The 72089-nt window shown below is 34.8% G+C and overlaps 4 protein-coding genes across 5 annotated transcripts; all 4 read left to right on the forward strand.

Moving 5' to 3' along the window:
- Positions 1-12551: 12551 nt before the first annotated feature.
- LOC145115230 (uncharacterized) lies at positions 12552-13614 on the forward strand. The gene is made up of 2 exons (XM_079051480.1): positions 12552-12751; positions 13044-13614. The coding sequence occupies exons 1-2, from the start codon at positions 12552-12554 to the stop codon at positions 13612-13614; spliced, it is 771 nt and encodes a 256-aa protein (XP_078907606.1).
- Positions 13615-15069: 1455 nt separating this feature from the next.
- On the forward strand, positions 15070-36101 carry LOC145147162 (calcium-dependent lipid-binding family protein). 2 transcript variants are annotated; one of them, XM_079075057.1, is made up of 64 exons: positions 15070-15376; positions 16356-16437; positions 16550-16653; positions 16739-16834; positions 16931-16978; positions 17109-17159; positions 17299-17402; positions 17494-17611; positions 17814-17915; positions 18016-18213; positions 18313-18470; positions 18612-18770; positions 18884-18976; positions 19103-19439; positions 19531-19644; positions 19841-19936; positions 20016-20083; positions 20176-20296; positions 20373-20582; positions 20669-20893; positions 20973-21082; positions 21192-21288; positions 21415-21513; positions 21599-21760; positions 21889-21954; positions 22029-22394; positions 22496-22843; positions 22921-23052; positions 23147-23260; positions 23373-23557; positions 23658-23763; positions 23882-24025; positions 24119-24394; positions 24468-25109; positions 25195-25410; positions 25562-25665; positions 25766-26061; positions 26190-26274; positions 26354-27046; positions 27142-27460; positions 27543-27701; positions 27773-27936; positions 28016-28184; positions 28274-28543; positions 28611-28811; positions 28888-28942; positions 29036-29166; positions 29252-29755; positions 29838-30680; positions 30794-30870; positions 31424-31877; positions 31971-32057; positions 32151-32306; positions 32398-32582; positions 32681-33220; positions 33322-33499; positions 33579-33724; positions 33807-33933; positions 34020-34241; positions 34312-34668; positions 34771-34929; positions 35065-35349; positions 35468-35684; positions 35756-36101. In XM_079075057.1, the coding sequence occupies exons 1-63, from the start codon at positions 15362-15364 to the stop codon at positions 35633-35635; spliced, it is 12696 nt and encodes a 4231-aa protein (XP_078931183.1). In that variant the 5' UTR covers positions 15070-15361; the 3' UTR covers positions 35636-35684; positions 35756-36101. The 2 variants fall into 2 exon arrangements, with proteins under 2 accessions (XP_078931183.1, XP_078931182.1); XM_079075056.1 differs by having other exon boundaries at positions 35468-35678.
- Positions 36102-54331: 18230 nt separating this feature from the next.
- Positions 54332-56031, forward strand: LOC145147188 (putative protein phosphatase 2C 47). Its single transcript, XM_079075058.1, has 2 exons — positions 54332-54513; positions 54924-56031. Exons 1-2 carry the CDS (start codon positions 54448-54450, stop codon positions 55869-55871), a joined length of 1014 nt encoding a protein of 337 aa, XP_078931184.1. The 5' UTR covers positions 54332-54447; the 3' UTR covers positions 55872-56031.
- An 860-nt stretch (positions 56032-56891) lies between these two features.
- Positions 56892-59558, forward strand: LOC145147204 (dihydrolipoyl dehydrogenase, mitochondrial-like). Its single transcript, XM_079075060.1, has 2 exons — positions 56892-57271; positions 58125-59558. The coding sequence occupies exons 1-2, from the start codon at positions 56996-56998 to the stop codon at positions 59373-59375; spliced, it is 1527 nt and encodes a 508-aa protein (XP_078931186.1). The 5' UTR covers positions 56892-56995; the 3' UTR covers positions 59376-59558.
- The last annotated feature ends 12531 nt before the right edge of the window (positions 59559-72089 follow it).

Genomic DNA, 72089 nt, shown 5'->3' on the forward strand with positions numbered 1-72089 from the left:
ATGGATCCTTGTCAATATTTAATGATCTAACAACCATTGGAGTGCTTAAAGGATTTGCATTTTCCATATTGAAACGTTTCAAGACTCTTTCTGTGTAATTTGATTGATGCACAAGTATTCCGTTAGGCATATGCTCAATCTGTAAACCAAGACAATATTTGTTTTTTTCAAGATCTTTCATTTCAAATTCTTTCTTTAAAAGTTCAATCACTTCAAGGATTTCTTTATTCGTTCCAATGATGTTTAGATCATCAACATCGACTTCTATGATCACATATCCAGATGTTGTTTTCTTAATAAATACACATGGACAAATAGTGTTATTTTTATAACCTTTACTTGTCAAATAATCGCTTAAACGATTGTACCAGATGCGCCCAGATTGCTTTAACCCATACAAAGATCTTTGTAATTTTATAGAATACATTTCTTTGGGTTTTGCACTTAACGCTTCAGGCATTTTAAATCCTTCAGGGATTTTCATATAGATATCACTATCAAGTGATCCATATAAGTAAGCTGTAACAACATCCATAAGACGCATCTCTAAATTTTTAGATACTGCTAAGATGATTAAATATCTGAAAGTGGTTGCATCCATTACCGGTGAATAAGTTTCTTCATAATCAATTCCAGGTCTTTGAGAGAAACCTTGAGCAACAAGCCTGGCCTTGTATCTTACAATTTCATCTTTCTCATTTCTTTTTCGTACGAAGATCCATCTATATCCTAATGGTTTCACAACTTCAGGTGTGAGGATAATGTTCCCAAAAACCTTTCTCTTGTTAAGAGAATTTAATTCAACTTGCATAGCTTCCTTCCATTTAGCCCAATCATTTCTTCTTTGACATTCAATGACAGATTGTGGTTCGGGATCATCATTCATAATATCACATGCAACTGAATAAGAAAATATTGCACCTATATTGTCAGTTTCATTTTGGTCACATATTCTATTTGTCTGACCATAATTTAATGCATCATCCTCTTTTCCTGGGGGAATTTGAATAATTCGTGTTTCTCCAGGAACACTTTCATCGTGATCTAGTGCATTTTCTGCTCCTCTTCTTTTTCGTGGGTTCTTATCCTTAGAACCAAATGGCCTTCCATGCTTCAGGCGTGTTTTAGACTCTTGAGTGACTTTATCATCAGATTGTCCATGTGGAATGTCAATTCGAGCTGGAACATTGACAGCTGGTATATATGATTTAGTCACCCTTTTTGTGTCAGTAAATGCATCAGGTAATTGATTTGTCATTTCTTGGAAATGCATTATCTTTTGAACTTCCATGTCACATTGCTTTGTGCGAGGGTCAAGATATGATAAAGTAGGCTCATGCCATGACACATCCTTTTCCAGAATCTTCTTTTCTCCACCTAATGATGGGAAATTTGCCTCATCAAATTGACAATCTGCTAGGCGTGCTGTGAAAACATCACCTGTTAATGGTTCAAGATATCTTATAATAGAGACTGACTCATAACCAACATATATTCCCAACCTTCTTTGAGGACCCATTTTTGTCCGTTGAGGTGGTGCAATAAGGACATATACTGCACACCCAAAAATTCTCAAATGGGATATATTTGGCTCTTGACCGAAAGCAAGTTGTAGTGGAGAATATACATGATATGAACTTGGTTTCATGCGTATCAATGATCCAGCATGTAAGATTGCATGGCCCCAAACAGAAACAGGAAGTTTGGTCCTCATTATCAATGGTCTAGCTATTAGCTGGAGACGTTTAATCAGTGATTCAGCTAAACCATTTTGTGTGTGTACATGAGCAACTGGATGCTCAACAACAATTCCTACAGACATACAGTAGTCATTAAATGCTTGTGAAGTAAATTCACCAGCATTATCAAGTCTCACTCTTTTGATAGTATAATCAGGGAAATGTGCCCTTAATTTAATAATTTGGGCAATAAACTTTGCAAATGCCATATTACGAGTTGATAATAGGCAAACATGAGACCATTTGCTGGATGCATCTATTAAGACCATAAAGTATCTAAATGGTCCAGATGGTGGGTGAATCGGTCCACATATATCACCTTGAATTCTTTCTAGAAATCTAGGTGACTCCCTTTCAACTTTCATTGGAGAATGTTTTATAATTAACTTTCCAAGGGAACAAGATGCACATGGTTTTATGCTATTGGATTGAAGAAACTTTTGGTCCTTCAATGGATGCCCGTGTGTATTCTCAATTATCCTTCGCATCATTGTTAATCCTGGGTGGCCCAACCTATCATGCCATAAACTGAATGTCCCAGGATCACAATGTTTTCCTTTTACTACCATATTTGATTCAATCATATGTATATATGTATAATGCAGACCAGAATCAAGTGTTGGTAGTTTTTCAAGCACATGGTTTTTGTCTATAATATACATATATTTCTTATTTTCAATGGTCACAGTTTTTGTGTCATAACCTTTGAAATATATGTCATTGAAACTTAATAAGTTTCTATTAGACTTTGGAGAAAATAAGGCATTTTCTATACAAAAGCTTGTACCATTTGGTAATATAAAATGGACTTTCCCGGTTCCCTCTATCAAGTCTGCAGGACCTGATATTGTATGTATGACTGTTTTTGTTGGTACTAATTCTGAAAAACATTTCTTTGATTTCAGAATAGTATGTGTACTACCACTATCTGCTATACAAAGATCTCCAATCTTTTCTTGGTGTTGTGCTCCAGTTCGACTCATATTAAACTTCACATATAAAAGGAATAATAAGTGAATAAACATAATCATAATTATTATTAAAAAGAAAGCTCATTTATTGTAGGAAAGACATTACATGAAAAACAAACGAAGGAAAAACAGTTTTACTAGAACAATAATAGATTTTTTTAGTTTATGTCTTCCATGTCATTACAGAAATCAGCAACATTTAGCGGAGTGAATTCAACATTATCAATGAGGTTTGCTTCTTTTCCTTTTCCTTTAGTGGACTCTTGATAAAGTTGACAAAGATGTGCAGGTGTGTGACAGGTCCTTGACCAATGGCCTGTGCTACCACATCTATAACATGAATCATCAGATTTTTGTGATGTCCCAGTGTCATGCTTTGCCACTTTGGCCTTATCTTGTGTGTGGACATTGTTTCTTTGTGAATATTGGTAATTATTTCTTTTCTGGCCACGACCACGATTATTACCTTGTCCACGACCAGAATTATGGTTCTGATTATGGCTTTGGTTTCGATTAAAATAGCCACGGCCTCGCCCTCGACCACGACCTCGCCCTCGTCCACGTGTATTGTTTCGATGACCACCAATATTTGTAGCATTTGCTTCAGGAAGTGCTACTGATCCCGTTGGACGAGATTCATGGTTTTTCATCAAGAGTTCATTGTTTTGCTCTGCAACGAGCAGACATGCATTCAGTTCAGAATATCTTGTGAACTTTTGCATCCGATATTGTTGCATCAAGGTAATGTTTGTTGCATGAAATGTTGAGTAAGTTTTCTCCAACATATCTTCATCAGTAACCTCTTGTCCACAATGCTTGAGTTGTGAACATATTCTGAACAAAGCTGAGTTGTATTCATTTACTTTCTTGAAGTCTTGAAACCTTAGTGTTCTCCATTCATCTCTAGCATTTGGAAGTATAACTTCCTTTTGATGATCAAATCTTTCTTTCAAAAGATTCCAGAGAATACTTGGATCAGTAACATCAAGATATTCAAATCTCAACATTTCATCAATATGCTTACGAAGGAAAACTTGTGCTTTTGCTTTGTCTTGTGCCAAACAGTTATTAAATTCATATATAGTATTTGAGATTCCCATGGATTCAAGATGCATTTTTACATCTATCATCCATGGCACATAGTTTTTCCCACTAACTTCAAGTGCTACAAACTCGAGCTTTGCAATGTTGGACATAATGTAACTATAAATTTTAAACAAAATAAAAATAAAAATTAAAATCCACTTATTTCAATAAATATTACACAAAAAAAAACGGTAAAGCTAACATTGCATACAAGCCTAAAAGTAGATGAAATTTCATATTATCTTCGATGTTAAGGATTGGGATGAAAAGTAACATGACTATTATAGTCATGATTATCACAAAAGGATGAATCATCTTGAAGATTGATTTATTGAAATTGATTTATTTGATAGAATAGAGAAATATTTGTTGTGGGTAAAATAAGCAGGGTAAAGATGTTTATTTATGGTAAAAAAATATAACCGTTGTTTTTGCTGTTTATAACCGTTGCATATATATTCCCGTTGTGTATATATGCATATGTATTTTATAAATCATATAATAAGACTTATAACTAATACATAACTTTACTAATTAGAAACATAAATAAATATTAGTAAATGTTTAAATAAAATTATGAAGAGTATCTAAAATATAAATAAACATTGACATGTATAAATAAATATAATTTAAATGTTAGTATGCACAAATAAAAGTTAGTAGCATAATATAAATGTTAGTATGCATAAATAAAAGTTAGTTGCATAATGTAAATGTTCGTTTGCATAAATAAAAATTAGTTGCATAATGTAAATGTTAGTATAAAAATTAGAATACATAAATAAATGTTAGTATAAGAAATAAAAATTGTTAGTAGTCCATAATGTCCATAATGTATAAGTTTCATTAATTCATTAGTATTATTATTTTAATATGATTGAGGTTTTTATAATTAATAGTGTTTTTACTAAGTAATACATACATTGATTAAGATAGATGTGATTTTCCACTTCTTTAATAACCTTGATTAGAGCTTTCGTGCTGATAACGTGTTATGAATTAAGCGTAATTAATGTAACTATAAATCAAACCAAACTAGTAAACTTTGATAAGAACTTTAATTGGGAATAAAGAATATTTAGAGAGAATATGAAAGTTATATCTTTTATAACTTTTGGTGTGTTTCATTATTTACAATGGAGGGGTATTTATCATTAAATATATAAATATCATATCATTAAATATATATATATATATATATATATATATATATATATATATATATATATATATATATATATATATATATATATATAAGAAATGGGTAAAAGTCATATCTTGTTAAATATATAAGTATCATATTATTAAACATTAGCAAACGCATGTCCTTTAAATATTCTACAAAAGTTTTTTTATTAGTTTTATCATTAAAAAAAAGTGATTTTCATTTTGTAGTAAAACAATATCACATGATCTAGGTACCATTCACATAGTTTTCTCATGATTTAATCAAAATCATGATTGCTTTATTGACGTAGGCGAATGAGCGATATTGACGTAGACAAGTATGACTCTAAAAGGTGCCACCGGGTTAGACATAAAAATGTTGATTTAATGTCAATGATTACAATATTGGCGTAGGCAATTTGAAAGGTTATCACTAGCTTTGGGACCGATCATACCAACTAAGTCTTGCATAATACAAATTAATAGAATGGATCTAGTAAATCTACACTTATTGGTAGATAACTTATAAACATATGATTAAATATATTAGGAATTTACATTTTAGAATCCGGTAAATAACTGATAATATTCATTCCACTCCATTTGAATCAAGCATAATCATTAGGGGATTCAATATATATATATATATATATATATATATATATATATATATTATTAAAGTTAGAAGTTTATTTATTATTGTTGTTATTTGATTTGCTTTACTTATTAGTTTAATAATCAAATTATCTCTTTTGTTACTTTATTAAACTGAATTGTTTGCTAATGGTAAATCCCTATTCCCTTTGAGTTCGACACTCGGTCTTACTACTTTTATACTATTCATTGATCAGGTACACTGCCTGATGGTAAATAGTATAAGTCTTGATAATTCACAAAATATAAATAAAATACCGGTGTTTAAAATAAATCAAAATTTTTAACTAGTTTACTCAACATTAAGTTTTTTGGCTCTGTCAACAAGAATCAATTTTCAATTAATAGCTAAATTTCAATTATTAAGTTTAGTGGACATTCTCCACAAGGGATAGTTTAAATTAGTATTGAAGTTTTAGTTACTGATTTAGTGGCCATTCCCCACGAAAAGATATAAATTTTTTATTTTGACCAAATTCGAACCGTGAAGAAATTATAACTTCCAAATTTTCAAACCAAAATAATATTTTTAAAAGAATAATCAAAACAACCATTTTTACATAAAGATTGAGTACCAATTCGTTTCATCCACAAAATACCATAACATGTGAAAACAAAGTATCAAAACATCAAAAGCAGTAGAAGTCTAAATGGAAAATTACACTACAACACAATTAAGTTTTGGCTTTGTCCCGGATTGATCACTAAAGTTTTTTTTTTTTTTTTTTTTTTGCGATAGATCCTTAAAGTACTATTTTACGTGTCAATTACACCAGTTTAAAAAATATGATGTGGTTATCCTGTGTTAACACAGATGACATGACATACTACATGACATATTGGTCAACAAAATATACTCAGGTGGTGCTAGTATGGCATCCACGTGGCGTTTAGTTTAACCCACCTTTCCAGTTTCTTTCACCCCACCCCCACCATCGTCCACTCGAACCTCACCATCACAACCACCCATCACCATCATTTATCTTTGTCCAATCCACCTTAAACACATCAATTTCATTTTTCTAACATAAACAAAATACTCATATATCATAAAACTAGGTTCAAAACACTTAGTTTAAACAAAGACCAAAAGAAATTTTGAACACATAAGACACACTCATGTCTTATTCCCAGCCGGTTGCAGTTGTAACTTTAGTTTGAGATACATGAGCAGCGATAACTTCCCATCAATCACCACAACTTACCGGAACCTCGACCCTCGTCTACCCACGAACACCTGCCACCATAGGGGCACCAGAAATCGGTGTTGGTGAAATATCACTAGCCTAACTGAAAAAATATTAAAAAAATCCCCAAAAATTTCTTCCTGTAGAAATTGAAATCAATATAATCGAACCCTAGAACTCGAAACACAAAAAATTGAAGATCAAGAAACTTGAAGAAGTAAAAGTATCAAGATTTAGGCTTGAAGGGAATCAATTCCTGATGCCATAAACTCGATTTTAGACGCCATGAACCCTTAAAGACGGTGACGCGATGGTTGGTGAAAGAAATGTCGGAGATTATTGCCAAGAAATACACTAGAAACTCCACTAATTTCACTACCGCTGACACCTCCACAAATGGCTAGGGTTAGTGCTGAGACCGGTGAAGAAGATGCGTCCATCTGTAGACCCTGTTTTGATCTCGTGTGATAAGATGAAAAGGGACCATAGTGTTCCGAGATCATCTTCACATAACTCATCAGAGAACCTGAAACCAACACTGGAGTTGGCATAGCCATGAACCCTCCATCGTTTTGTTGCATATGATGTCGTTGTTGTATATTCATCTCCGAAAATTGATCTTAGATGAAAACCCCAACCCCACTTCCATGATGAGAGATGCAAAGAAGATGAGTACGACAATAGTGATGTTAAGAAGATGAGTACGTCAACAACGATTATGAACATCGGTGAAGAAAAGTAAGATGAAAAAGAAAAACCACATAGACTTACCCTTGATTTTAAAAGGAAAATGAAAAATAAAAAATAAAAAAAGCCGCCTAGGATAAGTAGGATAAGTGTAACTAGTGAAATCGGAATTGAATTGCATACTTCCCTTATTTAATAGGTAAAATGATACTTTAATGGCCTATTGCGCAAAAAAAAACATTAAGGACTAATCCGGGACAAAGCCAAAACTTAATTGTGTTATAGTGTCATTTTCTCAAGTCTAAAATCATAAATATAGGAGATACGCGCACGTAACAGCCAAGTTGGAGCCTTCCCACAACCAGAAGCACAACCTGTAAAACATTTAATCCACATATGTAAGCACAAAGCTTAATGAGTTTTCCAAAATACCATATATCAACATTACACATACAATTCATACAAAAGGCTTGTAGAATACACCTTAGAGAGCCTACAAACATAAAGCCATCATCCCAAAGACTTGTAGAACCTCCAGCCAGATGAAATTCATAGGCAACACCTCTGTGGGCCTATAGTCACATAACCATCATCTCAAAGACTTGTTGAACTTCTAACTTCCATTCCAGTGGGCCTGTAGGCACGTAACCATCATCCCTTATAATCAACACATACCAAACATATAGATCAACTAGCCCAACACATATCATTACTCTAACAACACCCATACAACCTATCATACTAGCTATGCATGTCACATACAATTTTGTGAGAAAACTCACATTAATCAAATGTTGAACCGATAAACACTTGTAACTCGAAATAATTAGTAACATAAACCACCTATAAACTAAATGGAGGTTCATACTCAACATATAACTCAAAACCAACAAGTTTGGCCAAAAGTCAAACTTGGTCAAAAAATCAACATGATGGGTTAATTGAACCTTAACCCATCTAAAAGACAAAATAATCGATTTTTAGAGGTTCCCCATGTCCCATGCCAAAACAACTTAACAAATGACTTAATCCATTATGTCATAAATCCCAAATCTCATATATGAATCTTCTTAGTGTCTTAATGGATAAAGTTTCCAACTTTATCAATTTGGATGGTCCAAACAAACAATATCTAAAACCACAAGTCCCAAAAGTACCCAAAATGCACTTATATTCATGCATGGAGCAAAGAGAGCTCTTGCATACACTCTTTACTCTAGCAAATGATCAGATCTTGACCCAAACATCATTCATGAGCTATAGAGTTCTTCAAACTGCATGAAGAAAACCTCAAAGGGACCAAAACATACTTAAATGGATTAGAACCCCAACAAACTCCTAGATTTATATGTAAAATAAGATAAAGCTTGAATATTTTGAACTTACAAAGGTCCAAAAAGAATAGAGAACGCTGATTACTTTAAGTGTTATGCTCCAATGACCAACCTTTCTTGTTTCCTCCACTCAAGTACACAAAAACAACACAAAAATGGATTATATGAGAGAGGATGAGCTCAAAACTCTTCAATGATGGCTAGGGTTTCACAAGGAGCGTTTTGAGGGTGATGGAAGCTTAAAATGACGAAAACCTAGGGTTTGTGCCCTTTAAATAAACCCAAAACCCTAGAAATGACATCAACCCAAAAGATTGGGCATGCCACATCTAAAAAGGACGCCCCGTGCCTCCAACGATTTAAAAAAAACATAAATTAAAGATTTAAATAAGAAGAATTCATACCGGAAACGCGGGTGTTACAGAGAATTTTTTCATCTCACTTATCAACATGTTTTGATAATCACGCTGGATTTTTTTTATCATGGTTGCTATTTTTGTGAATATTATTCTAAGCTAGATGCCTAAATTGATTTTTTAAGTATAAGGCTATGAGTTCAACATCCAACTTAATACCACCAGTTGACGAAACGAAACATCTACTAAGGTCATCGCGAACGTAAAATAAAGAAGTTGAAAAAGCATACGAATCATTCTCACACCTTTTTGATTCATCATATGAAGAAAAGAAACACTATACATTTAGAGCAATACATGACTTAAGAAACGCTATGATTCATCGTGAACGTAATAAGGAAAGTAAAGAATTTGGGGCACGAAGACCAAACCTACAAAACCTCAATTTTAATCTAAAAGGACAATGTCTACACCCACTCAAAGAAACTCTTTTTCAAATTTTATTCAAAAACAATAAATGTAGTTCATTGATTAATGCGCTTCAATATTTTGAAAATAACAAACCATTTGGTAATTTTGGAACAAATTCAACGGATGCAAAAATAATAAAAGGGCATAAAACAATAAAAGACCTTTGCAAGTTCACGTAAGATGGTTTGACTATGAGTTAGAGAGATGATTTGACTATGGATTAGAGAAACAAACCATAACTTTCATGTAACGAGGTGTAATGTTTCTCTAAGGGTGTTTTTGAAACCCGTCTGACTGGGTCGAGTCAGCGAATTGGGCTGACTCGGTCAGACAATGGTTGTTTGATTTGTGCTTTCTTGGTAAGATAAGTTGGCCCAAATTTCTTACCCAGTCAGATTGATACCATTACTGACTGGAAATAAGACACTTCTACCCCTCCTCTTTATTCTTCTTCCCTCGTTAGTTCTCTTCCATCGTGACCTAAAAACATAGAGCCGTATACCCAAAAAAACACAGCCGGATATTGCCTCATCGGCAGCTCCACATCGACAGTCGGATATTGCCTCATCGCCGGTCGCCGCCATCTCTCGCCGGATATTGCCTCATCGTCGGTCGCTACCATCTAGCCACCATCTCGCCCCATCTCGCTAGTCGGACAAAAAATCATCAAACAGGTAAAGTTATTCTTCTATTGTTCTGTTAATGATTTTTTAAATCATAAAATATGTATGTATAACCTATAAAATCAGTATCCATTTATGCTTTGGTGTTATGAAGGAATGAGATTCTATTGTTCTGTTAATGGGATTCTATTGTTCTCGTCATCATCATATTTTATGCTTTGGTGTTATGAAATTTGAAGTTCTTTGTGTATAGGGTTTTTTGTTCTAATATTGTGAATTTTGAAATTGTATGTGAATTAGAAGTTCTTTTTTGCTCTTTTTTGTCGTTCTTTGTGTATAAAATCTGAAATTTGAAGTTCTTTGTGTATAAGATATGAAATTTGAAGTTTTTTTTTGTTTATAAGCTATAAAATCAGAAATTATGTTTGTTTTATTATGAAATCAAAATCCAAATGTTATGAAATTGTTTAGGTATATGTTGATACAATTGACCTTAATTGTTAGCTTGTTATTTTTTGTGAATTGGAAGCAATTTCGGTGTTTATCTTCATCTTGATAAAAGTTATGATAAACTAGTTTAAGTATTTATGTTTTAGGATGTTGGTTTATACCTTTGTCATGATTTGAATTACTTGAATATTGGTAGAAAATTGATTTATGTTTAAAATTGTTCTTGATCTTGATAAAAGTCATGTTAATGTTTTAGGATGTTGGTTTGGAATGAGAGTGAGGACAAAACGTTTCTTGATGCATGTATACATGAACTAACCACTAATGGTCGTGAGGGTTCTGGGCTTAAGGCAAGTTCATGGAAGACAATACGCGAAAAATTGATAAACGAACACGGTAAATAGGTTGATCAGAAGCAAATGAGAAACCACTTTGACTACTAGAAATCAAAATATGTTGTTTGGGTGAAACTGAAAAACAAAACCGACAATATATATGATCCTATAAAAAATAAATTTAATCTGACCGATAAACAATGGAAGGAAGAGGGAAGGTAATACTTTTTACAACAAATACTAGTATGATTATTTTTATAACAAATACTAATATTTATAAAATTTGTAAACAGTTGAACAAGTTCGTGTTGTCATTGAAAACTAAACCCCTGCTGTTCCCTGATCTTTGCACCCAACTATTTGAAGGCTCGACCTCAACCGACTTTCAAAGTTGGGGGCCATCTTCTACACTCCCTTGTCCTGTAGAATAGTTTAGTGCCCATGATTTTGATGATGATGTTCCAATGGAAACCTCTGATGGGTTTTAGGTGAAACAAATAAACTAGAAAACAATTCCTAAGTTCACATGCAACCTACTTTGGATCTATGTTTTAACTATTGAACATATAACTTTGAATTGCAAAATAAGAACCCTAGAAGAGAGAGGCTAATTTCGAAATTAAAAAACTAGAGTTTAAGAGTTACATACCTTTCAATTGTTATAGCAAACAGTTGACAATCCTCTTGATCTTGATCTTGATCTTCTTGGAAGCTTAGCACCACAAATGTAATGCCTCTAATGAAATCACGCCCAAGAGCTAGCAAGAAGGAAATTAGAAGGAGAGAGAGAGGGAGTATGCAATTTTCGGCCCTAGGGTTTCACCAATGAAGGAGTGGGCGAATTCAGGAGCTGGGAGGCTCCTTATATAGCTGAGGGATCTAGGGTTTAGGGAAAACCCTAATACTCCTTTGCTTGGGGCCTAAGCTAATCCAAAGGCCTTATCCAAAGCCCCTTGGACGAAATCCTTAGGGTTTCCCCTATAGATTTCGTCCACCTCCTTCCAAGGAGGTTCTGGAGCCTTCCACTCAACTATCTGATAATTGCAAACTAGTCCCTGCACTTTATAATTAATACTTTTAACCCCAAAATTAATTCTGATTAATTTCTGGCTAACTATTAATTAAACATAATGATTTCTAATTAATATATTAATATTTTAACATATTAATAAATCATTTATGTTAATTTATTAATCTTATAAATTAATATCTCTCCTTTCATAATTTCCTTGTCCAGTTGCTAGGTTTGAGGGCAACCCAAAATGACTGTGCTGCTATCAATTCAAGTACATACCAATTATAGTTATGGGCTTAGACACCTAATCCAACAACCTCATCATAACATGTAGGTGCAAGTGAAGAATCTTCGGGGCGTTCAAAAAATAAGGAAGTTGGTGGAAACAAAAGAGTTGGTGGAAAAAAAAGAGATGCAAGGGCATTAGAAGTTGAGGAGGAGATTGACAAGCTTGCAAGGTCGTTAGTGGGAAAAAAATGAAAGAATTGAAAAAAAGTGAAATGGATAAGGATGTTGATGCATGTATGGAGAAATTGAACAAAATGGAATGGGGAGAAGAAGATGAGAGACACAAGGCCGCTCTTTTGCTATTTGGTGAAAGTGTCGATGTTAGGAAAGTTTGGTTACGACTTTCGCATACTAGTTGTGAGTCGTGGGTGATGGATGCGGGTAGGAAGTATGGTTACCTTTGATGATGTTTACTAGTTTTTTGTTGCATGACTTTTTGTTATTTGCATGACGTTTGGATGCTATGTTTGGTGACTTTTTTGGATGTTACTTTAGATGATGTTTACTAGTTTTTTGTTATATGACTTTTGTTACTTTAGATGATATGTTATTGGATATTGAATATGACTTTTGTAAGTTACTAGTTTTTTGTTATATGACTTTTGTTACTTTGGATGATGTTTACTAGTTTTTTTGGTGCATGAATTTTTTTTGACACGTTACCTAATTGTTTGTAACAGGTCAAGTGTGGTTTCTGATGGTGAAGTTGTAGCTTTTCTTTTACTTGTGATTTATTGGTTGAGGTCAAACCGGCGCAAGCTAATCAGAATTCATAGAATTAAAGATAACAATTCAAGCGGGTATGCGTATACGCAAGATTTGATGTACGGAGACCCTACACAATGTTACGTTATGATGCGTCTTACACAAGAGGCATTTGCATTATTATGCAACCATTTTACCCAAAAAAATTGGTTGCAAGCTAGTAGGACAATAAGCATTGAAGAGAAGATGACTATGTTCTTACATGTTATAGGACATAATGAACGTTTTCGCGCGGTTAAGGGAAGATTTCATCACTCTACACAAACGATTCATCAATGTTTTCACGAGGTCCTAACTATAATGATGTGTTTTGCAAAAGAAATTATAGTACCAACAAATCCTAATCCAACAAGACATAACTCGGAACGACATAGACGGTTAAACGAGATTTTTTCCGGAGCAATAGGTGCATTAGATGGAACTCTTGTACATACGGTTGTACCCGTCGATCAACAAACTCGTTATAGGGGAAGAGGAAAAGGATAATATTTTCAAAATATAATAGGAATTTGTGATTTTGATATGATACTCACATTTGTTTGGGTTGGATGGGAGGGTATATCACATGATTCAAGAGATCTGAAAGAAGTTGCATTTAATTCGACTTCTGGATTTCCATTTCCTCCACCAGGTTTGTAATCATTATATAACTTTTATTATCTATCTTCTTTATATAATATGTGTTACACTCATTTGCAGATACATTTTACCTTTGTGATGTCGCATATATAAAAACACTCGTGGGTTTATGGCTCCATACCGCAATACTAGGTATTGGTTAGCCGATTTTCGAAGAGGCAGACCTTTAACTAGAGAAGAAAAGTTCAATTATGCTCATGCACAACTTAGAAATGTTATTGAGCGTGCTTATGGTGTATTGAAGACGAGATTCCCAATCTTAAAACAAATGACTCCTTATCATTTTACAGTGCAAAGAGACATAGTCATTGCTTGTGTCGCGGTCCATAATTTTATAAGAAAATACAATATAGAATATGACTTGTTTACAAATTTTGAGGAAAACATTATAGTTACTCCTAACGTCCAATGTGGGGGAATTGATAGAGAAAACATACAAGACATAGAATGGGGTCCAGAAGCCATTCAATATATGCGTGTTTTGCGTGATCAGATTGCAAATCAACTACCTTCACCTACTTTACATTAAATTATTATGTTATTTTAAATTTTATTATGTTTTTATTTGGATATTAAATGATTTATGTTTAATTTACATTTTGTATGACAATTTTTATTTGGATTTTTAAATGACTTGTGTGTAATTTACAATTTGTATGACAATAAGTATGTTTTTATAATTATTCAGTAACGTCATCTATCACTATATACAACAGCAGTGTAAAATGATCATTTTTCATCGGTCAACACATTCAGTCAGATGTACAATCAAACAACATGAAATCTTATTCAGGATTTCTTACACATCCAGTCAGCACTTTCTCAGTCAGCAACTATCAATCGGGGCCTAAATGTTCATGATTGAAGGGTCACAATAGTATATGACACGTAAGAAGACCTAATATTGACCTCTGTTTTTTGGACAATATTACATTTAAACCCTCTGTTACCGATTACAATGATGTTTTCGACACGTCTTGAAAACTTTAATGATATAATATGCAACCTATAAACATTAATAACATGTTTTGAATAAAACTGCAGCTTTGTTTAACGTGCAAGAAAAAACATTAATAATACCTTTTTTGAATAAAACTATATCTTTTTTGTGCTTCTTTAAGACATTTTCCTCCATAGATAATCAAAATATCTCAAGACTTTTATTGATATTTCGGTATTGCCCTACCAAAATGCCAATCCAGGGCCAAATTGTTTACAACAAGATCAGTCGACATCCCAGAAATTAACGCTGAAAGCTGAATGATTTCATTATTAAATACGAAAACAAAAATAGAAACACCACTTCACACACTTCATCGCACCGCCAAGGCCCCTTTGATTTTTCGTTCCCCCCACTCTCTCTCTCATACAACCGTCCGCAAACTCTGAAAAAATCACAAATTATTCCATCATTTTCTTTTTTGTTTTTATTTTTTATCAGAGGCCACATCGAGGTTCCTAATTAGAACTTTCCTTTATCAGCGATTACCTGAAATTTTGGATTCATTTCATCTATGATGCTTGTTCTTATTGATACGATCTCCATGGAGATGTGGTTCCCTATTGATTGAATCCGTGCCCTAAGTTATTCGCCATGTTCGAAGCGCACGTAAGAATTTATCTCTGTTTATTTCTTACATCCACAGTATTTATGAATTCGTTTATGTTAATTTACGTTTACTTTGTTTTTTTGATGCTAATTCGTACCTATCATATTTGCTCCTCTTCCTAAGGATGAGCTACGCTTTGACTTTGGATGCACAACAAGTTTCTTGCCAACTTGATTTTAAACTTTTATTGATATTCTGCTAATTGCATTTGAACCTTGATAAGAAGTAGAAACAGACAAATGCTTCTCTAATTTGTTAGAAAATACGTATCTCTTGATTATTAAATGTTGCAGGCTTCACATTGTAAATCCAAGTGCAGCTCTTTATTTGTGATGGAAGGAGGAACAGTTAATATGTTTGTTGTTGCATTTTTTCTTACTTTTGTTAGCTCTTTTTGAGTTCTACGTGAAATATTTGCATCACGATATATTCTTCCTCAGCTCCGTGATAAACATCTAACCTGAAAAATGATATGAAATCTTTAAGCAATTGCAACATCTTGATAGCTAAGTTTGAGCTTGTAGAAAGCATTAGGACTGAAAAGTCAGGCTAAGATCTGAAATAAATCCACATCAATTACCTTTAAAAGAATTAGGGTTGGTATTAAAAGTCACAGTGCATCTCTTTTATCTAATATTTTGTTTTGGAAGATAGGTAGTCTTAATTGATGCATCATATGGTCGAAGTGAACAGGTGTAGTTAAGAAGCTTGTTCCACATGCTTGATTGCTGTACAACAGCCACACTGTAACCATGAACTTACATTAGACCTTGCATTTAGTTTATGAGATGTCCTCAAATGATATCAACTATCTTGTAGATGAATCACATTGTGCTTCTAATGAAAGTGTTCTTATTGTGTTATCTGGATGAATGGATGTGTACACCTTAGAATGCCATGAAAGCAAGAAGTTGAAAGTTTGTTCAATAGCGAGTTATGGAAATTGATGGATTTCATTTAACATCTTTATGCTTTTAGGTATTGCATTTGCTTCGACGATATTTGGGCGAATATGTCCATGGACTTTCGTCAGAGGCCTTAAGAATCAGTGTCTGGAAAGGTTTGTTAATAAATTCTGCACATTTTCTTAATAATCTCTAAGGATGGAGGACGAGGTTGCTTAATATTTTCAATTGTTGGGTTGAAATTCTAATAGCCAGTTATGTCTTCAGGTGACGTGGTTCTAAAAGACTTGAAATTGAAGGCAGAGGCACTCAATTCATTAAAACTTCCTGTTACTGTAAAAGCTGGTTTTGTTGGTACCATAACATTAAAGGTACCTCTTTACACAATAAAACTTGTTTTTGGACCTCTTTATTAGATATGAACTTCTGATTCCTATTGCTTTAAATGAAATATAGGTTCCTTGGAAAGGTCTTGGAAAAGAGCCTGTGATAGTTCTTATAGATCGTGTGTTCATTCTTGCTCATCCAGCTTCTGATGGAAGGTCTCTTACGGTAAGAAGAAATGTGTTCTTAGTTCACATGGTTCACTTCTTTCAAAGTTGATGGGTTGATGTTGATTACATGATTATTTGTTTCTTAATTTTACAGCCTGAGGAGCGGGAAAAGATTTTTGAATCGAAGCTTCAACAGATTGAGGTAATATATTGCCTTTTCTCCCATAGTATCCTTAATATTTAAGCTGTCTCTAGTTACATTCTGTTTGATTTAACTGTTGGTTAACTTTATTAAGTCTGGGCTGCTTGCTGAATATTCAACTGTCTTGCAGGAAGCCGAGACAGCAACACTTGATGCAATATCAAAAGCAAAGCTTGGAAATGTATGTGCTTAAGTTTTATTTGTGTTTAAAGCATAAGTCTTTATGTTGCTCAACAGCTAGTCTCTTTACATTAGTTGTCTTCTGAATGCTTTGCTCTCTGGTATCATCTTCTGAGTGTGCCATCTTTTATTGTTTGTAGGCGCCTGCTGGAAATTCATGGTTGGGTTCTTTGATTGGTACAATTATAGGAAATCTTAAGATCTCAATCGGAAATGTCCATGTCAGATATGAGGATCCTATTAGGTTGGTGTCATTTTCCATCCCTAGTTTAATGAAAGCTTCTTAGTCCATATTTCTTCATCCGCTTGATTTGAACAATGTTTTTTTTGTTCAGCAATCCAGGACATCCTTTTGCTGTTGGTTTTACTCTGGCAAAGCTTGCTGCTTTTACAGTGGATGAAAAGGGGAATGAAACATTTGACACCAGTGGTGCACTAGATAAATTGCGAAAGGTCAGTCCCATTTGCCATCTTTTGTATCCTGCTTTTCCATTTAAATATTTAGTCACGCCTTTTTAGGTCTTAGGAACAGGAAAAGAACTCTTAACAAAGTTCAATTCTTTATGTTCTGGTCATGATAGATGGCTTCTGCTTTTTCATCACTTACCAAAAATGTCAAGTTTATGTCTTTCTGATATCTCACATGTTTTTTCAGTCATTGCAACTTGAAAGGCTTGCTATGTATCATGATTCCAACCGACCTCCTTGGAAGGTGGATAAGAAATGGGAAGATCTCAGTCCTAAGGATTGGGTTGATGTATGATTCTTGTTCCTTGCATATTTAAACGGTTGTAATGGAAGTAGCAAGTACCCATTGATGTGCAAGATTTGTAAGCTTAATTTTTCATGAATGTTAGATATTTGAAGATGGAATAAATGAACCTGCCAAGGGTCATGCAGTTTCTGTATGGGCTCGAGATCGCCACTACTTAGTTTCACCAATTAATGCTCTTCTCAAGTATCACCGCTTGGGGAATGATGAGAGAACTGATCCAGAAATGCCTTTTGAGGAGGCCCATCTTATTCTTGGTGATGTTTCTCTGACACTCACAGAGGTGACAAGAACCTTGACTTTTGATGGAATTGTTCATGCTCTTTTAGTTTCTTCTTTGAAGTCGTTTCTAATTGGATAAGTTTGATATATTGTTTTACAGGCACAATATCATGATTGGATTCGACTTCTTGAGGTCATATCAAAATATAAGTCATATGTTGAGGTGTCACATTTAAGGCCTGTGGTGTCAGTTAAAGAGGGTCCTAAACTGTGGTGGGATTATTTTGCTCAAGCTGCATTGCAGCAGAAGAAAATGAGGTATTCCATACATACATACATACATACATACATACATACATACATGCATACATATCTCTTAATACTACCAGTATCTACTTGTTATATGATTTGGTTTATTGCTGTCCATAGCTAATAATTTGTTAATGGTTGATGCTTCAGCTATAGGTTGTCTTGGAGCCAAATTCAGCACTTCTGTCGTCTTCGTAGGCGATATATTCAGCTGTATGCTGGTATACTCCAACAGTTGAAGGATTCTGATGACCCAGAAGCTAGAAGTATTGAGAGAGATCTTGATCCAAAAGTTATTCTTCTATGGAGGTTTGTGTTCTAGTTACACAAGCACATGCTACTGGTTTTTTGGTTTAATAATTAGTTGAATCTTTTGTAATCTCTGATTGTGAGCTTTTAGAGATTTTGTGTTCATCTTTCAGGTTCCTTGCACATGCAAAAGTTGAATCTGTGAAATCAAAGGAAGAAGCCGAGCAGAGGATGAAAAAAAAGGATAGCTGGTTTTCATTTGGATGGTCTGTTACTGATTTGTCTCCTTTTCTTCTGGTTTATGCAACTGTTTTTATATTTTGTTTTACATGATCATTTATTATTGTGCATTGTTGAACTATCCAATGACATCCTGTTTTCCTTTAATTCAGGAATGGGTCAGAGCAAGATGCTCTTGAGGGAGCTCAAAGTGCTGAGAACGGATTGAGCAAAGATGAATGGCAGACGATTAATAATTTTTTGAGTTTCCAACCAGATGAAGAGGCGGCAACACAGTCAGGAAAAGATATGCAAAATATGACACAGCGAATGATACTTGTGTCCGTTGGTCAGGCTGCTGCAAGGATTATTAATATAAATGAAACTGAAATTGTGTGTGGTAGATTTGAACAACTTCAAGTCTCTGCCAAGTTTAAACATAAAAGTATATATTGTAATCTCACTTTGAAGTACTATGGAGTTTCTTCCCCTGAAGGTTCACTTGCTCAGGTTTGTTAACGTTTCCTTTGGCTCCATTTACATTTTTATTTACATCTGAGTCACCGTTTGGATTCTGCTTTGAATGTTCTTCTATTTGCAGAGTGTCTGCAATAAGCAGAAGGCAAATGCATTGGGTGCTAGTTTTGTGTATTTACCTGCTGGAGAGAACCTAGAGTGGAGGGCTTCAGCAACAATATCTCCTTGCCATGTCACGGTATTTTATTGCAAATAACTATAATCCTTTTAATGTTACAATTTATTCGGTTTTCTTAGTATAATTATAATTTGGTGATGGCTTGTTATTGTCTTGAACATTATCTTTATATATACCCTGTGGTCTATCTTTCTCTTCTTTACTTCTTCCTCTTTCTTTTGTCTTTTATTCGACTCGTTTTATGTCTGATTTATAGGTCTTGATGGATAGCTGTAACCGCTTTCTGGAATTTATGAAGAGGAGCAGTTCTGTTAGCCCTACAGTTGCTTTTGAAACAGCAACTGCTTTGCAGGTACAGTTAGATGAGCTTTAATAATTTCAGCTATATCTTTGAGAAACCAATATCTCACTCTTTGATAAAACAATTACAGAATAAGATAGAAAAGGCGACTCGTCGAGCTCAAGAGCAATTTCAAACAGTTTTAGAGGAGCAAAGCAGGTTCACTTACAGAATAAGATAGAAATATTTTTGAACACATTTATTTTTCATTTGGATTTGCTAATTTCCTGTATTTCTTACTTGCATTGCAGATTTGCTCTTGATATTGACCTTGATGCTCCAAAAATCAGAGTTCCTATAAGATTAAGTTCCTCGTCAGAGTATAACAGTCATTTTCTTTTGGATTTTGGTCATTTTACATTGCGAACAGAGGTATGTTTTAATTACTCTTTGGGATATTTTCTGTTCCCTCAATGTGATTTGAAGCTAAACACACGTTTTGTTGCAGGAGGACCAGCCTGATGATAAAGGACAAGCCTTGTATACCCGTTTTAATATTTCTGGAAGGGATATAGCTGCCTTCTTTACCGATGGTAGCTCTGAGATTCTTGAATCTCTGAATAATAGTAGTCAGCTTTCTGCATATCCTGTTGTGGATGGTGCTTGTGTTTCATATTCTCTGGTTGATAGATGTGGGATTGTTGTTATCGTTGAGAAGGTATTCTTTTTTTTCTGATTTTTTTGGTGGAATTCACCTATTACACACCCTCTTCTAAAGCTTTCTTTTGCGCCTGTCAACTGAAGATTAAAGTACCTCATCCATGCCATCCATCAACTCGTGTTTCTGTCCGAGTTCCTACACTTGGTATTCGCCTTTCACCATCAAGAGTCAGCCGGATTATGGAACTCTTGAAGGTACTCTCTGGTACCATAGAAAGTGGGACAAAGCTTGTAGAAGAATATCAAGCTGAACATACCCCATGGAGTTCCTCTGATCTTGCAAATGATGTTCAAATACTTGTTTGGAGGGTACATGTTCTTTCACAAATTGATATATTTATCGAATTTCATCTCCTCCATTCTTTTATTAAAATTTTGTTTCGTTCAGGGGATTGGCTATTCAGTTGCTTCATGGCAGCCCTCACATCTTGCTTTGGCTGGATTGTATCTTTATCAGTTGGAGTCTCAGACATCTACCAACTATCAGCGGTGCACTAGGTGCACATAGTTCTCCCCCTTCATTGTTTTGAGTATTGTTGTTGCTCTTTTTTAGTTTTTTTAGTCAAATAAGGATGTAACTTATGTTTGTTTGGCTGAAATGATGCAGCATGGCTGGTAAGCAAGTCTATGAAGTACCTCCCGACAGTCTTGGCGGTTCTTCTTCTTGTATTGCTGTGTATAATAGAGGCATGGACATCCAGAAGGTAAATGATGTTTCTTTCTTGCTTACAGAGTACAGAGTTAAATAGCAACATCACCTTCTCAATTCCTTATGGCTAATTATGGTGCTAACTTATATCTTTTTGGTGATATTGTGACACTTTTTTAAGGCTTTAGAGTCTTCCAGTACGTTGGTTGTAAAGTTCCAGAACGAGAAGGAGAAAACAAGTTGGCTTAGAGGACTTGTACAAGCAACCTACCGAGCTTCTGTATGATGCTAACTTGTCATATTTAATCCATTTTAATATCATCTTGTTTAGCTACAAGGTATGATGTTTAATGTACATGGTGTAGGATACTCCATCAGTTGATATGCTTGCAAAACAAGGCGAAAGTGTTGGTGATATCGTTGCAGAGACTTCTGAACCTACTGAACCTGGTTCTACTGAAACGAATGCAGCTGATCTTGTTCTTCATGGAGCTTTGTTGGAAACAAAGATCACAATATATGGGAAGGTTAGCTGTAGTTATTATCTTAGTGTACATTTAGTACGATGTTTCTTTCCTTCCTATTTCCTAATTCCTATCCCATTCATATATTATTGTGTGTAACAAATATATGCAAACATTGTTCAACCTTGCAGATGGAGACTGAGGGGCATGAAGTTGTGGAGACTCCGTTTCTTGAGATTCTTGCCGCTGGAGGAAAGGTTTGTAAACTAAAAAGATGATCAGTTTTTCTGCATGTAGTTTGTGATTGTTGTACTTATAACTATACTTGCAGGTGTCTGTTGAATCTTGTGAAGGGGATCTAACAGTGAAGATGAATTTACACTTGTTGAAAGTCAAAGATGAACTTCAAGATTCTTCATCAGGTCCATATTATCTGGCTTTATCCGTTGTGGAGAGCTTCCGTCCCTGTCCTACAAACCCTCCTCAGGTGGAGGAGATATCGGCAGGCGTGGCCGATGATGACGATGATTTCGCAGATGCCGAAGATGATTTCCTTGAACCCGTGGTTCATGAGAAAGATCGTGGAGCTGGAGATGAATTTTTTGAAGCAGAAGGCATTGATGAAACTGATTTTGTGTCAGTTACCTTCTTGAAACGGACCCCACAATCCCCTGATTATAACGGTATAGATTCTCAGGTAAGTTGTTTAACACAGTTTTGATCTATGCAATGAATGTAATATAAGTCAAACATACTCGATGATTTTTTAATTTCTTTTGTTCTTTTATATAATTGTAGATGAGCATCAGCATGTCAAGATTTGAATTTTTCTGCCACCGCCCTACTATTGTTGCTTTAATTGATTTGGGCATTGATATGGGCACTGCAAGTAGTGGGACAAGTGGTCCTGCTCCATCAGAGGAAGAGGATGCAACTTCAGTGCAAAAAGACAAAGCTGAAGAAAATGAGCTAGCAAAAGCTGATGAAAATGAGCAAGCAAAAGTCAAGGGTTTATTGGGACATGGGAAATCCCGAACTGTATTTTCCATGGCAATGAATATCGACAGTGTCATTGTATATCTTAACAAGGAGGATGGATCTCAACTTGCAACGATTGTGCAAGAAAGCTTCATGTTGGGTCTTAAGGTCAGGAACTACCACCCCCTCTCTTTATTTTTTTTTTCTCACTATTTTGGTACATATCTAAACACTTTATTTTACAGGTTCACCCTGGTTCTATATCAGTTGAAGGTACATTAGGAAATTTCAGGCTGTGTGATTGTTCACTAGGTACGGATCATGTTTGGGGATGGATTTTTGATATACGGAATCAAGGAGCTGAATCTCTTATCCAGGTACATTTTTTATAGTTGATGTTATGTGTATAAAGGTTTACTGATCATTTACTTTACCCTAATTTCTCTTTCTTTATATGTGTGTATATATCAGTTCTCATTTGAGTCCTACAGTCCTGAAGATGATGACTATGAAGGATATAACTTTAGCTTGAATGGCAAACTTTCTTCCATTCGTATTGTTTTCCTCAACAGGTTCATTCAAGAGGTTACTTTTGACTTTCTTTCTCTTCATTTCAATTGAATGACTAAGTAAAATCACTGTACATTGTCTATGTGAACGTATTTTATTACTAAAATGAAGTTAATTCATGTTGCAGCTCGTTACATATCTTGTGGCACTGGCGCCTCCAGTTTCAGAAGAAGCGATCAAGTTTGTTGATAAAGTTGGAGGGTTTGAATGGTTGATTAAGAAGTATGAGATGGATGGAGCTGCTGCAATGAAGTTGGACCTCTCATTAGAGACTCCAATAATAGTGGTACCACGGGATTCCAATGGCACAGAGTTAGTAGTTCTTCCATTCCAACTGCAGTTTGTTCATAATCATATCATATGTGTTGTGACTTGTGAAAATGGTTTATCATTGTTTCTTTCATGGATGCAGTTTCTTGGAAATTGATCTAGGCCATTTGAAAGTGACCAATGAAGTTAGTTGGCATGGACCAGCGGAAGATCCAGCATCTGTTCATCGTGACATTATGCATGCACAGGTACTACTTTCTCAGATTTCCTTTTCTTCTTACTGGAATATAACATTAACATGAAGTAACGTGTTGCATATATATATATATATATATATATATATATATATATTATATACTGCTTCAGATCTTTGGACTCAATATGGCTGTTGGAGTAAATGGTGTTGTAGGGAAGCCAATGATACGTGAAGGCCGTGACTTTCATATCTTTATCAGGCGCAGTCTAAGAGACATTTTTCGCAAAGTTCCAAATTTTGCCTTGGAAGTGAAGGTTTGGGCTTCAAATTAAACCCACTGTCACAGTTTTCTGTTTTTATATCTTTTCAATATATGATCAAACTCATAAACCCACTATTGTAAACAGATAGGCTCATTGCATACCGTGGTGTCTGACAAAGAATATGGTATCATCACCAACTGTCTTGCCATGAATTTGGGTGAACAACCTAACCTCCCTCCTCCTTTCCGTGACATAAACTCTGACAACTCGGATACAATACGCCTCCTGGCTGATAAAGTCAACATGACCAGTCAAGTTTTCTTGTCACGTTCAGTCAACATAATGGCAGTTCAGATGGATCATGCACTGCTAGAGTTGTGCAATGGCATTCAAGAGGATACACCTTTAGCACATATCACTGTAAGTAAAGCAAAACATCAGACGTCATGTCCCTTTGTATATGTTTTCTGAAATCTTGGTTATTTTTTTTCAGCTGGAGGGCTTGTGGCTTTCGTACAGAATGACTTCTTTTTCAGAAATGGACTTATACATCACCCTTCCCCGGTTTTCGATTTTGGATGTTCGTCCAGACACCAGACCTGAAATGCGGTTGATGCTTGGGACAAGCACTGATGTTCTCAAACCAGCTTCTACTAAAGGTGGATTTGTAAGATGTGAAACTATGACCACCAACGTGGATGTACCACATTCAACCATGGTATTGATGGATCTCAGAATGAGGGCATCATCTCAACTGCTTGTGGTTCGGATTCAACTCCCTCGAGTTCTTGTTGTTCCTGATTTCCTTCTTGCAGTTGGTGAGTTTTTTGTCCCGGCTTTGGGAGCCATAACTGGAAAAGAGGAAGTCATGGATCCTAAAAATGACCCAATCAGTAAAAACAACCCGATAGTTCTATCTAGCACGATGTATAAACAGATTGAAGATGAGGTAACCCTCACACCAAATCGCCAGCTAGTAGTAGATGCTGCAGGAGTTGATGAATATACTTATGATGGATGTGGAAAAACTATAATTTTGAATGAGGATCTTGATCAGTCACAATCTTCAGAATTCCGACCCATTATTATTATTGGAAGGGGTAAAAAACTGCGGTTTGTAAATGTCAAGATTAAGGTAATGCGTAATATATTATATAGTTGATGCTTATGAGCCTATCTCCAGTATGTGATATCTTACATAACTTTTTTCTTGATGTCAGAATGCTATGCTCTTGACGGATTACACATACTTGAGTAATGATAGCAGTTTCTCGACCTCTGTTGATGATGGTGTAGAAGTTGTGGTTCAGGACATTGTTGCTTCAATCAATGAAAAAAAGAGTTCAGATAAAGCTGAAAAAATCTTAAACTCCTCAAGTACTTCTGAAACCACTCAAACCGAAACATCTAAACCAAGTATCAGTTTCGAGGCTCAGGTAGGTCAATATATAATGGCTCCACCCCCACATCACATGTGTTGTTTTGATATTGATTTATTCTGTGTATATTCTATTTATTCCAATACTTCCCTAATCTATGTTCCATTCGATGTATTAATATTGCATTATACTTTTGCTGATTTCCCAGGTGGTGTCTCCTGAATTCACTTTTTATGATAGCAGCAAACCATCCGTTGATGGTTCCTTTAGTGCTGAAAAACTACTTCGTGTAAGAATGGATTTGAGCTTCATGTAAGACTCTGCTTTTTGTTAAAACTGAAGTATATTTCTCCTTCTCCAAATGGAAGGGTAATTTACATCTATTGTTCTACACACTTGCTGTTTTCAACAGGTTTGCATCAAAAGAAAATGATACATGGGTTCGAGCTCTTCTCAAGGATTTAACTGTTGAGGCTGGTTCTGGTCTTAGAATTCTTGATCCAGTGGATATCTCTGCCGGATTTACTTCTGTAAAAGATAAAACAAATATATCATTGATTTCTACTGATATTTATGTCCATTTATCTCTAAGTGCCATCTCCCTGATTCTTAATCTACAAAATCAAGCGGTCAATGCCTTGCGTTTTCAAAAAGCTGATCCTTTGTCTCCTTGTACCAACTTCGATCGCGTTTGGGTGTCTCCAAAAGGTGTTCTCTTCCTTCCCCTTTACACTCACTATTCCATTTTTGCCCCTTTATTGTCATGCCATGCCATGCCACCTACTTGTTAGCTGTCTTAACTCTTAACAAGAACGGGAAATTACTTTCTTTTGCAGCGAAAGGGCATCATAATGCCATTACATTCTGGAGACCTCGAGCTCCCTCCAATTATGTCATTTTGGGAGATTGTGTGACTTCCAGGTAATAATTTTTTTGTATATAATATATATGTTTAAGCAGTTCTCTTTAGTTGTGTTATTAATAATCAAGTTGAATTTAGGCCTATTCCTCCTTCACAAGCTGTTATGGCTGTGAGTAATACATACGGGCGTGTAAGGAGGCCTCTGGGGTTCAAGCTTGTTGGGTTATTCTCTTGTATCCAAACACCTGAAAGACCAGAAGATTGTCCAGGTGTTGATTCCGACTGTTCTCTATGGGAACCAATTGCACCCCCAGGATACCTAGCTGTAGGATGTGTTGCACATATTGGAAACGAACCGCCACCTAATCACATCGTCTACTGTATCCGTGCTGACCTGGCAACATCCACAGCGTATTCAGCATGCATGTTCAACGCTCCCCCAAACAACACATATACATCAGGATTCAGCATATGGCGACTGGACAACTTTGTTGGATCATTCGATGCAAATCCTTCTATTAGCTGTCCCCCACTCGACAGATGCTATGATCTTAACCTTCTTCTTCTTTTGAACTCGAGCTGGCGTCGTCTCTCTGGAAGAGAACCCAGGTCTGATACAAATGTTGACCAGGAGACTACAAACCAACAAACCAATAACAACAAGGATACAACTTTATCTTCATCAAATACCAAAGCTAGTTGCTCCATGTCAACTCCAAATTTTGAAAGGATCTGGTGGGACAAGGGCTGTGATACCCGCAGACCAATGTCCGTGTGGCGACCTATTCCACGTCCCGGATTTAAGATTTTAGGTGACTGCATAACTGAAGGGTTAGTTAGACATCTTTCTTGTCTTATATACTTCATTTTCTCATTGTTTTCTGAAAATCTTTATTGGTTAAGCATTTTTTTTTTCGCCTTCTCAGTTTGGAGCCACCTGGGTTGGGGATAATTTTTAAGGCTGACAGTGGTGACCTCTGTGCAAACCCTGTTCAGTTCACTAAAGTTGCTCATATTATAATCAGAGGTGTGGACGAGGCCATTTTTTGGTACCCAATTGCACCTCCAGGTTATGCTTCTATGGGCTGTGTAGTTACTCGTGTAGATAAAATGCCAAAATTGAATATCCTTTGCTGTCCAAGGAACGATCTTGTTACCCAAGCTAATATTCATGAGAATCCAATATCCAAATATCAAAGTTCAAAAGTAAACCAAAGCTGGAGTATCTGGAAAGTTGATAATCAGGTCAGGATTTATAATTGTTAAAATTGGGCATTAGATTCCTTTTTAGTATTTATTAACCGTTTTTTTTTTTGGATAATTTTAGGCCAACACTTTCCTTGCACGGTCCGACATGAAGCAGCCTTCAAGCCGCCTGGCGTTTACTATTGGTGATTCTGTGAAACCAAAGACACGAGACAACATAATGGCAGAAATAAAATTGAAATGCTTCTCTCTAACCATTTTAGACAGTCTGTGTGGAATGGTATATTTTTCTTGTCTACTGTCAAAAAATTTATATGTTCTTATTCACTCATGTTGCATGCGTTTTTGCAGATAACACCTTTTTTTGATGTTACTGTCACCAACATTAAGCTTGCGACACATGGCGGAATGGACTCCATGAATGCTGTGCTGATTTCCTCGATTGCTGCATCAACTTTTAACGCACATTTAGACTCATGGGAACCCATTGTGGAGCCATTCGATGGAATATTCAAGTATTACCTTACCTATATTGTTTATTTCATTTTGGTCATAGTACACTGCCTTTCATTTACTCTTCATTTCCTTTTGAAGATTTGAGACATACGACACGAATGAGCACGCAGGAAAAAAAGCTCGGATTGCAGCTACAAGTGTCCTTAATGTAAACATTAGTGCTGCAAATATTGATACTTTTGCTGAAACCATCCTTGCTTGGAAAAGACTGAGAGAACTAGAACAAAAGGAAATCAAGTCAAATGAGGTATGTTATCAGTTATCTTCAACAATTTCTGGTATTTCAATTACATAAATTTGATGTTTAATGTTTCCCTTTTCTCTGTGAATAAACAGGAAACTAGCAGTCGTATCATTGATGAAGATGATTCACTTTTTTCTGCATTGGATGTGGACGAATTCCAGACAGTAACCATAGAGAACAGACTTGGATGTGACATTTACTTGAAGAAGTTTGATCAAAGTTCTAATGCAGTTAGCCTGCTGCACTATGATGATAGTGCTTCTGTGTGGATTCCACCTTCAAGATACTCGGATCGATTAAATGCGGTTGAGGATTCAAGGGAGGGACGATGTTATGTTGCAGTCCAGATAATCGAAGCCAAGGTTGTATTATCAACATTAGTGTCATGAAATATGTCTGAACATGATTGCTAATACTCAAAACTTTCAGGATCTACCAACTGTTGATGATGGAAATAATAATACCTTCTTCTGTGCACTTCGGCTTGTTGTTGATACTCAAGAGGGAAGTCAACAGAGGCTGTTCCCTCAGAGTGCAAGGACCAGATGCGTTCAGCCATTGATTTCCATAGCTAATGATCTTGGCAATGCCACATGGGATGAACTTTTTATCTTTGAAGTTCCTCGCAAGGTATGTTGAAATTTCACAACTTATAGTAATTATTTGTTTATAATCCTCGAAAAAATGTCATTTGGTATTGTTACAGGGGATGGCTAGGTTGGAGGTTGAAGTGACTAATCTTGGAGCCAAAGCAGGAAAAGGTAATTTAACTTTTAAAATTGAAATGTGATACATCTACATTGTGGTTTCTAGTATATCCACGAGCTGATATTATTTTATTTTTCTATAACCAGGTGAAGTTGTGGGTGCTTCAACAATCTCAGTTGGACATGGTGCAAATCCCTTGAGAAAGTTAGCCTCAACTAGAATGTTGCAACAGGCAACTGGGGGTCAGAAAGCCGCCACACACCTTCTAATGAGAAGGGTTAGTGATTTGTCATTTTCATGTTTTTATCTGTTCTGAACTTTTGATATCTAATAATCTGCAAGTCATGATGTTATTACATTAGGGTCAACAAAAGACCGATGATTTGCCTTTTCAAGGGTGTCTGGTAGCCTCTACGTCCTATTTTGAAATGAATACAGGTTCAACCCTGCAAAATGAAGAGGAGAAAGACGCAGACAACGATGTAGGATTCTGGGTGGGACTTGGTCCTGAAGGTGTTTGGGAGAGTTTTAGATCATTCCTTCCACTTTCAGTCATGACAAGAAAACTGGACAATGAGTACTTCGCCATGGACGTAGTCATGAAAGATGGAAAAAAGCGTGCAATTCTTAGAGGTCTTGCAACAGTCGCAAACGATTCAGACATTAAGTTGGATATAAACGTATGTTCAGTTTCCAAAAGTCATGATCCTGATCAGCCTTCTGAATTAGTTGAAGGCAATACTGCCATTGAAGAAATCTTTGAAAACCAAAGGCATAGCACAATTTTAGGTTGGGGTAACAAGCGGAGTTTCCGTGGGAATGAGCTAGGTCGTTGGAGCAACAGAAATCTTTCATATTCAACCAATGTAAGTTACAAGTCAATATTTCTTCTTTTTTTTTTTTTTTTCTTCAAATTTCAAAAACATAAGCTGATCTTTTCCACGTCAGACTTTCTATGAACCACCGCTTCCACCTGGATGGGCATGGGTGTCAGCGTGGACAATCGATAAATCCGATTCTGTTGATGTGGACGGATGGGCATACGGGAAAGACTACCAAACCCTAAAATGGCCTCCAACTCCTCAAAATGCTTTAAGAACAAATCAAGATAATGTACGCAGAAGACGTTGGATTCGTACAAGGCAAAAAGACGGTGAACAACAGACATCAAACACCGGTTCTGCTATCCGTGTCTTACAACCTAATTCTTCTTTAGTATTACCATGGAAATCCATGTCCAAGGATTCCGATAGTTGTTTACAAATTCGCCCTTCTGCTGACCATGTTCAAGGGCTGTACACATGGGGTTGTCCTGTTGGGTCAGCTTCTTCTGGTCCTAGTGGGTCGAAAGAGAAAGACAAAGACAAAGACAAAGACAAAGATCATTCTTCACACGACTCTAAAGAGAATTTATTGAAACCAGGGAAGAAGACGAAGAGTTCTTCAATGAAGTTGAATCAACTTGAGAAAAATGACACACTTTGGTGTTGCCCTACGAGTGAAGGCACACAGTTTTGGCTTAGTGTAGGTGCAGATGCGTTAGTTCTTCAGTCGGACCTAAATGCCCCTGTTTATGATTGGAAAATTACGGTCAGTGCCCCTTTGAAATTGGAAAACCGACTTCCTTGTCCAGCACAGTTCACTATATGGGAAAAGTTGGGAAATGGAAATACATCTGAGAGACAGCGTGGCCTTATACAATCACGTGCTGTAGTCCCCATATATCATGCTGATGTCCGAAATCCTCTATTTCTTACATTATCAGTTCAAGGTGGATGGACATTGGAAAAGGTATGTCATTATCTGTTTTCATCAGAAATTTGTATTTAATTTTAATCAAAGATAATTCAGAAACGTTTTCTTCTCTCTCTCCCTCTCTCACACACTCTCTTCTTTAAAACCAGGATCTTGTTCCTATATTGGATCTTTCGACTAATGCTCACGCTTCCTCATTTTGGATGGTCCATCAGAATAAAAAAAGGTTTGTATTTCCTGTATATTCTGATTATTTTCACTTGTTCAAAGTCTATGTATTTGTAAGAATACATATACATCTTTTCAATCTAAGTAGCAAAAAAATTGAATGAGATTGTTTCTAATAAGATATTCTATTTGTTCATCTCATAATTGGGTATGAGAAAAGGACAATTGCGAGAAAAAGAAACTTACTTTACTCTTGCTACTGATATGGGCGTCGTACTTTATTTTTTTAATCCACAATAGCAACGTACTTATATTTCTTTATATAGATAATAGCAATTTACTTCACTTTTTACCAATAATAGCAATGTACGTACATTTTGCTACGCACATATTGCTATTATTGGTAAATAAATGCAAGTATGTTGTTAGTGAGTAACAAATTGTGTGTATGTTGCTTTTATGGGTTACATATTGCTATTAACAGTAAAAAGTACATTGCTATTATGGGTAAACAGATGAAGTACATCGCCTATAGGGGTAAAAAGAGTAAAGTACATTGCTATTTCCTGTAGTTTTTCTTATAAAAATGCCAATTAATTTACATGATACAGGAGATTACGCGTGAGCATCGAACGTGACATGGGAGCAACTGCGGCTTCTCCAAATACCATAAGATTTTTTGTCCCGTATTGGATAAGTAATGACTGTTCTATCCCCCTTACATATCAAGTGGTAGAAATCGACCCTTCAGAGAGTGCAGATGCAGATCCCTTACCAGTTACAAAACCTGCCAGATCTGGAAAATTTAGCTTTAGGGGTACTTTTAGTCTCTCAGAGCCAAAATCAACTGGCTCAAGGAGGAACATCCAAGTTCTAGAAGCAATTGACGACACTAGCCCTACTCCCAGCATGTTTTCCCCACAGGACTATGTGGGACAGGGGGGCAATATGCTGTTTTCATCTCGAAATGATGCCTATCTTTCACCTCGTGTGGGTATAGCTGTTGCCACTCAGAATTCTGATGTTTTTAGTGCTGGACTATCACTTCTTGAGCTCGAAAAGAAGGTGAGTCTCATTTTCTATTCTTGAAATAATTTTATCACCTCACTCGAACATCTATTTAGCTAATGGTAATGTCTCACCTTTTTCCTCTCATAGCAAAGAGTGGATGTTAAAGCTTTTAATACAGATGGATCTTACTACAGCCTTTCGATTCTACTTCACATGACATCCGATAGGACAAAAGTAAATTTACACCTTTTATGGATTCTCATTTTAACTTTACAGTTTAGACTCGAGATCTATATTTAACTTTACGATTCAAATTACTTAATACAGGTTGTCCATTATCAGCCACACACCGTGTTTTATAACAGGGCTGGATTAAGCTTATGTCTGCAACAATCTGGTACTCAGGCACTTACTTGGCTTCATCCTATCGATACTCCAAATCTTTTTAAATGGCAGGCATCCGTCAAAGTTGAATTATTGAAGGTCTGGATAGTGAAATTATGAATATATTATATCTCTGCTTTGCTTGATTAATCGATCATGTGCTTACTTTTCTTTCATGGTCAAAATTTAGTTGAAAATCGATGGATACCAATGGAGTATGCCATTTAGTGTTGCAAATGAAGGCTCCATGCGCATTTCCTTGAAAAATGAAACTACTGGCAAATATTTATATCTGAAAGTTGAAGTAAGAAGTGGAACAACAAGCTCACGTTTTGATGTCATCTTTCGTCCCAATTCATTTTCCAGCCAGTACAGGTAATTTTGATTTTTTTTTTCTTGATATATGAAATAGAAATTGAATAAATCAAAATCTTGAGAAAAACTAAATAAAACTCGGTGGGTCTACATGGCAGGATTGAAAACCGTAGTATGTTTTTACCCTTCCATTTCCGGCAAACTGAAGGTGGTGATGATTCATGGTGTTGTCTTCCTCCTTGTACAACTGCTTCATATTCATGGGAAGATCTTGGTAGGCAAAAAATGTTGGAAATCCGTATGGATGATGACACGAAAGAGCCAACTAAATACAATATTGATGATATTCGTGATTATCCACCTGTTCAAGTGGATGAGGGACCCACTAAAGCAGTGCGTGTTACTATAATGAAAGAAGAAAAAATGAATGTGGTTATGATACGCGACTGGATACCAGACAACAACGAATCCAAAGAAGATACAAGCAAATCCATTGTTGCAGCATCTTCATCACAACAAACGAATAGTAAAGATCTCCAACCAGAAGTTGTCACATCAGATTCTGAAGTCCATCTTACTCTTGAACTCATAGAATTCGGATTATCAGTTATCGATCATACACCTGAAGAGATACTGTATTTATCGGTGCAGAACCTTCAATTGTCACATTCATCTGGTTTAGGCTCTGGAATCTCCAGGTAATTAATGTCTTAACATTATTAAATATTATCACTCCAATTTAGAATAAATATTGGCTGTATTCTATTGCTAATCCATGTTCTGATGTATTTATTTATAGGATGAAATTAAGAATGCGTGGGATCCAAGTTGACAATCAGTTGCCTTTGACACCAATGCCTGTTATCTTTAGGCCACAAAGACTTGGAGTAGAGGCAGACTATGTATTGAAATTTTCCATGACACAACAATCTGATGGATCAGTAGATTTTGCTGCTTACCCTTACATCGGTTTGCAAGTAAGTCCTTTTTTCTCTTGTAGCAAATACTTTAATAATAATCATACTTATTTAACACCCTCCAAACATTTTGTAACAGGGTCCTGAAAACTCTGCCTTTGTGATAAGTGTTCACGAACCAATTATCTGGCGACTTCATGGCATGGTCCAGCAGATTGACTTTAGTAGATTCGGTGATAATAGTGAAACAACTGCTGTCAAAGTGGACCCCATCATTGACATCGGGTATGCACTGTTCAACTTCAACCCCTTTCCCAATTCCCACCTCTCTTGAATTTTTCTGTATTAACATGTTTTTCAATTGCAGTGTTCTAAATATCTCAGAGTTTCGATTTAAATTCTCCATGGCCATGTCGCCAACTCAGCGCCCTGTGGGTGTACTCGGATTTTGGGCTTCCTTAATGACAGCTCTTGGGAACACCGAAAATATGCCAGTAAGTATTTGACTTTTTCCCAAATCTATCATATAATCATCCAATTAACAAGAATAATAATGTATGCATGCTGTGATTGTTCACAGATTCGTGTAAATCAAAGATTCCTGGAAAACTTATCTCTAAGACAAAGTGTTCTCATCACAAATGCCATCTCAAATATCACAAAAGATATCCTAAGCCAGCCTCTTCAGCTACTCTCTGGTGTAGACATATTAGGAAACGCCAGCAGTGCATTTGGACATATGTCTAAAGGTGTTGCTGCTCTATCAATGGACAAAAAATTCATTCAAAGTCGCCAGAGACAGGTTTGTTTTGTTATTTTCAGTTGTCATAAATGATTAAAGTAGTTATTTATTATTTAAATTAAACATGCAGGAAAACAAAGGGGTTGAAGATTTTGGTGATGTGATAAGAGAAGGTGGAGGGGCATTAGCAAAAGGTCTATTCCGTGGAGTTACTGGCATTCTAACAAAGCCTCTAGAAGGTGCAAAAGCATCTGGAGTTGAAGGTTTTGTTTCGGGGGTAGGTAAGGGTATAATAGGCGCTGCAGCACAACCTGTAAGTGGAGTCCTTGATTTATTATCAAAAACAACGGAAGGTGCAAACGCAATGAGAATGAAAATAGCAGCTGCCATTACTTCAGAAGACCTCCTTCTTCGCAGAAGACTCCCTCGTGTTATCAGTGGTGATAATTTACTTAAACCATATGATGAATACAGAGCACAGGGACAGGTATATATATATATATATGGAGTGGGACCCAAAACATAAAAAAATGTTGAATGACGGCATTGCCCCTTACACATCTTTTTTTTTTTTTTTACACAAATGCAGGTTATACTTCAGCTTGCGGAATCGGGTTCGTTCTTTTTGCAAGTGGATTTGTTCAAAGTGCGTGGAAAGTTTGCATTATCGGATGCTTATGAAGACCATTTCTCACTACGTAAAGATAAAATACTTCTTGTGACACATAGAAGAGTCATGCTCTTACAGGTATTATTTGTTATTAGTCTTCAAAAAAGAGTAAATTAAAACTTTGGTGATCCAGGGACCAAAGTTGTTATGAAACATAAAAATAAGGCAAACCGAACATTATAATTTGTTGTTAAATGAGTATTTTTGGGGCAGACATCCAACATTATAACACAGAAGAAATTCAATCCGGCTAGAGATCCGTGCTTGGTGTTGTGGGATGTTTTATGGGAAGACCTGGCAACCATGGAACTAACAACAGGGAAAAAAGATCACGCGAATGCACCTCCATCGAAGCTTATCCTGTACCTGAAATCCAAAACTTCAGATAACGATCAGAAACGCGCTGTAAAATGCTACCGTGATACCAAACAAGCAATGGAGGTTTATTCATCTATTGAACAAGCAATGCGTACGTATGCGCCAAAAGGATCGTTGAAGGTATGTATCACTTTAAAAATCTATTCCTTTAGTGTTTGTATCCTCCACATAAAAAACAAAAAGCGAATGAGTTTTTTTTTTTTTTTTTTTTTTTTTTTTTTTTTTTTAAATATTAAAGGAAGCACATAAAAGAAAAGTGAAAAGACCGTATGCTGCAACAACGGATGTATCGACTGCTGAAGCGGTTTTCCTAAAAGAAAGGCCGTGGACTTCAGCTCAAGTGCCTGCACCACTTCCTCCAAATTCAACTTTTGGCAGCAGCAGTGCCGGTGATGCTCATTCTTAGACATATGTCGGTTGACTTAATTATTAACTCATCTCTATAAAAGGTAAAGGTATGTTAATATTTGTTTTCTGACTACCTTATCAATATTATTTTGCTAATACATAAATATAAAATTTGTAGAGGATTTCCATCCTTGAAGGTGGAGAGAATTTGGAAAGAAAGGTGCCGATTTTGCTTGTACAAAACAGATGATCCATCTTTTTATTTGGAAAAGGGTAGGTATGATGGTGTTTGGCGTCACTTGTCAGTGGTACTTGTGGAGAGAGAGCATATATATACAGAGAGAATAGATGCAAATATATATATATATATATATATATATATATATATATATATATATATATATAGAGGTGATGGACATGGACATGTTTCCATCCATTGGTGTACTGTACTGATTGTAAGTTGATGTTGTATAGCTTTCTTTCTTTTCACATGCAAATGCAAAATCTCTGCTCTTTATCATCAACATTTTATTACATAAACAAAATGACCTTCATGATGTCATGTGAAACAACATTCTAAAACTAATAGTAGTAATACTTTACTACAAAGTAATAATAAACTTGTATCAAAATGTAACAAGAAAATATATATATATATATATATATATATATATATATATATATATATATATATATATATATATATATATATATATATATAAGGAGTGAGTGATTAAATATAAAATAACGACATTAAATAGGGATAAAGTTTTCCACTCAATGCTTTAAATTTTACTACGTGTTAATAGATATATAATAAGGATATGAATGATCATTTTTTCACAAAACGATCAATTTTTTAAAACTACTATGAATACTCATATTTCTTGTGCACTTATTATTATTATTATTATTATTATTTTTATCCTTCGTAAAGCTCTTTTTGCAAATGAAAGGCATTTTATATGTTGCAATAATGAATGATCATATTGTAATAACTGTAAAAAATATGATCATTTATGATTGTTTTTCTATTATGGTGAAACGTCATAAAAATTATATTTGTAGTTATTTAAATGGGATTTCTAGTTTTCATGAAAATGAATGCATCCCTAACCCTAAGTAAGTTTATGGTCATTATTGTTGCCTTGTGGCACGTACTCTTACCATTTCATATATCTATCAACCTCAACCACAAAACCAAAAGCATTTTGCTTTAACTGTTTTCCATGTTACACATCTAAACCATGTTTACGTTACTCTATTAATGCATTCTTATTTATTTTGCCAAACAAAACTCTTACACCGAACCTTTTACACACCGCTATTAACTATTTATATCGTACAACTAATGGTATACTTTAAATATTATTTTTGATATCACAAAAGAATCTATAAATGTGTGGTTAATGGCTTTTCTTTTTTTCATAGTTTGTCATTCTATTAAACTTAGTGTATGTGGAAGAGAAATCATATTTCATAGTTCATATCACCTTGGTCATAAATTTGATTAGTTTTCCTTTCAAATCCAATAAACATAAAAAAAAAAGGCCCTTGTTTTAAAAAAAATACTAATAGTTACACTAATACGTTCAGATTTTTGAACACACATACATCATAACACTTCTATGTTGGTCCCGGATATAGAAGAATTAAGTTCTAGAAAAAGGTTGAATCAAGAACATCAACATATTCTAGGATCTCATATGGTAAGGAAGAGCTAAATGTAGATGACCCAGCCTAAACCTAGGGTAAAACGATTGCTTTCACAGATGTGCTTCGACATAAAAAGTATATGCATAAAAATAAGTATATGCATATGCATAAGAATAAATATATACATAAGACAATTAAATACATATGATTATATTTATTATTATTTTTTTTAATTCAAATTTCAAATCCTTTTAAGGGGTAATATGGACATTTTGTGTATCATTATTTTAGGCAACATAATAATCAAATCCGAATTTTGAGGAATTGTTTTATTTTTTATGTGTGCAAAAAATACAAACATTCTAAGAAAACGTATTTGAAAAATTATACATTCTTGACTTATTACGTTTTCATTCTTGAAAAATATGAATTTTGTTAGAGCAAAACATTATTAAAAGAATATTAATTGAAAAACAAACAAACACATTCCTCAAAAGAAATATCAGAAACAAAAAAAAAATCCAAATAAATCTAGAATCATTCTTTAAAACTGATACATTCATGAAAGAATTACATAAAAAACAAACACACTCTTTTAACAGTGTGTTATTATTTTTGAAAGAACACAAAAGAATCTACGTATTCTATTGAAAATTTTACATCAAAACAAAAAAAATGTATAAAATTTTAACTAAAAGAATGAGTATTACTGAATGTAAAGCTTCCGTTAACTACTGTTAATTCTTGAAAGAATGCCTAGTTTCTCATCTTGAAATGAGTCACTAATGTCTGTCTCCTTCGTTTGTCTCTATTTCTTGTCTCCTTCGTTTCTGTCAAGTAGTGCAAGTGACGTTCGACTAAAAACAAAAAAAAATTACCTTTTTTTTTTTGTGTGTAGCTACGTCCAAAGAAAAAAAAGGCAAATTTTTTTTTTCTCTTTTATGTTCTTGCAAAACCAAAACATAAAAAACATTTTTTTTGTTACTGTCTTTGAATCAAAAAGAAAGCAAACCACATTAAAATATACCATAACATAAAAACATTTTTTTTGTTATTGTTGTCGGATCAAAAAGGCAACAAACTCCATCAATTTTTTTTTTTTTTGGTTGTTGTTGCCACTCTATTCTTGATCCACACATAAAAAAACTATTTTGTTTGTGTGTCCAGGGGTATAACCCTAAAGAAAAAGAAGCAACTATTTTTTCTTTGTAAACAAACTAATTTGAAAATCGATGACCCACGAACCTTAATTTACGTTCATCATTTATTAATCAACATAAAATTTTGAAAATTAGAAAAAAATTTATTGAGAATTAACAAAATAACTAAATTGACCATGAATAATTAATTAAAAAAATAGTTAATGATTAGTCAGGAGTTTGGTTATACATTGACACACTAATTGATCATTTAAGAATGAACCTAACTCACACATTATCACCAATATATATATATATATATATATATATATATATATATATATATATATATATATATATATATATATATATATATATATATACTTTCGTATTTACTGTTTTTTTTCACAAATTTAACTCATTTTTATTACAGTATATTTCTAGATTGTATAATAAAAATTATAAACAAAATAAATTATTTATAAGTAGTTAAACACGACTAATTAACATATTATTACATAAATATCTTATTTAACATTTTTTATAACAGACATAAGTCTATATATAATGCTTAGGTTTAAAATTTTGGTTATTTCCTTATATTTTACAAAATCACGTAGTTTTTTTTTTCTAAAAATTCCTGAATTTTTTCTTATAATACTATGCTAAAGAATCTACAAAATTTAGTTAATAATATTTTTATTATAACTGAAAATGGAAAATACTATTAGTTTTAAAATAAGTTACTAGATCTTGGTGTAAATAAATGGCTAATTGGGTATATAAGCAAAAAAGTTGGAATTTTATTTTATCAGGAATCAGAAATCTAAATGAATCCACCTAAAAACTTTGTGGGAATAATGGGCCTCATGTCATCATCCATGACCCAACTATAATTTTAAGATTATATAATTACCTTAAATTTCACTATCTACAATTTTTTTTAATTACTTTATAACTTCTTTAGGTTTAAATTTATTTTTTTTATTTTTAATATCATATTAGTGCTTAACCACTTTTTTCTTTAATACTTAACTTTCATCTTTTTAATACTTAACTTTCATCTTTCATATAGCAGATTATAATTATTAAACTTAAAACAATTATATATATATATATATATATATATATATATATATATATATATATATATATATATATGTGAGATGTGATCTGATATAAAAAAGAATTCTAAAAATAAAAAAATTATATGAGAAAAATATATTGATATAGATGTGGATTTATAGTATCATAAAAAATTAGAAATGTTGATATATTCGATTTTTGTTTTTTTTGAAAAAAAAGTATTCTACAATAGAAAGCCAATATTCGTTTTCACGCTCTCATTCAGGTCGCACACAAGATTTTAAATTAGGGGTGGTACGAAAAATCTAAGTAGTGGCACAATAATATAAAAAAATCAAAATTTTTTACATTTAGGCGTTATCGGTGACACAACGGCCACCACAATAAAACCTCCCCTGCTCTCACTTTTTATTTCTTTTGTGTTAGCGGAGGTGATGGCGAGTGGTGGTGGCGAAAGTAGTAGTGGTGGTAGAGGTGGAGGAAGTGGAAGTGGGGAGGTGGCGGATAAGAGTGGATATGGTTAATTCATATATGAATATACATAAATTTATATTCACATATGATTTTGCGGCAAGAATAAATGAATGACTGATATTGATTTCTTCTTTCTCAACCTTTTTTTTATTAATTGAAATTACCCGACACACACACACACTCTCTCTCTCTCTCTCTCTCTCTCTATATATATATATATATATATATATATATATATATATATATATATATATATATATTCTTGAAAGAAATATTCCCAAAACCTTATAAGAAAAAAAAAACCTTAAGCTATTAGTTAAAAAAAAACAATATTGTTACCCGAAACCTATTGTAGAATAAAATATTAACTATGATGGGAGCTTTAATGACCCAATCTGAAAAATTAGTCATAAAATTATAAATTTATAATGATATAATAATGTTTTTACCTAACATTATCTTTGCATGTCATGATGAAAACCAAATTTGTAAAGGCACTTCAAGCACAAAGCTAATGATATAATATTCATTCACTTTTACATTGTCCTAAACTAATTGATAGTATATATATATATATATATATATATATATATATATATATATATATATATATATATATATATATATATATATATATATATATATATATATATATATATATATATATATATAGGGTGATGACTCTTTTTAAAGTGAAGAGTCATGAGGACACCTAAAAAAATCTAAAAAAAGTACAAATTATAAAATCAAACGTAGTACTATATCGAAGAGAAAAAAAATGGAATTTTTTTTTTTGGATTATTAAAATTGAAGCATGGATCATTTTTATAATCCATGATTCAATTTTTATGATCCATGATTCAATTTTAATGATGCAAAATTTTTTTCCAATTTTTTTTTCCCGGATATAGTACTATGCTCGATTTTATGATTTGTATTTTTTTTAGATTTTTTTTCAATTTTTTAAGGTGTCCTCACGAGTCCTCATCGAAAAGAGAGTCCTCACGGGAATCGGACCATATATATATATATATATATATATATATATATATATATATATATATATATATATATATATATATATGGCTAGGTTCATGTGTTCCTAGCATCTATTGTGTGCTCGTAAGCACAAATCTGAACTAACGGATGAAATATAATCAATGATCATGATATGAAGGTCTATGATATTATAATGAGATAACATGTATCATATAATCACACAAATTTCAACATAATGATATTTTGGACAATTAACTATTTAAAAAAGGAAATTTTCGGATTTTTAGGGATATATAGTTCTCCTAATTTTAAAAATCTGAATTTTTTAAATTAATTCAATTTTAATTCTAACGTAATTTGTAAAAATAACCGATTTTATTCAGTCATAATGTTTTTTTGTTAGAATGATGTTCTTTCATAATTTTATTCTATTAGAATATTATTGAAAAATCACAGATTCTTGAATCTCCAGTTGGAGAATAACAACATTCAAATATATTCTGATACATCCGAACTTAAATACAAATACATACATATTCTTACAGACTAATAGTCTTATACATTTTATAACTGTACATATTCTAAAAGAATATCAATAAAAATGAATAAAATTGTTAAAAAATAACAACATTCTTAAACTGTAAGTGTGATCAATCTATTATGCATTCTTCAAGTTATTTCTATCAGGTCTTCAACACATTCTTCCAGCCATTCCTATCACAAATACAACAAAAACTAAGAACGGTTAAAAGCATGTTATCAATTTATATATTATGACAGAATACATAGAATATGACAGAATACATAGAATACATTCTAGCAGAATACATAGAATACATTTTAACATAATACATTTTTGCTAATTATAGCTTTAATTGCCACTATAAAGAATTAAAAACATGTTACTTGCAACTTGCAATCGTATTTCTAGATGATGAAACTTAACAAACCAACAATTTTCAATTTGTAACATCCCAAAATTTTCAACAAATTTAAATCTTTCAAAACAACCCATTTACTAATCAAAGTGTTTACAAAACCATTGTTTCCAAAACATTACTTAAAATCAGAGTCTCCCAAGATCAACAGCATAAAAATCAGGATGTGTACGGTCACGCCTTCGCCTAGCCACGGTCATCTGAAGTACCTGAAACCATAAACTAAAAACTGTAAGCACGAAGCTTAGTGACTCTGTTTTCGTCTGTCTTTTTACCGTTGAGTTCCTATTAATGAGATCTTCAATTCTCATTTAGGTCGCGTAGGCCAAAAACCGCTCGAACTAAAATTCGAGTTTCGGGCCGTGCACTGCTATGCCAACTTGGTTAAGATTATTTATTCTAAATAATCTTTTGTCAAAAAGTCGTTTTCGACCCCTATTATCTCTAAATTGACTAGCCCGGATCTACGGGCGTTACAATTATCTCCCCCTTAGGATGATTACGTCCCGGAATCATCAACGAAACAGGGCTCACATGATGACTCCATACGTTATCTCTTCATCCTAAGTAGTAACCGTAACTTTGATGTTTCTTCGAACGAGTATCTAACTCTAAGACTTCCTGACTGCAGGCGGTGCTCGATCTTGCACTTGCTCCCTATCTTACATTATACTCCAAATTATGACCTTCAAGTCACAATCTCGATCCTTACTGGAGACTGCTTCTTCTTCTTAACAAACTTAAGATAAGTTATTTTATTACTAAAATGGACCGATGTGTCATATTCTAATGAATTATCATCGTATGTTCCCACGCTTAGACTCAGGTCTCTTAGAGTCTTCCAGAACAGACTATACATTTCTTCATGTTCTAATCACATCTTAAAAGGTAGCATTTCTAGCTACAAGCAACTATCGCGATACCTCTATCGATCGCTTTGATTATCTTTTATTTCAATCTTCCGACTTAAGTCAGATGCTACATCAAACTTGGTTCTCTGAACCACGTAACATACTTATCGTAGTCAGACTCAATTCGATATGACCACTAGGGTCGGAATAACAATCATCCTCTTAGTCATTACCGAAACGATGGTAACAACATATTTGAATAAAACGGTATCAATTACTAGCTTCTTGGTAACCTTGTCACTTTCCCTGATCCAAGCGTGAGTCCTGTGCTTCCGGTAGTATAGGCCTCTACTACCTTTCACACCTACTCATACTCGTCCCAAGTATTGTCTTGCAGTTCACCCAAGTCACCATACAAGAAAACCATATAACAACTTGACACATTAGATAACAAAACGAAGGTTTTATATTATTCCTTGAAACGATTACATAGGTGTTCAAGTTCAACCTATACTATGCCTCTAATAGGCTACACCACGTGGTACTATTTACACGACTACTTCATAGATCCTCATTCCCGATCCCTTTCATTTTCATCTTCTTCGTCAAGGATCATATGGAACGCTCTTGCTTTCGGTTTCGGTGGAATGTTTGGTCTTGCCGCCTCTTTCTTCTTCGGGCAATCCTTAGCAACGTGCCCTTCTTCACGACATTCATAACACACCCTTTTGCTGGCAGTGCACTCGTTGGCGTAATGTCCGGTCTTCCCACACTTGTAGCAAGTCACTTCCTCGCTACATTTCCCGAAGTGCTTCTTCTTGCACTTCTCGCACCATTTCACTTTGTTTCCTCCTTCGCTAAACTCCTTTGAACCAGACTTGATCTTCTTATTGGGCCTCGTAGACCCCTCAAACTTCCTCTTTTCACCAACCTCAATCTTGTTGGCAACTCTTCCCTTAATCATATCCTCCACATACTTGGCAGCCCAGATAGCTGCCTCCAGAGTAGGTGCCTGACGCACTGGCACCGCGTAATCCCATGGAAGTCCCTTTGCGTACTTGTCGATTTTCGTCAGCTCATCCGGAACAAGACGCAAGGCGAACTCCATCTTCTCTATGAAGTTGTTGGTGTATTCATCAATTGACATGCTTCCTTTCTTCAAGGTCAGGAACTGGTTCTCTAGCTCGAGCAGGTTTTGGGCTGAGCAGTACTTGCGTTTGAACTGCACCAAAAACTCTGCCCATGTCAATTGCAGGGGCTCATTGGGGCTCAGAGTCTTCCCCAGGGTATTCCACCAGCGCACAGCACCTCCTCGGAATTGACGTACTGCAAAGGTGGTCTGTAACTTGCCTTTGCAACCACACGTCATGAAAGCTAACTCCATCTCCGAGATCCAATCCATGACTCCGATCGGATCTTCCTTTCCAGTGAAAGTTGATGGATTGCAAGTCAGAAAATCCTTGTACTTGCATCCATTCCTCTCGACTCCGTCATACTGGTTGTTTTGTTGAACTATTGGTGGGTTGGCTTGACCAACGGTCCCACTGTAGTTCCCTCCTTCTGACTGCCCATTGTTCAATTCGGGATGTTCAACTGGCATTGTAGGTTCGTCCCTATTTTCATGCAACATTTGCCTCATCTCTTCCCGTTGTTCAGCCAACATAGCCCGTATCATGGCTTGTACTCCGACCATTGTAGTTGGCTCAGGAGCATCTGCTACAACAGGTATTTTTTTCAATCACTGGTGGTTGATTCCTGTTCCCATTTGCATTCCCGGCTCTACTACGGGTTCTTTCCATTTCGATCTATATACCAAATCAGACGTTCGGTGTGCAATGACAAGAATTAAGATAGGAAAGATTTTATTTACGATCGACGTGTAATTCTCCCTATTTCTCCGAAAAGTTATATGCTAGTTCTAATACCGTAATTAAACGTTTAGAAATCTGAACACATAAAGTTTCTAGATCCGGTCGGCAACAGACCATAGATCCGATCATACAATGCATATCATAAATCATTTAGCACATAAAAGCATGTTAGGCATTTTCCCTAAATTAGCTAGTGCTTGTGTCTATTCAGGTGCTTTACCTAAATTTTATTAGACACACTCCTCACAATCCTTGCTTAGCATTCTAAGTTTAAGTCTAGAAATAAATCCATATTCCTAGTTCGCTTAAACTAATGCTCTGATACCAATTGTGACATCCCCATTTTCACGGTCAGAAAAGACCGATTTTGTTTATGCTTTATAAAAATCAGAGTACCTCTTTTAATAAAAATGTTGTAGAATTTGTTCCCAGTAAAACATGATAAATACGTTATCAAAGCATTTCCGAAGAAAAGTATTTTTATTCATTTTAAAACATTTGGGATGTCATCGTCAATACAGAAACATAAGCATAAACAGAACTTACATTCATTATCACTAGTGATTTATATCTCCTTAATCTCTCAGTGTAATGTGACTTCATATCAACACCTGTGATATAAATAAACTGAGTGGGTCAGAATGGGAAACCTGGTGAGTACATAGGGTTTTCAACCCACAATAAATAAGTTTATTAACTTTATCAAACCAAACAAACCCGATTACCCGTTCCCGTTATCCTCACTTTACGTCCCTAAAACATCTAACACAAGGGACCTAGTCTAAGGGACTTTCATCGGGGTGACAACACATGCTTCGGGGGTTCCTCAACAATTCATGTCAAATAAGGCAACCATGTGGGGGATGAAGTACTGCTGGTGAGCACACAGTTCAAATAAACACCTACAGGTTGCGAGCCTGCTAGCGTTCCACTGGACTGTCTAGATTAGTTCGTGGTCGTCATCTATACTCCGCTAGATGACTGGATCATCAATAACATCTATATCGAGGCCTCTCATTATTTTATTTGGTCACACAGCAACTATTACATCTACCCATGTTTTACCCAACACGTTTTGTAGATATAAAATAAATATACAATTTAAATCATTTAAAACGTGTATAAAAATATTTCACCCAACATAGACAGCAAGTATTCAGATAATATGCACACATAGCACGTAATTTATATTAAATACTTCATATCTATGTGTAAGATGAAACGGACCATGCATTCACTTGAAAAGGTGGTGATTCCGAACTCAGACAACGCTTCGCTTCTTAAAAATAATTTCCTTCGACGAAACCTAGTATTATTACCACTAGAGTTTAGTCTATTATTCGTCGAGACTAATTAATAGTCTAGCTATTATTACTATTATATAAGCGTTAAACAATACTTATATAACCCATAATAATAGCCCAAGTACTTATTATAAGTTCCTAATAACGTTACTATAATTAAATAAAAGCTATATTAAAAATAACGTAGACGTAGCTCACTTACAGCGGGTTTTATAGAAAATTGGGCTTTGCTTGGAGCAGCGTTCCCGAGCCGAAAAGTTCTTCTTTTCGGAGCCGTTGAGCACTCTGGGGCTTCCGCCTGGTGCTAGGGAGGTTCCCTAGGCTTTTCGGGGGGGGGGGGGGGGGTTCGGGGCTAGAGAGAGGTTCTAGAGAGAGAGTAAAGAGAAGAAAGAATGAGAAATGTGTGAAGAAAATGAGGGTGGGAGAGGTTCTATTTATAGGGTGAAAAATGGCTGAACTTGGTGCCACATGTCACAATCTAGTGGCAAGACTTGGGGAGAAAGCAATGGCCAAGATTGTGCCACATCACCCATTTTCGCACATCACACTTCCGACTTCTAAAATCCTTAACTTTCACATACGAGCTCCATTTTTGACGTTCTTTATATCCACGCGTAGGTAAAAATAAGATCTACAACTTTCATTTTGACTCCACCGGCTAATTCTCGGCCGATCTTAAATTTAACAGCACGAGGAGATTATACTGTTAAATGTCCGCGTAAAATTCATAACTTCTACATACAGACTCTGTTTTCGTCTGTATTTTTACCGTTGAGTTCCTATTAATGAGATATTCAATTCTAATTTAGGTCGCGTAGGTCAAAAACCGCTCGAACTAAAATTCGAGTTTCGGGTCGTGCACTGCTATGCCAAATCTTAGAAAATTCATAACTTCCTCATACGAAGTCATATTTGGGCGTTCCTTTTTCGTATGTTCTCGATTTAACGTATAATACAAATTTTGTTTAGATCACTAAGGCTAAAAAGTACTTTATCAAAAATTCACTATTTACATCTCCCGGTGCCGTGCCGGTTTTGCCGTAAAACTTCGACGGACCATAACTTCTTCGTTATAACTCGGATTTCAACGTTCTTTATATGTACGGAACCCTTGAGACGTATTCTACAACTTGGTTAAGATTATTTATTCTAAATAATCTTTTGTCAAAAAGTCGTTTTCGACCCCTATTATCTCTAAATTGACTAGCCCGGATCTACGGGCGTTACAATAAGTTTGGCTTGCCCTTGGGGCCCACAACTTATGTCTGGCTTGCTCCATGGCTCAATTAGTCATCGGACTGGAATACTAATATACATCAGGTCCACTCAGTCATCAGAATAGAATACCCTCAAGCCCTCAGTACGAGTCTGGCATATCAACCGGTCCTTAGCTCATATCTGGAATGCTTTTGATCCCTTAGTATGAGTCTGGGATGCCCTACCCGACCCTCAACTCATATCTGGAATGCTCCAGGGTTTGTTGGCTACAACACAAAGCAGTACAACCTTAACCCAACAAAATATGTCGACATGTAACATATAACAAATATATTCAACAGACAGATAAGTATGGAGCCTGAAATCATAGGTAGTCCTATAGATCTACCAATCTACGCATATCAACAACTAGCATATAATCATGCAGATCTAACTCATACTCAGCAGGATACGAATCTAACGGATCTACACAGCATAATAACATACTATCATATAACAGGATATCCAATCCACTGGGCCGCCCTTGGTGCCTTCGACCCGTAAGTACAGTGAGGAAAACTCACCTCTCGATCTGATCAATAGTTGATGAGGTCTCGACTCTGAATCTTAGTTCTAACCGACACCTATCCATTCAAAATACCAAATTCTCAAACACCATCCAAAATACCCAATATACCCCTTGGCCAAACTTTGTCAAAGTCAAAGTCAAACTGACTAAAATCCATAAGTCAATTGAGTCAACCCAGTCGAGTCAACTCATCTGATTCGACACATTCCACGTCTCTCAGTTGCGGAAAGGTTTAGTGGATGATTCCGGGGTGGTTCCATTGGAGGATATTCAAGTAGATGATCGCTTGAATTATATCGAGAGACCGATGGCAATTCTTGACAGGAAGACGAAAACCTTGAGGAACAAGGTTGTTGAGTTGGTGAAAGTTCAGTGGCAGCATCACAAGGGTTCAGAATGGATGTGGGAGTCGGAGGACGATATGAGGAAGCATTACCCGGAGTTATTTGGGGCAACGGACTTCGAGGACGAAGTCTGATTCAAGTGGGGGAGAATTGTAACATTCGTATTTTGTTAAGTTTCCCTTTTAGCCCTTAATGCAAAACTTTACATTTTGGTCCCCTAGCTAGTACGCATGGCGTACTCTAGGAGTACGCTTAGCGTACTAGCCCTTTCTGGATCACAGGATTCATCCGTGTACGCGGGGCGTACGTGGAGGACGCACGACGTACGCGAGGCAGGGGCAAACCCTAATTTTTAGGGTTTGCACCCTATTTAAACAAATTATCTCACTCTTGGACACTCTAATGATCAACCTCCATCACCTTATGCCTTAATATCGAAACCCTAAGTGTATTTGGTGAGATTTGAGCTTGAAAGTGAGTTTGTTGGTGTTTTGTGGTGAAGAGGAAGAAGAGGAACACTTGGAGGGTGCTTGGGAATATCTTGAGCTTGTAGATCGAGAGTTATCTCACCTTAGCAAGCCTTTTGAGGTAAAAAGCTCTCACCTTGATTGTCCTTTGTGCTATATCCATTTTATGGTGTTATTTATGCATTTTTGAGTCTTTTGAGTTAAATTTGAGCATTTGATCTACTCCAGAAGCCATGGATGTTAGATCTTAGCTCCATTGAGGTCCCTTGTTCATAAAAATGCAAACTTTATGGAGGATATTGGTCCATGCAAGTATTAAGATCTTTATTAAGCTCCTTTTTGAGCTTTGAGTCCCATTAAGCCATGCATGGGTGTAAAGTTGCCAACTTTATGTGATAAGTTACCTTATAGAATCAGATATGAGAGTTTGGCACATTGTCTTAATGAAGCGGATTGGTAGTCTGGGGAGTACGTTGGGCGTACCCAGCTGGTACGTTGCGCGTACTGACCCCAGACGGAGTACGCTAAGTGTACGAGCTGAGTATGCCCCGTGTACTCATCAGATGGACGCTTGGGCTTGACGTTCACGAAATTGGGCCATGCTTTGGACTTTTAAGGTTGGGCCTTGTTGGGCCATTAGAATTCTGATGTTGGGCTTTTGCTAGTATATTGGGCTCTCTTGGATTTAGGCCCATGATGGGTTTGGGCCCAATTTAGAAGATTGGGCCATATTGGGCTTCAGGTTGCCATTTAGGAATTTGGGCCTTTTGAGTAGTTGGGTTGGGCCTTGGTTTTAGGCCAAGTAAGAAGAAGGGTAAAATGGTCTTTTACTCTAGATATGGGTCAAGTAGCTTAGATTCTTGATTATGGGTCAAGATCAAATTATTAATTGGATATGTTTTGATGATGTTAGCGCGGGGATTTTCCGGACCAGCAGACCGAGATTCATTTGAGTGCTTCAGCAGCTAGAGGTGAGTTTCCTCATTGTGTTTAGTGGGTCGAAGGCACCAATGCTGGCCCATGGTTTGTTATGTTTAGGATGCTAGATGTCTGCGTAAATCTTGTATGTGTTATGTGCTTACATGTTTATATGTTTATATGTATACTGGGCGGGGCCCGATGACAATTATGTATGCTATTTATCTTTGTGATTATTCCATGTGTTATGTTTTTACATGTTTATATGTTTATATGTATACCGGGTGGAGCCCGATGCCGGGCGGGGCCCGATGACTGACATATCTGTTTACCGAGCGAGGCCCATTATATGTTTATTATGTATGATATGTTGTATCTTGGGGAACTCACTAAGCTTTGTTCTTACGGTTTTCAGTTTATGTTTTCAGGTACTTCTGCTTCGAAGGGGAAAAGCCCGGGATGACTGTAGTGCACACACCACCTCGTTCCACATTTTATATTTCTCTAATGTATTGGGATGTTATTGATACACTTTGATTCACCATGATTTCTATGATGATGTTTTGGATAATAGTTTTATTAATTTAAAAACAAAAAAATTTAGTTTTAATTTTTGGGACGTTACACCACAAAGATGTATCGGGATCTGAAGTTGAATTATTGGTGGCCCTGTATGAAAAGGGAGATATCATGATTCATAGATCGATGCTTGACTTGTTGGAAAGTCAAGACCGAACATCAATGACCCCACGACAAGATGCATCCGTTACCCATTCCCATGTGGAAATGGGAAGAGATTACCATGGATTTCATCACAAAGTTGCCAACGACGACACGTGTAGTTGATTCTATTTGGGTCATATTTCATACCGATTGCCGAGAGTATATATGCTAAGAAGCTAGCTGGCATCTACATTCGGAAGGTGGTGGTTCGGCACGGGGTGCCAGTTTCGGTGGTTTCAGACCGGGGTGTTTGTTTCACCTCTAGGTTTTGGAGGAAGTTTCATAAGGAGTTGAGTACCCAGTTGCATTTTAGTATACCACCCCTAGACCGACGGTCAGAGCGAGTGGACGATTCAGACGCTCGAAGATATGCTCTAGGCATGTGTATTCGTTTTGGGAGGGAGTTGGGATACTTACCTTCCACTGGCAGAGTTCTCCTACAACAACAGTTATCATGCCAGTATTAGCCGACCACCGTTTGAGATGTTGTATGGGAGGAGGTGTATGACCCAGTTTGCTGGGGGGGGGGGGGAGGTTGGGCATCGGGTCATGGGGAGTACTAAAGTAGTACTCAAGACCACTGAGTTGATTCAGCAGGTGCGTGACAGGTTGCGAGTCGTGCAAAACCGACATAAGAGTTATGTAGACCGGCGACGTTCGGGCCTCGAGTTTCACGTGGGGGACTTGGTGCTTCTAAAGGTGTCACCTTGGAAATGTGTCATACGATTTCGGAAGCGGGGGAATCTGGGCCCCATATTTATTGGTCCCTTCAGGATTTCTGCCCGAGTGGGCAAGGTTGCATACCGGCTGGATTTGCCTGGCGAGCTCAGTCAAATCCACAACACCTTTCATGTCTCTCAGCTTCGGAAGTGTGTAGCCGATGATTCCGCAGTTTTCCCTTTGGATGATATTGAGGTTGATGATCGCCTGAATTATGTGGAGAGACCAGTGACAATCTTGGATAGGAAGACGAAGGCCTTGCGCAACAAAGTGGTGTCTTTGGTCAAGGTCTAGTGGCAGCATTGGAGGGGTTCTGAATGGATTTGGGAGACTGAATCGAAGATGCGAGAGCACTACCCTGATTTATTTGCGGCATCAAACTTCGAGGACGACGTCTAGTCCAAGTGGGGGAGAGTTGTAACATCTTGATTTTCAGGTATTCCATTTTGACCCTTGGTTTAAGTTTTCTTTACAAAATTAGTCCCGAGTGGCATTTTTGTAAATTTTTGGCCATGCATGTGTATGTTGGGCGTATGTTGTGTACGCAGGGCGTACGTGGCCAAGGTGCAAACCTTAAATTTTAGAGTTTGGACCTTATTTAAACATCATTATAGCCCCACACTCCTTCTTAACTCCAACCTCCATCTCTCTTAGCCTCTATTTCGAAACCCTAAAGTGTATGAGTGTGTTTTGAAGCTTTGGAGTGTCATTTGGTGCCATTTTGGTGATCTTGGTGGTGAAGGAAGACTCTCGGAGTTGTGGTGTTTCACTCAAGCTTTTGGATCCAACAACTACACTCCCTTATGCATCTTCTGGAGGTATAAAGCTCAAAACTTGATGAGTATTTCATTAGATTTTGTTCTAGCTTAAACGTTTGCACCTTTTTGTCCTAAATCTTGATCCTTATGAGTATGGAATACTTCAGGACCTTTGAGTTGTCCTTTCAGATGTTTTAGGGTGTGATAAGTCATAAAAATGTGATCTTGGGCATTAGTTTCCTTCCATGCATGATCTAGGTTGTCTTAATGAGTTAAGAAGTTAGGGTTTTTAGATTTGAGCACTTATTAGCCATGCAAAATCAAGAAGTTGGAAACTTTATGATTAAGGGCATTTTGTGAGGGTTAGATCTAGATTTTGGGTGAAAGGGCTTAAATGATTAAGCCATTAGTGTAAAGGAAAGTTGGCAGACGCGTACGTTGGGCGTACCAAAGGGTACGTTGCACATACGTGGTCCGCCCCTCCACTTCTGGTCAACGAGTAGTACGCCCCGCGTACGTGTTGAGTACGCCCATCGTACTCACTGAGTTAACCCGGTTGACTTGTTTGACTTTTGGCTTTGACCAAGATTTTGACCTAGTTGACCTAGGGGTATTTTGGGTATTTTGAGTTGTAGTTTGAGTTTTGATCACTGTTATTTATAGAGAGGACCGATAGAGTTGTTTTCCGGAGCAACATGTTGTTTCAGCTTTTATCCGACTGTGAGGTGAGTTTTCTCACTGTATCAATGGGTCAAAGGCGCCAATGCCGACCCATCATTGTGTTATGTATGATGATAGCTGTTATGTGACTTATAAGTGTTTGCATGTGACTTATCATTGAGTTAACCCGGTAGGGACCCCATGGTGGGGCCCATATGCGTTGATCAGGTTGAAATACACCCCAAGGTTGGGCCCATATATGTATATCGGGTTGGAACATGTCACTAGGTTAAGCCCAGTTGTATGATTTATATGTGGTACTTTGGGGAACTCAATAAGCTTTGTGCTTATTTATAGTTTATGTTATGGTTTCAGGTACTTCTGGTTTGAAAAGGGAAGGGTCCAACGTGATGGCACAACATCAATCCCTCATGATTTCCGCATTATGAATAATTGTACTATGATATTTTGATATTTTATTTGGTGATGGATTTTGAAACAACTAATGAATGAAATTGTTGGTGTTTCACGTGAAAATTTTTATATCTGTTTCTTGGGTTGTTACAGAGGGCATGTTTCACAAACATAGACCCAATTCAGTTTGAAGATCGATTGTGGTGCTGGAGGGTGTGGGTGTGATGGGTTTGTCGGCGACACTGGTCCATGTTGTAGAGGTGACATTGGAAGGGTTGCGTTGTTCGATGGTTGTCAACGACATTAGAGAGGAAGGGGGGATTGGTGATGAAGACACCATATGGAGAAAGAAAGAGATTGTCGGGAATGAGTTTTTGCAGATGTTCGGTCGTGTGGTGGGTGATTGTATTGTAGTTGGACGACAAGGGGTGGGGAAGGGAGGTTGTCGTAACATTTATGGTGGCTTCGATATGTGGTGGTAGGCGGTGGAAGAGAAGAAAAAAAAATGGATGAAAAGATATGTAATTAAATGGGAGAAAGTGGGGTGGTGGGCCCAACTGCTTTTCACTTTTAATATATAATTATTAAGATATTAAAAATAATTAAATAAAGATAAAAGATAGTGAAAATAGTATAAACGTCATTTTATATGGATAAATGACATACCACATAAGAAATTGAAACCACAGGAACCATCACTCTAAGATAAAAAAAAAATTAAAGACAGAAATCAATAATTTGAGAAAACTCATGGACCTAAAGAAACTGCAAATGCCAAAGAGACGGATAAAATGTAATTAAATATAACTCTGGTTTATCTTATAATTCTTATAATTCTGTTTGTACTCGAACTTAAAAACGATTAAATCATAAATTTAATGAAATTAAAAGTAACTTCAGCTTGAGTTAAGGGTTAAACTATAGTTAAGAATTCAATTTGTTTGGAACTCAATGATCGAATGCATCATAAAAAGAAAAATTTAGATCTAAGTATCATAAGTGCACACAAATTTAAATTACTTTTTATCCATGTATCAAAAAAAAATAAAACCGGTTATACTTAAAATCTTAAATGCCTAGTAGCAACTAGCAAACTTGACAACGTATATATTTTATATCCAAAAAACTAGAGATTCTGTATTTATTAACTTGAAAACTTATAATTAATTCATTAATTGATCAACAATTCTTAGACTATGTTTGAATATTCTCAATATATTATTTCCTTGATATCTAAGAATCGCAAGGTATACGGTATAATAAGATTTTTTTACTTAGTTAAATACCACATGTTTATTTTAATAAATTAAAACTGAAAAAAGTAGACATTAAAAATAATATTACAGATATTTTTACGATTTTATTAATCGATAAATATGGATTCTAACTAAAATCTTACCAAAATATAAATATGGTATAGAAGTTAATATAATATTGCGCGTACATTAAAAAATAAAATCGTATTTCCCTCCATAGAATATATATTTTTATGATATTTACATTTTACAATTAACTAAAAATGACATTAAGAGTCCTAATCAGATGAGAAATACGAAATTAGCGCGTTTATTTCAGTTGATCTACTTTACTGTTTACACGCAGCCGTTTACTATATATATTCACATACAACTATACATCGCTAAATCAATCAAAGACTCAAAGTTCAAAGTTCAAAGTTCAAACCCTAATTTCATTAAATTCCTTTTAAACTTATACAGCAGCTCCCACAATTTCATCAAACAAATACCCAATCGTTTTTTACATGAACATGTCTAAGCAAACTTATACAAATTCCGCCTCTATTAATATCGTCTCCGTTTCTGATTCGGTAAATTCTTCTTTCCTCTAGCCTACGATTTCTTGCTTTCTTTCGATCATTGATTGTTTCGTATTAATTTGGGCTTGCCACGCTATTACCGATGTACCTACGTATTTGTTCTTAATGCAATTAGGGTTTACTTGAATTATTGTTCTTGAATGTAAATAAAACATGTTACGAGTTTTATGCTATGAAGATTTGAAGTTTTTATGTTAAGCGTGGAAAACAGACCTTAATTCTTAAAATTCTAATAGGGTTTATTTAGTTCGAATCTTGAATCGACTCTACTCCAATTTCAATATCAATTCCGAGTTTCCGACTTATTCAATTCTAATAGGGTTTGGTTAAGCCTGAGCTTCCACTCTAGGGTTTAAAGATAATACATATACACTAATGTTTATATATTTGCTTTGTCACAGGATGTAAATTTAACGAACATCAGATCAGGAAGCCACACGGACATCGGGCCCCGCAAATTTAACGAAGACGAACACATCCGGATCGATGACCTGTCAAGCCACCTAGGCGATCTTTACAAATGGTCATTCCCAAGTTCCTTTTACGCCATTTTCGATGGCCATGGCGGCTCTGAAGCATCATCATATGTCAAAAACCACGTCATGAAACTACTCTTTGAAGATTCCGATTTCCCACAATCCTCAGACATAAACAAAACATTCTTAAAAGATCTAGAAGATTCCCATTCCAAAGCGTTCTTACTTGCTGACAAAGCAATAGCCAACGAATGCAGCATCAACAATGACTGTGGGACAACCGCGTTAACCGTTTTAGTTCTCGGTCAACATCTGGTAATCGCTAACGCCGGAGATTGTCGTGCGGTTTTATGTCGGAATGGAATCGCGATTCCGATGTCTCAAGATCATAGACCGTCTTGTCTACAAGAGAAGAAGAGAGTGGAGGAGTTAGGTGGGTGCTTTGAAGGCGGGTTCTTAGACGGTGACCTGGCGGTTACGCGGGCCCTTGGAGACTGGTATTTGAAGTTACCAATCGGGTCAAATTCTCCCCTGATTGCAAACCCGGAAGTGAGTGTAATGGTGTTGAGTGAAGAAGATGATGAGTTTATGATAATTGGATGTGATGGGATTTGGGATGTGATGTCAAATCAAGCAGCTGTGAGTCTTGTGAGGCGAGAATTAAGGAGGCATAATGACCCGAAAAGGTGTGCTATGGAGCTTGTGAAAGAAGGTTTAAGGCTTCATGCTGCTGATAATCTTACTGCTATTGTTGTTTGTTTCAAGAAACGGGTCGAATCACCCGTGGGCTCCACCCGCCCGAAATCCAGACGCATCGCCATGAGTGAAGAAGCAAGAAATACACTCAGAAGAAGTCTACTTGGAGAGAACTGACACGTAGGATGTGAATATTACATACACCATTTTGTTAAAGTCTGTTTGTGGGGCTACTTCAGGCGAGTTAGAAAAAGTGGCCTGAAATTTTGGTAGTAGAATCTGATTGAATTAATGAATTATGAAGAGTTTTGATTAATGATATTACGAGGTTTTTGGACTTTTTTATTTTAAAAGTTTAATGCTTTTTATTTTGTCATATTTGGTGTTGATTGAATTTATATATGAAAAGGAGTGTTGTTTTGAATCCATGGGTATAAGATGAGATGATATATGTATGGGTTTAAATGGATTGGTGTTGATAAGTTTGGTGTGAACCAAAGCATACACCTTATCCCCAACCAATCCTTACCCTTTGTGTTGTTTATGAACAGAGTGAAACGCATGGAATAGAAATAAAAAAAAAAAAAAAAACCTCATTATTTATTTATGTTCTCAAATTGCATGGGAAGCTTGTAAAACGAAGAAATACCATGTGATATTGTTGAGAATATATTATATATTATTTTGCTATAACGACTTTTATGCAAATTAAAAGCTCAATTTAGTAAAGGCAAAATTATAATTGCTTATGTTCCACACTATAAAGGTTAAGAAGCCAAGTTTGACTGCCCGAATATATTAAAAATCTGGACCCTTCTTCGTATAGAAGTCAACGTTCACCCGCAAAAATTGCATCTTAACCCACCCGATGATTGTATTGAAAATAAATTCCAAATAATGGCAAACCTAAAACAATAAACATGTTTGATACTATTATTACTACATAAATAAAATGTAACAATAGTTATATATAATGTTTTTCAAAATTTATAAAAAGAAAAAAGAAATTTGCAAGTATATACATATCAAAATCTTAAACAAATTTTATTGTAGGTATTTAATTAATTTTTTTTATTTAATATACATAGTCATAAAGTTATTTGACACGAAACAGCTGAATGAACGGACCGGATCAAAAAGGAACTTTCTTACCCTGGACCGCCGTCCACCTTATTCCGTCTTCCACCAAGAACCAGAAAATATAATATACAAAGGAGAAAGGGGGTGGCTGCTCATAACTCAAGCTGTTATTCAAATCACTCTATTCGTTAATCAAATTCACCTTCCAATTGTATTCCAAAATGGCGATGGCGAATTTGGCCAGACGAAAGGCGATCAATCTGTTCAACAACACCGTCTCTTCAGATGCCGCAAGGTATTCCTTCGCTCTTTCATCTACTTTCACAAGAGGATTCGCATCAGGATCCGATGAGAACGATGTCGTTGTCATCGGAGGAGGTCCCGGAGGTTACGTCGCCGCGATTAAGGCTGCTCAGTTAGGGCTTAAAACTACCTGTATTGAGAAGCGTGGTGCTCTTGGTGGTACTTGCCTCAATGTCGGCTGTATTCCTTCTAAGGTACAACTTTTATTCTTTTCATCGGTAGGTTTTTTTTTGCTACTATTAATTTCATGTATTTGTGTTTTGTTTCTATGAACGATTGGATCTACTTTCGTCTATATGTGTGTCTGTGATGTGTTCTTATATCTAGGTTTCTGTATTCTTTAGGTGATTTATGTGTCTTTGATGGTATGCCCGGCCTTGTCCTTCATACGGGAGTCATACGTGAAATTTAACTTATAAATCCCTAATTCATATGAATTTATAGTATACACTGTTTATTGCATTTAAAACCTAATTCTTTAAACAGTACCGAATCAGGATGACTAGAATTTTTCTTTTTTCTTTTTGATTTAGATTCCAAGTGTTTCTGTGTCATTCAAGTTTGTGTATGTCCATCTGATGAATATCTGTGTCTAAGTTTGTGTATTTGCTGGAGAACTACTGAACCAGAAATTTGTGTACTTGGTTGTTGAAAATAGTTGTATGTGGCTTGTGGAGATCTCTAACCTTTGAAGGTTGTATATACTTACTTACATTAGTTATTGCATCAAGTGAGTAAAACTCTCTGTTATGATTATAATGTTCCCATTCCTTTCTTATGCTTGTCTATATGTGACGATTGTCTAACACTAACTTTGGGTTGGTGAAAGTGAAACTCTTTCTTACACCAATTGTAGGTTAGGCAGTTCAAGTTAGTAATTTTACCAATTAAGTAGGTGTAATTGGAACTTAGAAACGAGAAACCAAAATACTAATTAGTGAATTGAGAAGGTTATAGATGTTGGCAAATTGTATTTTTATCCATTTATATTGAAATTTAACTACATTTTTCTCACTTCACTACTTGTTTCTATCTTTTTACTTTCAGGCCCTTCTTCATTCTTCTCACATGTACCACGAAGCCAAGACCAGTTTCGCAAAACATGGTGTCAAATTCGACAACGTGGAAATCGATCTTCCCGCCATGATGGGCCAAAAAGACAAAGCCATTTCCAACTTAACAAAAGGAATCGAAGGCCTTTTCAAGAAAAACAAAGTCACATACGTAAAAGGTTCCGGAAAGTTCTTATCCCCTTCCGAAATCTCAGTCGACACAATCGACGGCGGAAACACAGTCGTCAAAGGTAAAAACATCATAATCGCCACCGGTTCCGATGTCAAAGGCCTCCCCGGAATCACAATCGATGAGAAAAGAATCGTCTCATCAACCGGAGCCTTAGCCCTAACCGAAATCCCAAAGAAATTGATCGTAATCGGAGCCGGTTACATCGGATTGGAAATGGGGTCCGTGTGGGGCCGCCTTGGTTCCGAAGTAACCGTGGTGGAATTCGCCCCGGATATCGTCCCTTCAATGGACGGTGAAATCCGTAAACAATTCCAAAGAATTCTCGAAAAACAAAAAATGAAATTCATGTTGAAAACAAAAGTTGTTGCGGTCGATACTTCAACCGATATAGTCAAACTAACCGTCGAACCGTCATCTGGCGGTGAACAAACCGTCCTCGAAGCCGATGTCGTTCTCGTTTCCGCCGGTCGGATTCCATTCACCTCCGGACTCGGCCTCGAAACGATCGGAATCGAAACCGATAAAATCGGACGGATTCCGGTCGACAAACGGTTTACCACAAATGTAAAAGGCGTGTTTGCAATCGGAGATGTGATTCCGGGCCCAATGCTGGCCCACAAAGCGGAAGAGGACGGAGTTGCGTGTGTGGAGTTTATCGCGGGAAAAGAAGGACATGTGGATTACGATAAGGTTCCGGGTGTTTGTTACACCCATCCTGAGGTGGCGTCTGTTGGGAAAACGGAGGAACAGGTTAAGGAGTCTGGGGTGGCGTACAGGGTAGGAAAGTTTCCAATGTTGGCAAACAGTAGGGCGAAGTCGATTGATGATGCGGATGGGTTGGTGAAGATTATAGCTGAAAAGGAAACGGATAAGGTTTTGGGTGTTCATATCATGTGTTCAAATGCAGGTGAGCTTATCCATGAGGCGGCTTTAGCGTTGTCGTATGATGCTTCAAGTGAGGATATTGCACGCACGTGTCATGCACATCCGACATTGAGTGAGGCTGTTAAGGAGGCTGCTATGGCCACTTATGATAAAGCCATTCATATTTAGGCAAAATGTGATGTGGGTTGGGTTTTGTTTTGAATACATTTGTAGCTGCTTCGTGTGGAAGTGGTTGAAGATACATTCGACAGTTTTTTTTGTTTTTCTTTCTTTCTAATTTCGATAACTGCAGTTTGATATGGTTTAATAATGATGGATTTGTGTAAGAGGTATAGATTGTTGTGTTTTTTATGTGTTGACTGCACATTTACATGAATATACCCTTTGGGGGGAGAATGAGATGTGTTTCCCATGGTGGGAATCAAGGCTTTACCATCTATTGTTTATTTGTTTATTTCGATGCTATATGAATCTACTTGCCGGTAAGATATGTCTTTTGTCTTTTCTGGAAAGCTTCAAAATCATGTCTATATGAACTGAATGAAGTTTTTTTTTCCTACTCCATCGATGCTCTTTCTTTGTTAATTTGTAAAAGAAAAAAGTTGATATTTTTAAATTTTTTTTTAGTGATTTTTTTTTTAAATTTTTATCAGTAATCTTGATTTACAAAAAAAAGAAGATACATATTGAATTTTTTTGTTATTATTGTGTAATTTAATTTTGTATGATAATTTGTATGTTTTATAATTATTCAACTTCATCATATACTCTTTAACTGTAATAATATATGTATATCTTTGAAATCATTGATTTATGTATTATTTTGAGAAAGAAGTATTTGAAATGACAACATTATTTTAATATTATATATATATATATATATATATATATATATATATATATATATATATATATATATATATATGGAAAAGTGAATATACATTACAACCCCACCTAAGCTTAGGTACTAAACCTTATGAAAATACGTTGTTTTACTATATAAAGATTGCGATTAGGGGATTCACGATTAATATTTGAAGATGTAGATTCATGATCTACACAATAGTTTTGATAAGTAGCAAAAACATTGATTATCTTTTACCTTCATGACAATGGAAAACAATACTGTTCACTAGGGTGAAATAATAAACGATAATGGAGGAAAGAAAACAAGGATGATAAAACAATAATAAAGGGAATAAATGTTATTAGGGACGATATATTTACCAAGTGGAAACCAAATCAAGCAAAATTATTAAGTTAAAACGACATATTTTAGAGGTTTAGTACCTAAGCTTAGGTGGGGCTGTAATGTATATTCTTTATCCCCATATATATATATATATATATATATATATATATATATATATATATATATATATATATATATATATATATATATATATATATATATATATATATATTAAATCCAAAGGAGCTTAGGAATAGTACCTTTTTAGGCTTTAGGTTTTTGCCACAAAAGTTTACTGAATTTGACACTTTTAGTCCCTAAAGTCAAAATTTTTACATTTTTGCCTTTTAATTAAGTTTTTGTGCCTTAAGGTTTTTGCCACAAATCTTTAATGACTTTGACACTTTTAGTCCTTGCAGTCAAAGGTTTTATATTTTGGTGTTTTTGCCACAAATCTTTAATGAATTTGACACTTTTCGTCCTTGTAGTCAAAACTTTTACATTTTGACATAAAAAACACAGAAAACTTCCTTTAAAATTTTGCCACCATATTTTCCCAACTTTGACAACTTTAACATTATTGCCACAACATTTTTGGATTTTCTCCACCAATGTCCATTCTTTTCGTTGTACACTTTTGACATCTAATTTTAGGGGTTGTCGACTTTCTCCCCTATTTATGGTGATTTACAATTTCAGCACATATTTTTTAAAGTTGGCCGATTTTTTCCATATTACCCCAAAAGCGGCGTAGCCGCGGGTTCTTTACTAGTTTATATGAAGTTGAAGTTTTAAAACATATTATGTACATCCTAACATCCATATTGGATGTAATATAGACTTGTGTAATTGTGTGTCCACACTATGACGACTTAGATATCCACTAAGGGAGGAGGGAGTCGTTCCCTCTCAACCCACCGAACCCAATGAACCCACTGTCACATCAGCTTTTCTTTTTGATTTTTCTTCATCTTTCCCAACCCACAACATACCGAAATCCTATCTTTCTCAACCCACTCAATTAAAAAAAATACTAAACAATTAAGGTATAAATCTTAAAACACACGGTACAAGAGAAAATGAGAAAGAGAAAGTAGAGAGAGGATGAAGTGGGTTCGTTAAACCAATTAAACAACCGGCTAAAGAGGGAGTGGTACCGTCGATAACTCTATTGCTAATTAAGATTTTACCTTGATTATTTTGTATTTTTTTTAATTGAGTGGGTTGAGTGAGTTGAGAAATATAGGATTTCCGTGTGTTGTGGGTTGGGAAAGATGAAAAAAAATCAAAGAGAAAAGCTGATGTGGCAGTGGGTTCATTGGGTTCGGTGGGTTGGAAGGGAACGACTCCCTCCTCCCTAAGGCCTCTCAGAGTCGATGGCGGGTTCAAAAACGGGAAGCAGTGGTACTGTCGGTACCGCCGATATATATATATATATATATATATATATATATATATATATATATATATATAGGGCTAGGTTATTTTGTTTCTTACATTTATTGTGTGCTAGAATGCACCAATAGGAATTTAGAAAATTAAATAATTATTTAATTAAATAAATATAGATATTAAATGATTTCCATAATTATATGTATATTAAATGATATCCATAATTATAATTCTCTTTTTACGGAAACTAATTAAATATGTCATTAATGTCAGCAATAACATTCTTTCAGAATGAATTCGCATCTATGTTTTTATATATGAGTTCGTATTTTGTTTCAGGACTCACTCACTTAAAATACAATAAAGTTGGATGGAATATGAAGAACGAGAGTGTATTCTACTAGAATACACTCTTATTCTGCTGGAATACACTCTCATTCTTGTAGATATGAATTCATTCTGAAAGAATATTATTGTTGACATTAATGACGAATTTAATTAGTTTCCATAAAAATGAGTTATAAGTATGGATAGCATTTAATATCCATATAATTAATACTAAATTCGTATTGGTGTATTTTAGCACACAATAGATGTGAGAAACATTTGAACCTATATATATATATATATATATATATATATATATATATATATATATATATATATATATGTATATATATATAAGTGTAGTTTTTAATTATCGTGTATTTTTTATATTTGAGTGTAGTTTTTTAATTATCGTGTATTTTTTATATTTGAGTGTAGTTTTTTAATTAAATGTTATTTTTAATATTATTTTATAAATTTTTTGTTTTAAATTAGCAAAATTTTATTTTTAAACGAAAAAATGTTATGTTTTATTTTATTTTATATTTTCTAATTTATTTAAATAAAAAATAATAATGTGGAAAGTGGGTTGAGTGGGTTGGAAAATATATTGTTTTCATGTGTTGTGAGTTGGGAAATATAGAAGAGAAAGGAAAGAAAAGAAAAAAACAGATGTGACAGTGGGTTGAGTGAGTTGGGAGAGAATGACATTAGAACCAACCTAATGACAAAATGATGTTATGAATGACATTAGAACACATACATGCATGGTCTCATGTGTAATAGTTCACATGATACATAAATGATTACGAATGAGCGTTAAATCCTTTCTAATTAAGGTCTCATGTGTAATAGTTCACATGATACATAAATGATTACGAATGAGCGTTAAATCCTTTATGTTGTAATGTAATTTGTGTTATTTCTATTTATGCTTCTTAAACAGTCTTTCCCTATGAGTTACTGTTGAAAGTCCTTTAAGAATACAAAACAATTAAGACAATAAGACGTGAGATTAGTTGATGTAATAATATATTTTGTGTTGTTGCAATGTTTTTGTTTTTCAAAAATATATAGTTTAGAAGTTTTTAACTGACATTTGTAGTTGAGAAGTTTATAAATTATGTTTAAGATGTTTTCCATATATATAGTTGAGAAGTTTTAATCTTAGTAAAAGAATATATACTAAAAAATCTTCTCCATATGGGAATACCGAATAAGTAAAATTGTTCTAATTTTTACCTTTGACTTGGAATTTTCCATATATATATATATATATATATATATATATATATATATATATATATATATATATATATATATATATATATATAGTAGCTGTTTACCCGCGCTAAGCGACGGACAAAAATAATTTCTTACTTAAAAGAACTTACAAAAATATTAGTTGATCGTGGTGATTTTTTTTTTAAAGCCGGTTTTGCATAACCTACAAGTTTTCTAATAAGATTACAGACCAGTACATAGAAATAGTAATCGGTAAGAGATTATATCACAAATGTTTTTCACAAACTATCACAAAACAAAAGTGCAAAAATAATATTGACTATTTTTTTTTTACTATGCAGTAACTTCTAATTGTTTTATTAAAAATATATTGATATTTTGAATAATAATTCTTGTTAAAAACAACGTAAATAGTAAAAAGTTATGTTTAACAAACTATTTTCTTTAATAGAAATCGTATATTATAAAATGTGTTACTTTTTGACCTACACCTATAGTGTACCTGCGCGATGCGGCGGCGGTGATTAATTTCTTTGTGACAATTGGTTTTCTTTCGGCGATTAGTTTTCTTTTCGTGTCAGATAGTTCATTTTAGCCTTTTAACGGATTATTTTGTATCGGATAGTTTTTTTCGGCGAATAGTTTCTAGCTAGGTACATAGATGCGGGGTGAAATAATTTCTTATCTGATGTCATTTATTTTCTGGTTTTTATTTTATGGTGAACATCCTCTAGAAACAGAAAGAAAACAATTTCTAGTTACATGAAAACTTTAAGATATGTAAAAAATATTATAAGTAATATGAGCATTAAGTCATAATTTATTAAAAGTAAACCTAACATTTTGACACTTAAAAGAAAAAGATAAAAAAAAGATAAAAATAAACCAGTTTGTCAAATAATAATGTTCACGGTCCTATTAAATTAATTGAAAATTAACACTAAAAAGCAAAAGTTATTTTCTTTTTGTTTCAAAAATTGAAATGAAAATTTTGAAATAAAAAAATTATAGTTTTGTTTGTCTTTATTTTTGTGGAAAGACAAATTTGACATATGTTGCTTGCTTCTTCTTAAAAAAATAATTTTTTTTTAGTTTCTTCTCCCGAAAACTATCAAAGTTTTTATTTAATACACAAATTATATAAGCATATAGAAGTACAAATTTTTGGAAATCAAGAATTTGCATGTTTTTTATATTTAGTAATCAACATCATTTTAAACGTGAGAAAAAAAATAAAAATAGATAAGTTATATTCTATGATCAACGTTTTATGCTTGCTATTTTTTATGATTAGTGTGGTATCTTTGTTTTTATCACAATCATTATTTTTAATTGTATTTTTAAACGGGGTCATTAAGTGTGTGGGGGCTTTGGATCGTTTTCGTGGACGTTTCATTTCGTCTATTAGTTTTTTTTGGACGGTTCATTTCGGTTATTAGTTTTCTTTAGACGTTTCTTTTTTATGATAGTTTTCTTTCGACGTTTCATTTCAACAATTATTTTTTTGGACGTTTCATTTCAACAATTATTTTTTTGGAATTTGATGATACTTTCCTTTGGATGTTTCGTTTTTGCTATTACTTTGCTTTGGACATTATTTCGATGATTGTTTTCTTTGGACGTTTTGTTTCGACTATTAGTTTTATTTGGACGTTTCATTTCGACGATTTCTTTAATTTGATGTTTTGTTTCGGCGATTACCACTACAAATCATTCCTCGTGACCTAATAATGACATTTGTCTTTTTTTTCTTTATATTAAGATATTCTAGATAAAAATATGTTATTGTTTTAGGCCATAAAATAAGTATTTTGTTGTTTTGTATTATTATAAATTAAAAACTTTGACATAACTTCTAACATATATTGACAAAATAAGAAGTTAATCAATATGAATCAAATTATGATCATTCGGGTATATTGACAAAATAAGAAGTTAATCAATATGAATCAACTCGGTAGCACTATATCGGTTTGGTTAATTTTTTAAATCACTTTGGTTTAGTTTTTTTTTATAGTTATTCATTCGTCCATAACAATAATATTTTTTAAAAAAAAATTACTAAAACAATAAGTTGTTAGCTTTTTAAAACAATAAGTTGTCACTTTCTAAAATGAAAATTTTGTCTATATACCTAAATTTAAAAATATTATTTATATGAGGACCAAATTTGTCATTCATTATTAATTAAAATATTCAAGTGTCTTCTTTAATGACAATATGTTTTATTTTTAATTTTAATAGAACAAAAAAGGAAATGTCAAAACATAACTTCTAATTTATTTAGAAATATCAAAATAGCTTCTCATTGTAATTTATGTTTTTGAAATGAATTGCGTCTTGGTATTCAAAATAATACATTTATCATACAAAATAAACTTCATGGTTAGAAGAAAATTCATTTTTGCAGGCTTCATATTTAACGTTTTTTCCTTTTGTATAATCAACCTGTTATCCTTTCACAAACACATAAACAAAGGCCACGAAGAGCTACTGGAGGCATTATAATGGTAACCAATGGGGAAAACTTTTGTTATTTCACATATAATCTAACATTTATGTTAGGTTTGGTCATGAAATTTAACAGAATAAACTCAGTTTTCTCACTCTTCTCCATCTAAGACTGCATAAGATACAATATACATTAAAAAAAAAAAATTCATATAAGCGTTAACCCAAATTTTTTTTTAACAAAAATCAATAAATAAAAAGTGATTAAAGAAGATTACATTTTTTAATTATAAAGAGACTATTTTGAACTTGTATAAAGTAAAAGCAAAAAACGTTGCTCACCACAACTTCATATAAGCATTTACCCAAAAACATGAATATTACAATTAATCAATATCTAAATTGAAAAACATTCATCCATATTCATTTATAAAAAAACATTCATAAACCAAAATGCATTTGGTATGCTAAAATACAACACAAATACAAATATTTACCATCAACATTTGAAACACAAACAACACCTTCACTTCTTTTCTAGAAATAAACAGCAAAACATGGTCTGTTCTTCATTCTCTTGAATTTAAAATGATCTATCACCAAAACCTCAAACATAAACAAAATATAGAAAAACAAAATCTAAGAAAACCAAATAAAACACCAGATCAAGTCATTAAATCAAACAAATGTAAGAACAAACAGCAAATGCATAACTATGTTGCAAGATGATAAAAATAGTGTAGATAACTAATTAAATTAAAAAAATCTTATAACTTTTTATTTCTACTATCCAAATTTCCTTGATTTTGACCAAAATACCCTTATCAATCTAATTCAAAAAGCTTTTCAACCTCATTTGAAGTTTCAGATAATCAATTTTTAACATCACTATAAAAACTCCAACAATTCAACATAAACCTTAATTCGTGTAGGACCTAATTACTATACTTTCCAATAATAACCAAAGTACCCTTTATAAATTTAAAAGTTCCAGAACAATCTCAAATTTATTCTCATATTAAGAAAAATCCTAACAAAATTCATTTCATCAAATCAATTTTAAAATTAAGAAAAATCCTAGTAAACTTCCAAGATCTGATATACTTACCTTTCTGGTCTATGCTGTCTATCCAAAGTTAAGAATAAACCATTGTTAGAATCCAAATTATGGTTGACAAAACCTTGATTTAAAATCACAGCAATCAACAAAGCAGATAAAAGAATAAACATGTACTTGAAAATTGTCTTTGTATAAAGATTCACTTTCTAAGGCTAAGAGGAGTGGACTCACCATACACCCTCGCTAAGGCTCGTTATGGACACAGAACACCGCCCCCTAGCACTCGCTAGGGGACTCGCCAAGGAGAAGACGCCACAGAGGTAGCGAGAGGAGAGAGAAGCGGGAGCTTGGCTGTGATTGGAGAAAGGCGCTGACGTGATTTTCTTCAGGAGGTTGTTGAAGGTTTTGTTTTCTGTAAATACCTTACCTTCAACATTATTTCGACTTAAACTAAGCTTGGAGCCCTAGATTCGCCATTTTCTCAACCACCCGCCTCCGGTTTCAACATTGATCGATTGGAGCCCTAAATACCTTACCTTTGTGATTTGTGATCGAGATGTTTAAAGGCGAATATGATTGATTGTTCATTGAGCACATAAAGCAACCTTCTGATCTGAACTTTAAACAGGTATGAATTGTTGTTGGTTTTACAAAATTCAAGTTTTGACTGTAGTGTGTGTTTGTTCTTGCCTTCTTCATCACCACAATGTTTCTACCTTCCTCCGGTGACCTCAATTGCTAATTAAGTTTTTTTTTACTCCAAGGATCCAACTTTAAATCTTCAATGTTCTTCATTTTTAAGATGAAAAACAGAAACATAAATGGGAACACTGAAATTGGGAAATAGAATTGGTGATTTCAGTTTCTTCTTTCCCCCGATGACTAAACTGTATTTTGCTCTTCAATTTGGAGATGGAAAACTGAAACGAAAGTGGCAAAGGGCACTAGACAAACTCTTTTTTCTGGTTATGATCATCTGGGAGTGAATAAAAATGAAGATGGACAACAGAGGCTATTCGACAAGTGTTTGGTAATATATATGTCAATATGCCCACCAAGTGTTTGGTAAAATGCCTAATTGAAAAAATCATTCTCAACACTTTTAAATGGTATAGATTGAAGTTCCTCTCCAGCCCATTGCATTTGAAATCTTATAAATGGTTTGATGGTTATAATATTTAACTAAATTTGAAAAAAAATAAAATAATAAAATAAGTGCTATGAGTATTACCACTCCCTACCACATGCTAATAATGAGATGCTAATAGAGAAAAATGACATGGCATCCAAAAAGATGATGTGGCAAGGTGTTAAGAGTGTTACCACTCCCTCTAGCCTAATAACCAAAGCATCAATACCAACATAAGTAAAGATAAACAACTGTGAAATATATGACAATGTTGCAAGGCATGTCTGAAAATATGAATGAGAACATATAGGAAATGAGCTCTGTACTTCTGAAAAATGGTCGCAATAAGACAAAGGAGTAGGTATATGGCAGTGACTTGATTTTCTGTAGAAAACCCATTCTTTTGTTACATGTCCTGAGTTATAAGGGGCTCTAAAGAACTAAAACTCTACTTTATTTTATTCAAAATTATAAGCACCGCATCCCCCTCTTCTTCCTGAAACACGAAAAAATCAGGGAATGTAAGCCAAGAACATCAAGACACTCCAAGAACTTCCCGACCCATTAAAGAAACAGATATGCAACAAAACTAAAAGAACCAGTTTAATGTTAGCTAAGAAATTAAACACAATCTTAAATGCTTTTTACTTTGTTGGTGAGAATGGTTAGAGCTGCCATTCTAACAACGACTCAAAGAATAAAAATACATAATCAAGCATTATCAATCCAAAATCGGAAGAAAAGATTAGAGTGGTTCCTAGCAATAGTCTCAATTTGAAGAAAATAAGACATTTGGGGCTTTTCTCAGTTATAGAAGGAGAAGGGGGAGCAACGACGATTGATGAATGGTGGCGATTACAGTAGTGAGTGGTGGATGGCGGTAATAATGTGATGAGTAGTGTTGTGAGCTTAAACAGATATAGAGACAGGTGAGAGTGAGCATGAGTGGTGGCTATGGCTTGGCGGATGAGTGGTTGAGCGATGGTATGGTCCACGGTGGTAGAAGCGGACTATCGAGAGATACATGAGCTTATCAAAATGCAGTGGTGAGTGGTGTTTGAATCAAGTCTGATTTAATGTTGAAAGAATGAGATACATCGGTGCAGACAGGAAGAAACAGAGCAGAGTGTTGCTTGATGATGTTTGAGATTAGGGTTTCTAAAGCAGAGAAGCAAAAGGCGCACAAAGACAAATTTTAGGCGAGATCGGAGGATATCCGATTTTTAGTAAGGACTAATTAGTGGTCTATTTATGTCTAGTTAAGTTGAATACCAAGCTTAATATTTATTTTTTAGAATTGATTTCCATAATTATCTCCTCAATTCATGGTGTCCGTTGTATTTGGTAAGAATTAATAGTTTGATTTTCTCAAAATAAAGATTAGTGGTATTTGCATTAGATTATGGTACTTGTTGTTGTAAAGATTGTACCTCTTAATTTTTTCAAGAAATAATCAATATGCTTAATATATATATATATATATATATATATATATATATATATATATATATATATATATATATATATATATATATATATATAGGCTTAGGTTATTCTATTCAAACTAAGTATTGTGTTATTGTATGCATAATTGTGGGCCAATCATTTTACTTAATTTTGGAAAGTGAATAATACATATTATTAAATTAAATATAATAAAAAATACCATCTAATTTCATTCTAAGGGTATTTTAGTCAATTAACATAAATTTAAAAAAGGAAAATTACATATTTTAAGGAAAATAGATTCTATTAATTTTAAAAATCTGATTGTATGTATGATAATTCTTCTAATTCGAAAATTCTGACGGAATATTTTTATCAATATATTGAAAAATAACAAATATGATTAAACCATACAAGAATACACATTCTAACATAATATATATTTTGATTTAATGAACTTCTTGAAGAATAACAAAATTTTGGATACAAGTTAAAAAAATTTCATTACATTCTTAGAAAAGAAAATATATATATATATATATATATATATATATATATATATATATATATATATATATATATATATATATATATATATACTATTCTATGAGAATGTTACCCTTATTAATAACAAAAAAGCACAATATATAAATCATTCTACCAGAATATACTATTACATTTATTTATTTTTTTCATTATATTGTATATTATTCTGGTAGAATAATTCATTCTTTTTGGAAGATCGGTGGTCATTGTTCATCTTCATTCCATACAATGTTCATCTTCAAGATTCTATTCTGACAGAATCAGAATTCCCCTGTTCAACCAAACACCTTGAAGCTTCAAAATTCCCCTGTTCAGATGACAGGGATCCTGATAATTCTACATCTCTTGAGTTGGGAAGCAGAGCCCTTAAGCTGTAAAAGGTTCCATATAAACGGGTATTATGTTACTAATTTACTACTCATTTTGAGGATCTTTTGTTATTGTGATTTGGTTATCCAGAAATATCAGTTTATAATCTTGGAATTTATTAATTCCATACCTGTTAATGTTAAGGGAATTAGCTCCACCTTCTGGTTGATCATCAATCGATATATCTTGTGATATGAACTTTGCCTTTTTGATGTCACCAACAATCTTTACAGTTGTTGTATATCCACAATGTCTTACAAATACAGTACCCAGGGAGGTGGTGTCCTGTAATTTGTAAATAGTAAAAGTTGGCTATATTTATTTAGATTCCATAGCTAGCAGAAGAATGAGTTCAGGCATACTTACATGGACTACTGCACTCTCATCTGTTGTTATTCCTTTGAGTAAATTTGTTATAGCAACTTCATCAGAAGACATGGTAGGAGATCCAACACCAACTACCTTCACTTCTGACTTTGAGCTTGCATCAGCTGCATCACGCATCACTGTAATAAACAAGTCCCCCACACGATCCTCACGTACTATTGATCCTGGAGAACAGTTTGATGTTGCAACAGAATCTATGACTTTGCGTATGGTTGAAACAGCATTAAAGATAGAGACATCAACAAACAAGCTATGAAGCAAGAATGCCTTTCAATCACGAATCACCCTTTCTTCCTCAGTCTTGCAAGGAAGGTTGGCTAATATTGCAAACTCTGTGGCCCATGGTCTATGGTCATGTTGACCATTTTTCCCTTGGCCTCCACCATTGCCACCCCAGTTTTCATCTTCTAATGGAAGTGGCTGGAAGTTTGATTCTGAGTCCAAAATGGATGGAGGAACCAACCAAGTGTTCACCCGAAAACCATATGGAAGATGACCAAACTGAAAAAAAAAACATAGTGTCAGTTTCCAATTACACTCTTATAGCATCAATATAGAAGTATTTCGGATAAGCAAACAAATATATATTACCTTATTATGTTCTAAGTAGGCTTTCATCAAGGAATCATATGCCTGCATAATTTCAACATAAAATTGAGTATTTTTCTCTTACACGTTTCTTCCAGTTAATAGAAGAGGGAACATAGAGATGAAGCAGAAAAGGAACTAATATACTGACGTTAGCAAAAGCTTGGCTGAGTTGTTGAAGAAGATCCACCAGGGAATGAGGAACCTGAATCGAGATTAGTACCAGATCCGATAACTCGATAGTAGTGGTGTCATCCGATTGGGGGGGATTGGACCTTGCAGCCGCTTCGTGCTTTCCTTAGCCTGCAATCGATCGACATCCATTGGACCTTGCAGCCGCTTCGTGCTTTCCTTCTCACCTTCATCGATGTATTACAAATACATGTGTCAACGCCCATGAAATCAGAAATCAAGAAATCAAACTTTCTTTCCCCTTCTTTCTTCATTCGAGCCCTAACTATGTGCGGGTGTGTGTGTATCGTTACTCTTAAATAAGAATTGCAGAAGAACATGTAGAGGCGATAATGGCTTGATATTTTTTTAAAGACGGCGAAGAGATGAAGGGAATAATAGCTGGTGTTCAGTCAAGATCCAAACTTTGGAACGTGGTGGCTGATAGCTTTCGATCGAATCCTACGGGGGGTTTTTCAAAGTGACCTCCGTGGTAATTAAAAGGAGATAAATTAGGTTAAAATCAACTAGCATAATTATAGGAAAGTATGTGGGGAAGTTGTTTATAAAATTACCTAA

Source organism: Lactuca virosa, chromosome 1 (assembly GCF_052849685.1).
Source record: "Lactuca virosa cultivar CGN04683 chromosome 1, Lactuca_virosa_CGN04683_v6, whole genome shotgun sequence".
In the NCBI taxonomy this organism is placed as follows: Eukaryota; Viridiplantae; Streptophyta; class Magnoliopsida; order Asterales; family Asteraceae; genus Lactuca; species Lactuca virosa.

Coding starts and splice junctions, on each gene's coding strand:
- LOC145147204 (XM_079075060.1), top strand. CDS start 56,996: ATGGCGATGGCGAATTTGGCCAGACGAAAGGCGATCAATCTGTTCAAC. Junction 57,272..58,124: donor TCGGCTGTATTCCTTCTAAG/GTACAACTTTTA, acceptor TTTTACTTTCAG/GCCCTTCTTCATTCTTCTCA.
- LOC145147162 (XM_079075057.1), top strand. Junction 20,583..20,668: donor TTGTTGTTATCGTTGAGAAG/GTATTCTTTTTT, acceptor TGTCAACTGAAG/ATTAAAGTACCTCATCCATG. Junction 30,681..30,793: donor GTGGATGGACATTGGAAAAG/GTATGTCATTAT, acceptor CTTTAAAACCAG/GATCTTGTTCCTATATTGGA.
- LOC145115230 (XM_079051480.1), top strand. CDS start 12,552: ATGAAAGAATTGAAAAAAAGTGAAATGGATAAGGATGTTGATGCATGT. Junction 12,752..13,043: donor GTGATGGATGCGGGTAGGAA/GTATGGTTACCT, acceptor TGTTTGTAACAG/GTCAAGTGTGGTTTCTGATG.
- LOC145147188 (XM_079075058.1), top strand. CDS start 54,448: ATGAACATGTCTAAGCAAACTTATACAAATTCCGCCTCTATTAATATC. Junction 54,514..54,923: donor TCGTCTCCGTTTCTGATTCG/GTAAATTCTTCT, acceptor GCTTTGTCACAG/GATGTAAATTTAACGAACAT.